Below are 72,089 nucleotides of genomic sequence, written 5' to 3' on the forward strand. Positions count from 1 at the left end.
AATCCCTATACCAGGAGGAAGGTGGGAAATCAATCAATCAATCAATAATAACAATGTGACCTTTCAAATGGTGTAATTCTACAGCTCTCTCTGACCTACACATTGGCCCTGTTGAAGTTACTGTAAATTGAGGTTAAAAAAAAACCCTCTCAAGGGCCACAGCCCAGGACCTCCCATTTTGGGTTACACTATGATTTGGTGGGGTGTCAATGATTATTTCAGGTATGGTTAAATCTTGGAATCCCCAATAGATTTATTTAATAACCCCCTGAAACTGACACTCTTCTGAGCATTTGACTGGGTTTTTCAACCATCTCTGCCTCCTCCTTTATTTTGCTCCCCCGATCTATTTGTTTCTAAAAACCAATGTTCTCTAAATGGCACAAAATGGAATAACTAAAATGTGAGTCAAAAATGTAAACACTAGCACACACAACACAGTCAGTAGCCCCTGCTGGATGATCTGTGTGCATGTATATAAGCTGTACTAAAGTGAATGGAATGGTGTTTACTAACTTCTGAAGCAGAGAAACAGACTATGCTAAATGGGACTCTTTGGGAGGAATTATTCCTTTGGCTTATAATTCAGAGAAACCCTGGCAACATTAGCTAGGGGATTCTGGGAAAAGCAAGAGCTAGCACAGTTTAGAAGTTTGTACTCCACAGAATGGCAAGCTGTGGCAATGCACTAAAAGCTTGCAGTTTCAGCAGCAATATGCTTTAAGATACCAAAAGTATTCTGGACTTGTAGCATATTTTAATAATTATTCTATGGCGGGATACAGACGGGCAAAAAGGGGTGTGTTCATGATGTTATGAAGGTATAGCCTTCAGACGGCCCTTACCTGAATGCTGCCATGAACACGCCGCCCGCAAGCCCCAAGCCCCAAGATTCAGCAAGAGCGCGGGGACCAAAGAAGAGGAGGCATCCATGATGCTGGTGACACTGGCAACGTGCAAGTGGACAAGGATGCCAACACCAGCTGATCACCAGCTGGCAGGAGACCACCATTGTTCTTGGGCAGGGCGGGGGGAAAAGTTTAAAGGGGCCTGGGCGCTTTAAATGTGCACATATGCTTTCTGCCGCCGGTGCTGAGTACCACAGCTGCGCAGCTGCGCATCCGCCAGCTGGCAAAAGAAAAAAAAAGCCCTGTTTTTGGCTGCCCGTGCGGAAGCTGCCTCTCTCTTTGCGGCGTCCTCCGAGGTGGCGGTATGGAAACTGCGGGTCAGAAACGGCCCCAGGTGAGGCGTCTTCACTGCCCCCCATGTGGAAGCCCCGTACACCTGAGCCATGCCCCCGGGGCGGGCGGTCTGGAGGCTCCGTATTCAGCAGAATACACCTCCAAGACGTCTTCCCCTGCCCGTCTGTATCCCACCTATGTATAACAGTCTGGTGGCAACCTTTTTTGTGCTTTTGGCATTAACTACAGCTGGTATCTAATCATTGCCTAAAACAAGGGTGGGAATCACATGGTTTTCCAGCTGTTGCTGAACTGTAAAGTGCAGCTGTCCTAGCCAGCATTGCTAATGATGAGGAATCCTGGAATTTGCAGTCCAGTAACATCTGGAGGACCATGTGATTCTTACCCCTAACCTAGACAGAGTACCATTAGTCATTCAGGCTTGTGGGATGATGGCATCTAGGACAGAAAGAAAGACTAAGAGCTTTGCCTGGATATTAAAATGACTAATTATGGAACTATGGCTTTACATATAGAAAAAACAATATTTGGTTTATGTCTCTGAGTTTTCTAGACCTGCTGTGAGACTAATTAGTACTTTGTTAAACTAATTTATTTCAACATAGGTTCTGACAAAATGTGAAAGCCTCTTTAAAATGTGTGATGTAGGCACTTTCTAGCAGAGATCCTATTACTGTAAGAGATGATTTCAGTGCAGCTACTACTTCTGTTTCTTAAAGAATATATGTCAGAAGTGGCACAATGATTTTGCTTAGGAATAAACTTAAAATGCTGGCTAACTTAAATTAAGATGTTACGCAGTTTCTATAACTCAAGCTGTATTGAGCAATATTGGAAATAGTCCAGCCTCAAATTTTTATCTTTTATTCATCAGTACATTCTAAATATTGCATGATCTTAATTATTGTTGTAACATTTTTTTAAAAACATGTATGGCTTAGATAATGAATTTGTGAGGTGACACTGTATCTGTTAATACAATGCAGCTGAACAATATTGTGTAGCAGAACCTGGATACCTTTTAAGTTTGTGTCAAATTTTGAGTATATTAGGTTGCCATTGGTAAGGGCTTGCAATGAGTTCCAAACACCCCTTTGAACCCATATGTCAAATGATCTTATTTCACGGAGGACAAATTGATAATATTCAGATAGAGGCAAGTATTCTGTTCCATGAACTGTGTACAAGGTGGGACTCACAGCTGAATGCCAAGTGCCAGCTTACTATACCCCCCCCCCACACACACACACAACAGGCTATCTGGAGATTCCTGGAGGAGCACATATATGTTACTACTTCTCAGAGGGCCTTTTCAGTAACGGCCCCCAAGCATTGGAATAGTCTTCCTGAGGAGCTCCGTCTCATTACCTCCCTTGAACTGTTTAAAAAGAGACTTAAAACCTTTCTCTTTAACCAAGCATTCCCCCATGTTCACTGAAGTTATGTTCAATCCCCTTTTCTCCCTCTCACTTACTTACACCTATGAATTGGATTTTAATTGTATATTGTAATTAACGTAATGTGGCTTTAATTTTATGTTGTTTTAATAATTTTACTATGCACACTGCTTTGATCACTGCAGAAAAACGGTATAGAAATAAATATTATTATTATTATTATTATTATTATTATTATTATTATTATATGCACCAACACAAAACAAAACATGCCCAGAGCAAACACACGAAACAGTAATCACACCAGAACCAACCAGATATCTGCCCCCACCCATGCAAGCAATTTTCCATGCACACAAAGAGCTGTAGCCTCCTTGGACTACCTCTCAGGCTATCTCTGGTTGTCTGGGCATGCTTCAAAATGAAGCACTACATTACACTGCCCATCATGTTTTGGCACTGGAGACCAGTGTTTCACTTCCCAGCATGACACCTTTCCATTTTTTTGCTAGTTTAAATAATAAAAATAAATTAGGTGGGTCTGAGAGCCTTGCAGGCTCTATATCATGGATCATATTGGAAAGCTCAGTCTGAAGCTGCTCAGTGGGAATTACTGGTTATGCCTTTTACTTGTTCTAATCTAAAGTTTACAAAGACCAAGGTGAGATTCACCAGTAAATATGACATTTCTTTTTGAAAAGAAAAGAAAGGAAATTAACAGAGAATAAGTTCAAAAAGAGTGGGAAGCTAGACACTCTTGGTGTATTCACACTGCACAGTTATAACAGTTTCATAGCATTCTAACTGCCCTGGCACCAAACTATAAAATTCTGGGATTTGCAATTTGGTGAAGTACATAGAATTCTTTCTGCAAGAGATTTTTGGTCCACTCCCCCACCACTATAGCAACAGAGCTATATAGGAGATAGTTCTAAGTAACTCACCAAACTACAATGCCTAGACTTCTATAGTATGGGACCAATGCAGTTAAAGTAGTATTACACTGCTAAAATGGTGCAATGTGGATACAATCATGTTGTACTCCTGAAATATGAATGTGGTCACTCTTGGACAGAGAAGGTTATCTAGATTAGGCTATCTGAAACATTGACCTAAAAACATGGGGTACATACTAGGTGTATGTAGAGAGATCTTGTAGCACCTTTGAGACTAACTGAAAGAAAGAAGTTGGCAGCAACTCAAAGGTGCTACAAGATTTCTCTACATACTGATTCTGTAGACTAACAAGTTTTATCTTTGAAATCTATACTACATGTAGCTTCATCCCAGATAATTCTCTTGCTTTAGTTTAGTTAGTAGTCCTTTGGCAAGCACTTAACTGTTTGTCATTCCCATCTTTTCTATGCCTCCCACCCCCATATTCCATTCTGGCCACTGTAATGCTGGCAATCCAGCAAAAAATTATGGAAGACTGGAAGTGGGGATGGCCTTCAGCCTCCCCAGTGCAAAATTACTTTAGCATATAGCTGGGTAGCTGCTAGCTTATTTTGAGTCCCAGGTTTCCACTCTTACATTAAATCAGATGACTTCCATGCCATTATGAGGGGGGTAATAAACCAGCCCAAATTAAAAGCTCTCCTCCAGCAAATTCTGCCTTTGGAATTGCAGACATAGCCTTGTATTTAGTTTTAATTGGAAATAAAATGGAATATGTTTTGTGACCCATTGCACTGATTTACACAGGACTATTCAACTCAGCCCTGGAAACATGCAATTTAAAACACCATTAAGAAACATGGGTTTTCTGACCCAACCCTCACCATTCTCCCAGCAAGGGAAAAAGTAGCTCTCAAAATGATGGTATTCTGACAAGTCCATTATGCATTTTGCATGCCCACCAGACTCCTATTAAATCCAAAACCACTTAAGCATTTGTCCTAGGATAGTGGGAGGAGAGGGGAGCCCCCATCCATATAAATAGATTTAGATTTATCAAGAAGGGATTTCTCAGCTTAAGGTGTGTAATTATCCTATGACTCATTCTAGGTGTCATGTGTGGAATATTATTTAGACAAGGGCCAAATTCTCAGAACCCTAAGTGGCAGTAAAGACGTCCAACTACTTTAGAAGTTGCCTTTAAAGTCTCTTGTATGCTACAGAGACTTGTAATAAACACAATAAGCTATCTCTCATTTGTTGGAAAGGTGCAGTCTGTGTGCTAGCAATGTTTAAACAAATGCAAGGGGACAGGAGATATTTCTTACATCAGAAAATCTATTTATCTCTGTCTCAGCCTTTGTAACTTCTGGAGTAAGATGTTCATATCAAAAGTTATATGTGCTGAGTGATGCCATATTCAACTATCTGCCATTGCCATGGTCAAAGACAGAGTTTGGAAAAGTTACTTTTTTATTACAAATCCCCAAATTCCTCTGCATGAGCCTTCTAGTCCAAAGTGGTAATTTTTCAAAGTTCTGATAACAAAGAATAATAATACTCAAAGTGTTTATACATTGGGACAATATACCTTCTTCCTTCCTTCCTTTTTTTAAAAAAATACCCTCATACTTCTGCAATAAGCAAAAAAAGTGCAAAATAATACTTTGGGAACTTCAAAGAGATTACAAATTAATGGCAACATTGTGTGACCACTCTAGTGAAATGGGAATGAACTGAGCATGGTAATGTCACACTCTGTAACTAGTGAGGAAACAGCTAGTCAATTAGATCTAATTGATATTGGTAGGAGTCTAGATGAAACACGATCATCTTTTGTAGGTGCCAGACAAAGGTTTGCGTCATAGGCCAAAAAGCAGTATAAGTCTAGAAGCAGATGTTAAAAGGGACGGATAATTTCCACTGAAAGTTAGCATTTCTAATAACATCTTTCTTTTACTCCTGCTTGGGTAAAGTGGCATAATAAAAGATATACTAAACTGCAAATTTTTGATTAAAAATTATCCCTAGATATCTGACTCTTTTGAGGAGAAAGATAACCCTTTAAAGGACAGCCCTTTCTTTTAAAATCTTAAAACCTACTAATGGACCACATATATTTCCCCTGAATTGCTCTAATGAAATTAATGACTTAGCTACTGCTAGGACAGTATCATATGGTACATATTTATCTAAATGATAGATCTATGCATTCTGACATCTTACATTGTTTTATTGCTTTGTAACTGTCTATGGTCCAAATGCTAATGAGATCTTAGAAGATTATTGGGTGGGCGGGAGGGTATATTTCCCAGAATCCATCAGCCAATATAAGTAGTGGACATGCTAGTTGAGAGATTTTGCAAGTCCAAGTTTTGTTGTTATGCGGCTTCAAGTTCATTCCAACTTCTGGTGACCTTATCATAGGAGTTTCTTGGCAACATTTTTTCAGAAGAGGGCTGCTATTGCCTTTTTCTTAAGCTGAGAGAGTGAGATTTCTTCAAGGTCATCCAGTGCGTTTACATGGCTCAGTGAGGATTCAGTATCTGGTCCCCCTGAATCTTAGGCCCAGAACAGACAGGCCAAATAAAGCAGCTTCTGGCTGTATTGGAGGTGTTCAAACGACACATGCATCCAAAGCAGCCTGAAGCCACCCTGAAGCTGAGCTCTGGTCCTTTGGACTGGAGCAAAAAAAAAGCCAGGATAATCTGGCTCCTGGAGGCATGGTTTGGGTCCTGCGGCTTCACCCCACTTTAAAAGTGAGCCGTGCAGTTGGTACAATCCTGACCCATTTGTGGCTGGAGCGGACTCAGGCCACTCTTTTGTGCCCATCTGTTCCAGCTCCTAGGTCAATACTCAAACCACTACTCACAGTAGTAACTGGATAATATAAATAACAGTTTTGATAAGGGCCATCCCTGTCTTTTACCATTAGTTAAAGTGAAAGATGATATTTTTATGTCTTTGTGATAATATTAACAAATTTAATTGAATCTCCAATTTGGTTGCATGGTTTTCTTTATTTTATGATATTCCTTATATTTTGTATCTCTCATTATTTATTGCTCAGGAAGTGAGAAGCGCACAGACCTGACAGAGGTCCCCTTTCTTGAGGCTGATATCAGAGCAATTTTTGAACATAGGTGTCATGCTAAATTACATCTATTCCCTTCTATGCTAAAACCTTTGTAACATCATCTGTAACTTCTTTTTACAGGGCCTTTTCCCTGAATCTGGGCCACCATTTAAGATGCAGGATAAAATGACTAATTTGTATTTCTTGTAGAGTTGGCAATATTCATTTATTTTGCATTTGAACAGCTATCTTGCCTACCTGATACTGTAAAACATTTCCCTACTTATACTATTCCATTGCCAGCACCTAAATGCTTGTGATATGGAGACAAGTTGTAAATAGGATAGCCATTTCTGTATTACCAACAAGAGGAAAAGCTTTACCAAAAAAGAAGACACATTAGAATATGCTAATTTATATTCACAAATTAAACTTTACAAATGATTACTATTATTTAGATTGGGGTGGGAAGCCTTCCAGATATTACTGAAGGTCCCAGCAGCCCTAGGCAGCAGTCAGTAATGAGGAATGCTGGAACTTGCAGTCCAACAACAACTGGAGGGCCACATAATTCTGACTGCCATTCTAAAGAATATCTTCATATACTGAAGAATGTTGTATTGTAGAAAGTAGAACAAATGGCCTCTTGCCTATGGACAGTCAGTGTTAGTGGACCATAATTCTTCTAATGCTGGGATCATCCATTTATCAGTTATGTCTTGCAGATACATAATCAGATGGATTTTTAGTGTTTCGTATTAGCAGCTGTTCTCTTAATCTCATCTAGTTCCTTACCAAACTGATTTCAGGCCTAGAAAAAGGAAGAAGAAACTTTGGATGAATAATTTATCTTGAAAGGAAAACACTATTGTTGTAGGCCAAATTAGGCATATGAACATTAGCTATTTCTTTCTGAAAAATAACCCTAGAATGGAAGGTGGTCAAAGCAGCCAAGTGAATGTCAGCAAGTGATGGAATGGAATATATAACGGGCCAAAGTAAAGTCTACTGTGGCAGTGGAGACCCAGATGGAGCAAGCCAAAGATGGCAAGGTACCATCTGTGATGGTTCATGTGCAAGAGGGGGAGAAAGCTAGTATACAGACTGTAATAGTGACTGTTCAACAGCAGTGTGCTGAAGGAGGAGAGAATCCAGAAGTGACTGTAGAAATACAACAGCAAGGACAAAATACACCATCTATCACTGTTGAAGTGCAGCAAGAGTGGAACAAAGCTGAAAATCTATCATTCACATTTATTAAGGTGCAACATCAGACTGTAGGAAAGGAGATACCAGGTCCACGTGTTGAGGTACAGTCAAAGAGTCAAGGAGATGTTTCACATAACAATATCCATTGTCAACCCTCCAGCAGGTATGAGGATGATCATCAGGGGAAGCAAGTTCACCCACTGTCCCAGGTCAAGGAAAGCATCACAGACACTCAAATGGAGCAGCAGCAACAAGACTGGGGAAAGTCAAATGGGGCAGAATCAAAGCCTCTTCAAGAAGATGCAAATGATTTAGTGGTGACGGAGAGTTTGCTGCAGCAGGATAGTTGGAGCCCAAACACAGGGCAGCTAGAACCAGTCAATTTTGTAGAAACAGATGAAGAAGAAAATAGACCAGAGGTGGTGGCATTTCAAAAGAAATTGCTTAATGACAACCAAGATGCAGAACCAACCAAAATGTTACATATTCATTTGTTGAATTCAAATGAAGTAGACTTGAAAGAAACTATCACCAGTCTGCAGCATGAAAAGGGAAGTGTTGATGAGAATGCCACTGGTCAGCAACAACCAAGTTCAGACAAAAGAGTGCATATGGTAATGGCAGAAGAGAAGGTTCATGAGGAACAAGCAGGATCTAAGAAATATAGAAAGGATGTGCCTAATTATTTTGTTGCAATCCCAGTAACAAGTGAGCAGGTGAGTGGAATCTAATTTAATAATAGAGCATTGTGATATGAATGTTAAAAACTATAATAAAAGAGCCTCCTCTTTCTGATTAGGGCTTGGTTTGGAGTTAGGAAGATGACTGTCATTCATTATCAGTAATGTGTGGCTAGATCTGGTCACCCCCAAGGAAAAGCTGCAATAGACAATATTTTGTAAAAATTCATGACTCTGTCCACTTTCTCCTGTAATGTGTGAGTTTCTACTGTTTTATCTATTGAATTATTTTGTTACAATCAACTTTTAGGAAGTCTAGATTGCCAACATTTCATGTAATGAAAGGCCTATATTACTAGGCATTTGTTATTGTTCTCCCATTCCAATTTATGCAAGACACTGATTATTAATACTTGGAAAATATCCTCCAAGCATAGTTTTTAAAGTCTTTTCCCTTTACTGTTTAAAGTTGTTAACAGAGACATGTATCAGTTAACTAAAATAACTGATGGTAACATAGACAATATGTTTTGGCTTAAGTTTTTATGGCCTGGACATCATTTCACCATAATGCAGTATATCTTAAGTTGGCATATACTTGTATCCATCACTACTATTACTACATCTATGTTCCCTATGTAAAATACCATTTCATGCAATTGATCAAGGGAACTCCAGTCCATGGAAGCTAGTGCCATAATAAACTTCTTACTTTCTTAAGGTGCCAAAATACTCTTACCCCCTGTTTTGTATTGTTTTTTTGCAGTAAATGAACACAGCTAGTTATGCGGAAACAGGAATATAAAAAACTACTTTTTGTTCAGTTAGATTATTAGTCCATCAAGCTGGTGGATGAGCAAAATGTACCCTGCCTGCCATCCACCTATTGTTTTGTTGTTGTGTGTCTCTAAGTCATTTTTGTCTTAAGGTAACCTTAAGATGAACCTATCATAGGGTTTTCTTGGCAAATTTCTTCAGAAGCGGTTTGCCATTGCAGTCCTCTGAGGCTGAATGTGCCTTGCCCAATATCACCTATATAATTCCCCAAATACTTTTTGTGTGTGTGTGTGGTGTCTTTCCCCAGTGTGTTGTTGTTGTTCTGCCCCAGATCAGGATTTTCATCTCTGGATGGCCTTCTTTAGGATTTAAAGAATTTGGTGGCAGGCACATCAAAACATCAAAACCAGACATGAACATATGGTGACTTCTGGTTTTGATTTTATTTTCTATTTTAAAAATGTTTCTGAGCCTGTTGCAGACTGTGCCAAGTGCTGGGGATGAAAATTTGGCCCTGACCTCCAAAACTGAGTACCCCCGTTCTACTTCATTATAATTTGCTGGCAGTGACTCCTGATAACTGTCAGGAAAGAGATCTTGAAAGGAACCCTGGTGGCACAGTGGTTAAATGCTTGTACTGCAGCCACTCCCTCACAAACCACAAAGTTGTGAATTCAGTACCAGCCAGGGTTAACTCAGCCTGGCATCCTTCTGAGGTTGCTAAAATGAGTACCCAAGCTTGCTGGGGGCAATTAGCTTACACATTATAAACCACTTAGGGAATGCTTAAGTGCACTGATAAGTGGTATGGAAATGTACAGGTTTGCTATTGCAAAGACTTCTCCAGGCTTCCTTAGAGAAGCCATAGAATGAACCTGGACCCTGCTGCATACATACTGGCACTGAGCTATGGCCCTTCCCTAGTATGCAAATAGGTGCAGAGGCTGGGAAGGTTACTTTTCGGACTACAGCTTCCAAAATAGCCATGGTGACTATGGGATTTAAGGAGCTGCAGTCCTGGAATCCCTCCTATTTTAAGCAAATTATAAAGGATTTATGCTTCCTTTTCTTTTTTGAAAATGTGTCAGTTATCCACTGCCTATGACCTTACAATAATGCCTTGATACAATTTTTTTTTTAATTTTTAAATATGGAAACCATGTTGGGGCATCTTACCATATACTTTATAGATCTTTAGGTGATACAAAGAAGATCTGTTTAAAAATCCTATGGCACAGGAATGAACTTTGCATATCATGCATAATCAACTAAGAGTTTTATTTATTTGTTTGTTTGTTTTCATCCTCTGGTTTTTGAACATATAAAAATCTTTATAGTGGAAATGGAGAAATGGAATAAAGTAATCTATGGATGTAATAGGAGTGCCATACAACAAGACTAAGGCGTAAGAGGGAATGTTTATTAATTATATGAATATGTATTTTAGGAACAGTTGTAATTTTTATATGTTTTATTAATAAGTTAAATATACTATAAATGACACTGGAAATACACATCCCTGAAATATAAGCAGGTATAATTTCAGTTGGGATGTTTCCTTCTTATTCTTGAAATTGGAAAGAAGAAGAAGAAAACATTGCAAAACTCGTAATTCATTTAGAATGGCCTCCCTGAAGTCCCATTAACAATGATGCAGAACTGTTCCATTGGAAGTGGTTTGCAGACAGCAAGTTATTTATTGATTTCTTCCAGAGGAATATGGATTCTCTGGGGTACTTTTCTCAATGTGGTGCTCCATTTTGCCTCTTTCAAATGAAGTATGCTGGATGACAAGGAACCATGAATGATGGCAGATTAAAAGGGGATAAAGCAAACTGGAGGAGGTACCTTGCTTTGGAAGTTGCAACATTCCCTGTAGAGAGAGAGAGACAGAAATTCTATGCATGAAAATTCTATTCATGTAAGTTTTATGTTACAGTATTATCAAAGCAGCTAAGGCTGCATACATCATAAGTGCAACCCAAGTGCAATCTCTATCCCTGTGCAATCTTTCAAAATAAAGTCTTAATCAAGTGTGGCATCAATTAATTCATTCAGGCATAATTTCTTTTATTAAAAAAAAGGTACTAACAGAAGTTGCTATGAAATACATTAATAATTAAGATTCTCCATAGATTTAAATAATTTCATTCAATTTCTTATCAGCTTTTATCAAATTAATCCATAGAATTTTATCATTCTACCAATTACCACATTCTCAAAATATATGGCTTTCTGAGATCTTTGACAAAATATAAGAAAACATAATTTACAGTGCAAGGCTAGGCACAACATGTTGTTCTGTGACTTCAATTCGTTTCCAATTTATGGAAACACTAACAGGATTTTCTTAACAAGATTTGTTCAGAGGGGGTTTGACTTTGCCTTTCTCTGAGGCTGAGAGAGTATGACTTGCCCATGGTCATCCAGTGGGCTTCCATGGCCTTGAAGATATTTGAACCCTGGTCTTCAGAATCATAGTCCAGTGCTCAGACCACCACAGAAGTAAACTCCATGGGGTTCAGTGGGTCTAACTCCCAGGTAAGCAGCCAACAAAGTTGCTAGTTACTGGAAAATATATTATTTTTAATTCCATATTAGAGGAATGTATCAGAATAAAAAATTATCTCAGATGTAAACAAGGTCACCTTTAACACACTGCTCCATCAGTTAAAATTTGAACTAATTGATTAATAAAATGGTAGTTGATTAATCCATAATTTAAAGCTTTAAATCTAACATCGGCCTGGTACAAACAGGCCAAAAGCAGCATGCTGGTGCCGATTCTAGGGTTCTGGAGCATGCAGCAACTGCATGCTCTGGAACCCTAGTTCATGCTGGTGGCGCCATAACAGCATGGCCCTGCCCATGTGGGGTGTGCATCCACAACGCAAGCATGGCGCCATGTCCAAAAGTCCATGTACCGTGCTTGCATCATGGACGCACCACAGTGCACCAATGGCACACTGATGATGTCGTCCATGTACTCCACAAAGAATCCGGGTTTTCTGGGTTCTTTTTGGGGTGGAGGAACGCTGCACAGTTTAGCTGTTGTGGCGTCCCTCTGGAGGAAAACTGGGCACCTCCAGTCCGTACTTTCTGGGCAGTCTGGAAAGTCCTATCCTTTGTAAATACAGATTCATAATGGTATTCTTGGTCAATCTGAATAACCCTGAGAGAGATAGGTATTTTTTTTAAAAAAGTATGGAAAGTATTTAAAGCCTGCGTTTGGTTTTTCAGTACACTCGGCTGTAGCTGTATTAGTGACATCTCCCCCCCCCACCACCACCACCACCATTACAATTTATTTCCACTGTATGTTAAAACTCCTGTCCTCTGGGATGTTCTTTCTCCTGTTTAAATTTATTCATCTTAATCCAAAATGCACCATTGAAGATACTTTCAAAAGGAAAAATTTTTCCCTGCAACTTTTCAACTCCAAAAGACTAAAAAATGGGCTGTACAGCTCAATGAAAACAGTGTCTTTAAGAATGGCAAATTTTAGTTATCTGAATGGATTTATTTGCAATTACAGTTTCTCACTTGGGAAAAGGCATCAATTTTTCCCCTGTAATCAGAAAGTAGCACACGATTAATTATGGAAATGTGATTCCATTTTCACAGTCTATTAACAATTGACAACTGCATAAAGATCGCATTAATACTTGCTCACTTCTCGTAGTTTTGCACCCAGAGTGAAACTGAGATTCTGAACCAGCATATCTAGTTGCTAGTTCTTCAAAATATAGATGAGATATTAAAAATGAAGAAAGCATCAGACTGTAATGCTGGGCTCCAAATTGAGTTGCAGATGTTTTCAGCATCCTGTCAGCATTATAAAACACAGTTGTGAAGTTTGAAGTTGCACGTAACTTTATTTTTCTTTATTCAACACTAATATACCCAACTGCCCCCCCCCCCCAGGTAGCTTATCTCCATTAGCACAAAGGCTTTCATCCAACATCATGCTGTTATCGGATCATTGGTGGTAGTGGGGTTGTAGTGGGGAGAAGGTAGTTCCATGAACAGAACTGGCACATTTGATACTGGCAAAAATTTGGTGCTAAACTCTTTTTTAATGCAGAATAATTTAAAATTATTTTCATTGTCAAGCAATGTCATCCTTCTGTTTCTGGAGGTCTGATCGAAAACCTATTGAGCACTGTTGAAAGAGTCTTAAGGGCAGTACATATACCTAGATATATGACCCATTAAAGTCAATTGGATATTCAGGTAGACAACTATTCATTGTACTGCCAAGAAGCTAAAAGGCTTATGGAATTATCAAGAAGCTAAATAAGACACTACGTATTATTAAACCATTAATATGAGTGTATTACCTTTGAAAAATTCAGCTTTATTTCAGATTTTAGATAAAATTGAAGATGTCCAAGAGCTTATATTCACTAAAGAGCCTAAGCTGTTGAAAGCATTGATTCCAGTCCAAACTATGCATCTAACCATTATTGCAGCTCATTTGAGAACAGATGAAGATGTGAAAAGGTAAGAGAATTTAAATAAATTAATGTCTCATTTTATTTCAGAATAGTGGCCATTATATTTTTATTCTAGTCTTAACATGTTTGTTTTGCTGTAAAAATATGTTTTGGTTCTTTTTTTAAAAAAATGTTAAGCATTTTTCATATTTAAACTCCATGAATTGTTTAATTGCTTTTTAAAATTTAGATTTATACTTTTAATGCTTTTGTGTTGTTTTTAATTTTTGTTATTTTAAATATGCTCTTAACTGCTTTGAGTCCCATTTTCAGGAGAAAGATGGGATACAAAATAATAATAATAATAATAATAATAATAATAATAATAATAGAATATTCTTTTGATCTATATATCAGTTGATCATGACAACAAACATGACAGCTAATAGCAACATTTCTGTGAATCCTGAGTGAAAAACAACTCTATAGTTTGCTTTGACTTAAAGACTGCCTGCCATCTGGTAGAGAATGGGAGCAATTTGTCTATAAATAGTGCATCTGACCCCTGTACTTTGCTCAAGGCACAAAAGCTTTAAATTAGAAGCCTCAGTACCACTTATCTATACATTAAAAATCTTTCTGTGTTGTGCAACTATCACAATAATTGTGTATGATTTTCAAATGAGGGGGGGAGAGAGGGAGAGAGAGAGATTCTCTCTCTCTCTCTCTCTCTCTCTCTCTCTCTCTCCTGGTACAGTTGGTGATATTGAGGGGAAAATGAGTTGATTCTATACAAAAAATGTAAAGGGAATACATAAACCTGCCTGGCTGCAAACAAAAGAGTAGAGGGAATAGTTCTGTGAGAATCCAGATTCCAAGCTGGTTAGATCTTTAAAGCCAAGCACTGCAGGAGGGAATTTGCAGGTGGTTGAATGCAGGGAATGTATTTTGGCACTACCTGTCATGGCCAGCCAAGTGGAGGACTCGGAGGAGGCCGTGGCTCCTCAGGTGCAGGAGGAACTTGAGGCCATACCAGGTCCCAATTCTGCCCTGCCAGACCCTAGATCTGATCTTTCAGCCCCAGTGGTTGAGGCTCAGCTAGATCCCAGCTCTGTGGGGTCCCCTCCAGATGCTCAGCAGCCTAGTGTTGCCCCAGTGGAAGAACAAAGCATGGAGGTTCCTTCCTTTAGGCAAAGGAGAGCTGAGCGTTCTTGCTTGTGCAGATCTAAGAGACTTGCAGAGAGGCAATCTGCAGATAAGCAACAGCTGGCACAAGGGAGTGCGTCTCTGATTTAAGCAGCTGGAGAACGCCAATCCTTTGCCAGAGTTTATTGTAGATCCATCATAGTGGTTGCTGTCGGCACTGGCTCCTTGATCTCCATGCTTCTTGAATCTTTGTCTGCCCTGAACCTACGACCTTGGAACGGACTCCAAACCTTCTGGCTTCCCTGACCTTTGGCTTCCGTGACTTCTGGTATCCTAACCCTGGCTTTCGTTTGTGGCTTACTCTTCTCGGACTGGAGGAAGGTCTGTAAACTGTCTGTTGGCTGCCTACTCTGTTTCCTTCACTGTGCAATCCTTATCTGCGTGTGTTCATGTGTGTGCTGGCAGCATTCCTGGACACTACCAGTTAGCCCAATGGTTGAATTTTGAACTACTTGCAGTTTCTGCAAGTCTTCAAAGATTCAAAGAAAACCTTGTGGCCATAGCAATACATAGTCTATTTGCTGGTCAATGACCGAATAAACTTTATTACATTACTTAGTCTAATCTGAATAATCAGGTTATAGATAACAACAGCCAGTATACTGTGGTATGCACTCAGTTCCACAAAGGTCACTCAGGCCGCTGGTGACAAAGCTAGATCTAGGATCATCCCCAAACTGAAACATAACTTATATTTTGTAACTCAACTAGTAAAAGTTTAAACCCTACCACCTAAGGCAAAACAATCACTCATAAGTGCATCTCCTCATTATATATGTTGGTTGTTTATTGGCTTCATTCTGCCAACTATTATTTTAAGATAGCAATTCAGCATTTTGACTGCTTCATCTGATTCAGATGTAGAGCTGTAGAACTGGGATACAAACACACTTTAGTGTAATACCCATTGAACCCAGTGATACTTATTACTGAATAGTCAAACATTATCAGTGCATACACCCCAGGATCCCATAGTGATCTTTCCAGGGCAAACTAATCAGCCCAGAGATTTCTATTGGAAATAAAATTTCGCAGAGTGGAAGATGTCAGAGAGAGGATGCAGCCTGCAAAGGACCCGGAAAATATAGCCACTGGACTTTAGAAGATGCTGAAGGTCCAATACAAATGTTAAGAGAAGAATCTTCTGTTCCACAGGCTACAATGAGTCCTGGAATAGAAGGGTTTCCATCTGAGAGTGCTAATTTAGAAGGGTACCATTCTCAGTGGTACTGAAGCCCATGGGATTTAATACCTTTACACAGGTCTTTTCTTCTTCCATCATAGGTCATCTGTTAGGGTAATCAAACCAGTAGGTTTATTGCCTATGAGCTTTTTTTGGAGGGGGGGAATAATGGAGTGTAAATAACTTCTACTGAACAGTGCCATTAAATTAAAATGCAAAAAGAAAAGGTGTGATTTTGCTTTATCAACTGTCCAGTTCATATCAAGAGGATAAGTGACCTTGTCTTCCCCTGACTGGTTTTACAGTTGTTACGTGTGGCTTGTACAGAATTGCAAAATTTACCAAAGCTGTGTGCCACTGACATTTATGCAGAAAAAGTGGACTCAAACTAGAAAATAGTAAAGAAGCATACTTTGAGGTTAAATTGTGGAAGTTCATGTTTGTAGCTAGCATCTCAACTATGAAATTAGATTTTAAAAGTAGAAAAAACCCACAAACGCAGGATGTTTTTCAGATGCATTTGCACCAAACAGCAATAATGTGAAAATAAAGCAAATGGAAAGTCAACAAAAATGACACCTTTTTACTTCCGGGAAGTTCGCAAAAGTAAAAAGGTGTCATTTTGTTGACTTTCTGTTTGCTTTATTTTTGCGTTATTGTTGTTTAGAAGAAATGTCATCTGAAAAACATTCCACATTTGCAGGTTTTTTTACTTTTAAATCCCGTTTCCAAGTGGGATTTGTCTATAGATAAAGTCCATAGATAAAGTTTAAAGATACTTCTTGCTTTATCCACAATAGCTCACTACAGAAAAAAGGCTTAACCAACACTGAGCCATCAATTTATATTCCTGTCCAGAAAAAAGAGTTACCACCATCTAACTGAGAAAGAATATAGTTCACAGAAGGCTAAATAGTCTATGCTCTAAGGTTATAATCCATATGAAATAAGTAGAACATTGACAAGAGAATTCTTGGCTCAGTACAACCAAGCAGTAAAAATATGTTGTAAATCTAATGTATATATGGTAAGGAAAATAGTTGTTCTTGCTAAGTGTGTACTGTATATAAGTAGCAGTTTATGACACTAACTTGAGCTCCGTAAGGCACCATAAAATTTCAAACATTTCTTATTTTATATTCTTTGTAATATTATATATGGCTTATTTAAAACATATATGGCTTATTCAAATATATCTTCCTTTTTATACCTTATGATTTCCTGGTAAAGGTTTGATTGAAAGTATCAGGTTGAGTTTCAAGCCTTATATATTTTCCTCCCCACCCCCCTTTTCCTTACTTGCTTAGCAGAAAGGTAACATCAAAAAAATAAAACACCTTTGTAGGGCTTGCAGTGTAACAGATATGATCAGTCACATTTAATTGGGTAATCAATTTGTTCTGGTGTAATGGTGAATAAAACAATGTGATACAAAGCCATTGAACAAGTACAATCTAATATGTTTTTTCATACACTGCAAGAAAACAGATTAATTTTTCTGTGTGCTAATAAGTGAATTCTAACTTCAACAGAAGCATTTTTGTTTATATAGGAAATATATTTACAGTAGTAAATATGTAATATTAAATAATTTCAGTGCTTTCTGCTTTGGAAGCCAGAATGCTAAGCATGACTTAATTGAAAGGAAGTGAAATTCATCAGTGAAATTTAGGAGATTATTACATGGGGAAAGGGGGGGGGGGGGGAGAGAAAAAGGCATTCTCCTGAGATGATCATGTGGAAGAATTTCACACAATGTCGTGCTCAATTAGGATTTATTCCAGGAGGAACCAGCAATGCTCCAGCAACAAACCATTCACAGGGAAATCCCGAGAATGGCTTCTCAATAGTGCAAGTGAGTCCAGGGTGTGAAGGCTAATCGCCCTATTGGGGAAGCAACCCACCAGGCTCTTTCAAAGTTAAAGGGGCTACAGCAAAGCTTCCTGAGTTTAAAGGGGCTCTGGGAAGCAACACTGACTCTTTAAATTTTAAAGAGACTGAGGCAAAGCAACCCGGGAGAAGTGTGTGTGTGACTTTTAAAGGGGTGTGGGGGGAGGCGTGCACACATGTGTGTAACTTGGGCATTGCAGCTAAGGGGGCTCCACTAGGGGACTGGTGGCATTGGGTTTCTCAAAATATTTAGCTGAAGGTGAACCTCAGCCGGTTGGGGAAGGAGGGACAGGCAAAGGCAGCTTTTCCTCCCTGCCAGCCTCCTCTCCTTTAGTCTCAGTGTGAAATGATCAATACCATTGTATTGATTATTCTTTCATGGGTAAGTATGAAAACCAATTGCACTATGATGCCATTATTGTGTGAACACATGACAGTGTGAAAATACTGAGTGCTATAGTGCTACTGTTGCTTTTTATTTTCATTACCATGATTATTGCTGAATTGGCCCTGGTGTGATAATCTCTTTAGTCCAAAGTAAAACATGCGTAGGGTTAGGCATGAAGAGAATATAATGTATGTATAAACTTCCAAGATGTATTCTCTTATGTTCACTTCAAGATCTTGAGCTTTGTCACTGAACAATAAACTTTTATGGTTTTCCAAGCAGACATTCCCAAAATCCATCATGATCCTAGTATTAGAGTCATAGCTCCTTGACTCATGACTTTGTGTTTATTATTGTGTTTCATTCATTTCAAGGGCTGTTTCTGCTCTAGAGCACAGCAAGGCCAAAGTGCAAACTCTGTTGCAGGGGAAACTCTTTAGCATGACATTTCAGGGGATTGGCCAGTTTAACAACCAAGTGGTCTATGTTAAAATGTCAGAGGATGAACAGCAAATGCTAAGCAAAATTGCAGGTTAGTATTTAAATTTGCATCTGATCAGTCTTCAAGTACATATTGAAATTGTATCTCTATGTTTTGAACACTATTTTTAATTTTTGTTTAAATGTATATTTCTCTTGCTCAGGCACATTTATTTTTATTTATATCATCTCCTATTTTTTAAGACATTCAGGATTCAAACTGTTCTTCCTTGTCCCTTATGCACAGACTCCTCTTTTAAAAGACTTAAACTGTTCTTTTTCTTTGAATCCTACTTCTAATCTCTTTAGTAATTTATTTTTTAAATTTATATCCCACCTTTCCCTCCCAAATGAGACTCTGAGTAACTTACATTATAATTTAAAACACAAAAAGCTAAAGCAGTGATACAAATGTTTAAACAACATTAAAACATCAGTGCCATTAATATATTACTCTTCTAAAGACTCTGTGTTTCTATTTCCATGTAGTCTTGAGCTTAATATTCACTTCCTCATCTCTGCTGAAGCAATGCCTACATGCATTTGTTGAGATTTATACTACTCTAATGTTAGTATAAAGTGTTGAGTGTAAATGTAAAGTTTAAAATGTGCCCCACCAGTGGGAGCAATACATTAAGTGAAGACACAGGAGAGGACCTTCTCTGCTAGGGCACCCTCAATGTGAAATTCGTGTGGAAGTCAAATGGCACTGATGTTAGTTTCATTTTAGTGCCATGTTAAAACTTGGCTCTATTAAAGATTCACCGCCTAGGAATCATGGTATGACTAGGTTGAGAAGTTCTGTTTTAATATAAATGCTTTTACCTTGTTTTAAACCACTTTACACTTTTAAGCATCTTAAATTGTTACATGGATTTAATTTTTTTTTAAAAAAATGTTGCCTGCCATAAAATCTTTCCATATGGAGGAGGATATAAATATTTTAATAAATAATTAAGAATAAACAAACAAATTACCTAACCACGTGAACCTTGGAGAATGTCTTGTCTTTGATGGGGTACGTTTTTTGCATTTCAGTATAACGAACTGTACATTTAGGACTAATTTGTTTTTACTATGTGCTATTAAGTTGGCTTTGACTTATAGTGACTATGTAAGAGAGGTTTCCAAGATATCTTGCTATAAATAATCCCATGACTCGCAGCTTCTCTGCTGCCCCAGCTCAGCAGCTCTCTGCACTGGGTGATACCAAGTCTACCAAGTCTATTGATGTCTCTGTGTAGTCCCATGATACGTCCAAAATATGCTAACCTTAGTTTAGTCATTTTGATTTCTAGAGAAAGTTCAGGCTTGGTTTACTCTCATATGCACTTACTTATCTTTTTAACTGTCCATGGTAGCCATCAAATTCTCCTTGGCACCAGTTTTTAAATGAGTTTTAATAACTTCATTACCACCTTTATAGTTACATAAATCTTCTGTGGTCGTTACTTTTGTTTTCTTAATATTAAACTGTAAATATGCTTTTGGACTTTCTCCCTTAACATTCATAAGTAGTTTTTTCAAGTCTTTGCTACAATGGTGACTTTTATATCTTTTAAATTATTGATATTTATTCTCATCTCCTTGCTAATGTTGGTTTCCATATGATACGTTCAGAATTTAAATGAAAGAGATAAGGTGGTAAAACACAGCCTTGTCTGAACTTCTTGACAACTGGAGACAATTCTCTTTTGCCATATTGTGTGCCAACAGTGGTTTTTTCACCAGGTTGCACCTCAGAACAACCAAAAGTTGTCATACTGTCTTATAAAGAAAGATTGATATATACATTTTCAGGATCCACACAAAGACATTGCTGTAGTCTATAAAGCATAGGCTGATTTTCTTCTGTAATTATGGTGTATCATTATCCATTATATGTTTGCAAATTTATATCTATTGCCTCTTCCTTTTCTGAGCTTATCATGGACATCTGGCATTGCACACTCCGTATATATTAAAAGTCTTCATTACAAAATTTCAAGTTACTTTGCTTGTATAGGTGATTATTGCAAGTGTCCCCTTGCTTGGAGACTAGTCTATATATTGACCATTTCCAATCTATGACCCATTGTTTTGTTTTCCATATTTGTTGGAAGATTTTTTTTAAGGATGGACTCTTTTGCCTCTGGAGTTTGAAACAGCTCTATTAGTATATCATCTGTTCCTGCTGATTTATTTCTTCCAAGTGCTTTTTTCATTGAGAAAATAAGGGGATAAATAATCAACTCTCCTACTCTATGATTCAGATGTGACCAATCCCCTTTTCCTGGTGGCTGTTTTTTAAAACAGTGTAAGGAGTCTTATCACACATTAAGAAAGCGGCCAAATCCCATGCAAAAATGGGGTTTAAATCTATGAAAATCCTGCAAAAGCAGGATTGTTTTCAGACAACATCGTGCACATTGAGCATTAACACGACATTAACCTGTGCAGAAAGTGGGCAAAATCGGCTGCTTTTTACTTTCGGTAAAATCCCAGATTTTCCTGGTGGGGGGGGGGGAGGGAACAGATAATGTCTTAAGTTATGTTGTGTTTTCATATCTGTCTTTTGCAGTTACAGATGCCATTTTGCCTTTAATTGTTCTTTAAAAGCCCCATTTAGTGTATGCTGCAAAATATGGCTGATCATATGCTACTGTCCACATATTCCATATCACAGCTCTTTGACTTCCACATTTAAAGGTCATTTTAAAATAAAGGTTACTGTGTCTCTTAAGTGAGAGTGCCACTATACACAGAGATAAAGAATGTAGATCCCGTCAAGATCTAATGTATGGTGTTTGGTTGAATTTTCTGTCTTACTTGGGACTGTTACAAATTGCCTCTGTCTGAATGTCCTGTAAACAGTTTGTATCACTTGTCCCTGTTTGTATCAACTGTCTACTAGAAGCCGTGGAGAGCTCTTTTATGGAAATGAATGTAGACATCACAGCCAGCAACGACTTCAGACCACACCTGACATTTCTGAAACTGTCTAAAGCACCTGCATTGAGGAGGAAGGTAATCAATTAGATGAAGATCTTGTCCTTTACACTTTGTTTGCTTGCTTCTTGGAAGAAGCATTGTCATGTCACGTGAAAATTGATAATTTAGCAAATTAGGGGATTTAAAAAGATGTTACCTAATTTAGTGCATCTGAATGCATTAAGCCAGAATGATCTCTCCCTAAACAAATCTCTACTCACAGCACTGCAAACTAATGGAAAGAAGGAACAATTTAAGGGCTCAATTTAGATAAGAGAAACAACCAGGTTGGGCAAAAAAATTAAATCCACACAGTGTGTCACGTACCCTGCACTCCTTCTCTCCCCTCCACCAACCTCCAATGCTTTGTTGTATCTCTTTCCAAAAATGCTGATCTAGATCGTCTCCTGACTTTTTGCTATTGCATCTTTCACTTTACCTTCATTATTTCTTTATATCTTTAAAACTTTCATTTTACCAGTGATTGCTTTTCTTTTGAGTTCAGGACTGCAACTGGCTACATTTTGGGTGTTGTGCTTTTTTGTGTGTTTATATTCAATGAAGGGTCTTTCCACACTACAAAGTTATAGTGCTATTATTCCACTTCATAGTCATAGCTGCATACTATGGATCCCTATGGAATCCTGGGCTTTATAGTTTCACGAGGCATGAGAGCTTCCAGTCTGAGAATTCTAAATACCCTCCCCTAAACTACAACTCCCATGGTGATTAAAATGGCATCATAGTGCTATAACTGTGCAGTGTGAAAGGGCCTTTATGTCATCCATCCTAGTGGCCATGACATAAACATATGGGACAGGAAGGGACAATGAGGTAACAGAGTATGCTACTTTAATCTATGTTAAGGATTTCCCCCCATAAAGCAAATTCTCTTTATTTACAGAGAGCTTAAACCAGGGGTAGGCAACCTGCGGCCCGCCGGCCGGATGCGGCCCGGTGAGGCCTTGGGACTGGCCCCAGCCTGGTCCTGCCACCGAGGCCTTTGGGGAGCAATTGTCTATAGAAGCCTCAGAAACACGCATTTATTTTAACATTTTTTAAAAATCAGCAAATTTTTTCACATGTCCTCCATTTTTTTAAAAAAAGTGTCTTCCATTTGAAAATTTTGTCCTACATTTGTCCTGGTTTATTTATATATTTAATATTTTTAAAAAATTATTTAATTATTTATTTTTTGGCTTCGGCCCCCCAGTTGTCTGAGGGACAGCAACCCGGCCCCCGGCTCAAAAAGATTGCCTACCCCTGGCTTAAACAATCTAATTCCTGGATTTTAAATGTGCCTTACATGGAGTGAAGGGCTCTGCATTGGACCATGCCACAGCCTACCCTGTTCAGTGGGATCCCCTGGCACTCTGTGTACCATGAGAAGTGCTAAAGAGGTTGAAATGGGGAAGACGTTTGGAGGAAATAGCTCTAGCCAGCCCAGTTTCATGTACCTAAATCTGGATCTAAACTAATATGTGTACTTTTTTGAAAAAGGTATACACAAAATAATTCAGTTCATATAAAAACAGTCCATTCTGTTGGATTCAGTGATGCCATTCTGCCTGAGGAATGGAGAGAAGAGGGGTGGACTATTGCCCTTCCTAAACTCAGGGCATCAATTTCCAGAAAGCTCTGGCTCAAAATAGTAGTTTTGTGTTTTATTCCTCATTAATAATGTTTGCCCTCTTGTCTAGCCACACACCTTTTGGGCTGTGCTTTGATGCGGCTCATCTACATGTCCCCCAGTTTTCATCTATGAAAGCTTGCTGCAGTAGTTTGAGCATTTGACTAGAGACCAGGGTTTACAGTAAATCCCCACTCAAACAAAAACAAAACAAAACAAAACAAAAACACTGGGTGACCTTGGACAAGTTGCACCCTTTCAGCCTCAGAGGATGGCAATCATAACCCCCTCTGAAGAAACTTGACAAGAAAATCTTATGATAGGTTTGCCTTAGGGCCACCTAAGTTTAAAAAAAATGCCTTGAAGGCACAGATCAAGAACAAGTGCATTTTTTAAACCACCAGGGAACAAATCTCCCTTTTCCTATGGCTAAGCAAGGTCAGTCTTGGTTAGTACTTGGTTGGGAGTATGCCAAGGAATATCATATACTGGAGATTAATTTTTAGAGGAAGGCAAATGCATACCATTTCTGAGTATCCCTTGCCTATAAAAACTCTATGAAATTCATGGAGTTGACAGAAATTAGTTGACAGAAATCTTTTTTGAAAAAATAAGGTATTTGCAAACATCTCAGTTCAACTTAGTTGGAATTTAGTGGTTCCTTTCTGCCTGAGGATGAACTCAATGGATGAAAGAGGGCAGAGGGAGTTTTTGCCAATTCCCCTTTCCCTTGCAGCTTCCTGTAATGCTTTTCTTGCTGTTCTGGAGGGTTCCAGGACTCTTGAAAGTTTTGGGTGACTGCAAATGAAAGTCAGAATGGACCAAAATAAAATTAAAAAAAACCTTCCCTGTCTCCTGTTAGAAGAGGTATACACTGAATCAAAGGACAATCTCTAAGTGGAAGAGCAAAATTGCATTCCGCCCTTAAAAAATAAACATGCTGATAAAATGGGACTGAGTAGAAATATGGCAGTGAAGATATGCTAAATTGAAGAGGCGTGATAAGACTCATCTGCCTGAAATGTCACTGCACATGTCAAAGCCATTCCTCTTCAGAAAGATGGGAGAGTGGCACTAAGGTAATCTATCCCTGCCAGCATTGCACGGTCATTCCATTTTTTCCCTCTAAAAAAATGAGATTTTGTGAATTCCCAGAAGAAACAGAAAGAAATTATAGGAGAATGATGATTTGGCAATGACTTACTGTAGACAGTCTATAAACATGAGTTAACAAAGAGTGGTCAATTCAGAGTAAATGCCTAATGTGGAAGCTCCCTGGTATAGACGGACACATTCCTATATATATGCAAAATGGATTTATTTATTTATTTATTTAATCAATACCTATTAACAATACTAAATTAAAACCCATTAAACCATAGTAAAAAAGCATAAAAGCATAACATACTGCATTATAAGATCCTCTTGCTGTAGCAATTTAAGAGCCAAAGTCTTGCCTAAATAAAAAGGCATTTTCTTGCCAGTAGGAAGAGAGCAGAAAGGAGGCCCAGCAAACCTCCCATGGGAAGGAATTCCATAACCTAGGGATAGCCATTGAGAAGCCTCTCTTCCATATCCTCCTCAAATATACCTGTGATGGCGGTGGGAGGGAGAAAGCCACCCCTTGAAATCTTAAAACTCAAGCAGGTTCGTACCAGCAGATATAGGCCAGGTACAGACTGGCACGTTGTGCTGGCTTGACTGCAGACAAGGGTTGCGTGAGGGCTGAATGTTTATATGCTCAGCAACCCTACTGTGCATCCCGGGCACCATCTTGGCATGCACCAATACAGATGGGGCATACCATGATAATGTTGCTCTTGTGCAGTGCTTACATGGCGCTGCGCATGACAGGGTATCATAAGGCCATGCTGCAGCCCTTTTGACACCCGTTCTAGGGCACAAATAGGAGCTGGGTTTTACAGCTCCTCTGTACATTGGGTTGGGGATGTGGCATGCAGCTGCCGCATCCCCAACCCATCCTGTTCAGGGGCGGCACAGAGCCGCACCTGAAACGGGCTGCCTGTACAGCCCCATAGTCTTTGAGATAATCTGGACCAAGCCAATAAGGCTCTAAAGGTCATAACCTGCACTTTGAATTTGCCTGGAAATGGATTTGTAGCCAGTGAAATCATTAGAATTCCCTGTAACCAGTCCTGGTCAACAATTTGAACCCACTGCAGTTTCTGAACAGTTTCCAAAGGTGACCCCATCTTTCCAATCAAAGGATTAATACTGAAAAAACATGAATATTATTTCCAGCTAAGATGAGCAGGATTTGGTTGCAGGGAAGCTGTTTCTTGTTGGCATAAGCTTCATTTCTCACACCAGTTACTATGAAGAAAGTCAATCAGGTTCAAAACCATCATACGTATTTTTACTGCCATGATTTCACTGAAATGGTAATGCAGTAGAGAGTTGTTTCTACCATATGCACTGCATAGCTTTTCAAGCAATATTTTCAAGCTGACTGGAAGATTTATTTTATGTTGCAGTCAAAGCTACTAGGACTTTGCAATATAAATATATGATATGCTGATCTAACCTTTACCAAGAGAAGGATATAGGATTTGGTGGGGTTTTATCACTTTGCAATTAAAATAAAACCTTGCTCTGATTAGATTATGCTTTGCCTGGTAGCATGCTGTCCTGGTTGTTTCCTGGAATAGCTGTATTATTTTTATGAGATCAGTAGAATAAGCAAGAGAAAACAATAACGGTACACTCTTGGGACATTAAGAGAGTGCTTTCATAGTAGAAGAAAGTGTTCTTTGACCTTGTGCTTGAATTTGACAGGTATTTCTTCACATATTTGGTGTCTCCTCTTTGGCATATGGAATATAGCCAAGGCTAGAAAATATCAGATGCTTTGTACAGAGAAGCATATTTCTTCCAAGGTTGGCTACATTTCCACTGTCTAGCAAGTGATATATGACTGAACAAATGTTGGCTGATTTTAAAATAAAATAAAATATTAAAGTAGATAATGCATTGATATTACTTTAGTTGAGGCCCCACTCAGAAACATGTTATTTAGCAAGGTTATCGGTAGGACACCAAATGTGCACAGGAGGAGGTGTTCCTTCATTGCAGAGAATGAGTCTGCAAAACAACCCCAAAACCAGAAAAAGGCTTGTCATAAAATGTTGTTCTGTCAAAATGAGACATAATTTTCTAGAGCCTCTAAAATCACTTAGGCTCCTCTATTCCTATTCTCCATTATTAATTAATATAATACCAGCAGAAAGTAACTGGACCCAATGTGACTCAACTGTCCTGGCTGCCTGTCAAAACCCATTTAAATTTTTCCTTCTGTACATTTTCATACCCTCTAACTGTCCCGATTTGGCAAGGACAGCCTCAGTTAATCCTCTGCTGTCCCACTTTCTCAGTGACATTTTAAATGCCCCAGTTTCTCCTGCCTCACATTTTCCTTCTTTATCTTCAGCTTACTTCAGTTGCTGCAAGCTGAGTTCAAAGAGCAGAAGTACAGTAGTTTGCACTCAGTTAAATCAGAAGAGGGAAGGAGTGGAGTTTTGCCCTTCTTAAACTCAGTACATACATTCTAGGGTTTTTCTGAAATAGCTTTATGTTTTCTTTATGTTTTCTTTCTGCATGAGTTTCTTTGTTTTCTTGTTACTTGGCCTTACTCTTTTGAGTGCACGCTTATGTAGCTTAGCTATATGTATCCTGGTTTTCATCTTTGAAATACCAATGTTTATACAAATTTTTATACCAATAAATAACAAGGCACCTTCTCTTCCCCTTATTTTACTAGGGGCCATGGGTGAGCTTTGCTTCCTCTCTAACCTTCTGAAAACTCATTTTGTGGGATCTTTAGTGGTATTTCTTTGATGTTCCATAGGTAGGCTGGGGGTTTCCTCTAGCTATTAGCTCACCTTTTTGCATCACTTCATGACCCTAAAAGATTTCTTGCATTGGTGTTTAGGATCCATATGGTTATCTGTGCTTGTTTTTAGTCCCTCTGGGATAGAACAAAAGTGAAGTGGTTTTGTGACATAGGACTCTGTTGGAATGCCCCAGTTTCAAATCTGTGGCCATAACTAAATGAGGGGATGTTGGGTATGAACTAAGCAAAAAACTACCACATGAACATCTATCATGGAACAGTGGGTTAGGACACAAAGCAATGGATTCAAACTGCAGGAAAAGAGATTCCACCTAAACATTAGGAAGAACGTCCTGATGGTAAGAGTTGTTCAACAGTGGAATGTGCTGCCTTTTTTAGCAGAGGCCAGATGGCCTTCTGTTAGGAGTGCTTTGATTGTGTGTTCCTGCATGGCAAGGGGTCGGACTTGTGTTCTCTTCCAACTCTATGATTCTATGAATACATGATGTTATTTGCATTAATATTTTCTCCCATGTGATTTTAACAAATAGCTACTCACATATAGGAGAATTTAATTATGTGAACTACATCTTAGCAGCTCACCTTAATATCAATAACTTTCAAATAAATTTACCATTATTAACCCAGTAGAATAATGGGTAAAACAGCCCCTATAGTAAACATTAGGCAGTGTTTGTACATCAGCTTCCCACAGAGATGAACAGTTGCTCAAGATTGCTTGGAACTTCATACAGAAAATTAAGGTTTAGTCAGGGGTTGGAGAAATTCCATGAGTAGAACTACAGCTCCTAGAATCCTCCAGGCATCAGGCAGATATTGGAATTTTAGTTCAAATAAGGACCTTTCCCAGGCTTAGTGCAATGTATTCTGATTTGTTTTCAGCCATGTGGATACCTTACTAGTCGAGGTACACTAGTCTAGGTGAATGATTTGTTGCTGGTTATTTCCTGGTTATTCCCGGGATAAGTCCTCTTTAATCACGATGTGTGTGAAAATCTTCACCGCAATTGTGTGGTTTTCCCAGGATAATGACTCTTTAAACCCCGGTTTTCCCCTGTGTGATAAAGTCCAGAGACATTTATTTAGAGGGCCCTCAAAAACTATAATCTATTTACCTTATGCATAAACTGAGCACTAACTACATAACTCCATATACCCAGAGCCAATAGGCAGACCTAGATGTGCCATATGAGATTAATTATCAGTTTCTCCTTTGATTTAAAAGTTCAAAGAAGCCCCATGAGGCTGCTAATTTGATTGATGAAGTGACTGTTGGGGTAATGTAGAAGCTTACCTCCTTCCTCCTGTGCCATTTTTCTCAGTCTAAACCTTTTGGTGTTGCCATTTCCCCAGGAGAAAACGCACTGTCACAAATAGAAGCTTCAGAAATAGATGTATTTAAATTGAGAGAACAGCATGGGAGGAAATGGTAAAATTCTCTTTTCCCCAGGCCACCTCCTCAGTCAAATTAGCAGCCCAGTATATTTGTGCTTTGAAGTTTTGGTGTTTTTTAAATTAAACACTGAGAGATCCTGGCCACTGATCTTCTATGTGACAGAGAGCCAAAGCCTATGAAGTTGGATCTGTGTAGATTCTCAAGGTCTAGACAGTTGTTTCAGAATACTGCTCTGACATAATGGAAATCTGCCTTCTGGAGCAGCTTTAAATCACAAATATCTATGGGTATCTGCCCTTGATTCATTTATCCTGGCTTCATCCATGTAGAGTCCTGTTCCATTTAATGGATTTAATAAGAGAGTGTCATCCCATATGTGCAAAAGTCATCTTAGATGTTGCAGTTTTCTTGTACAGTAAGCCTGTACACTTCGATGGCCATAAAAGGATTGAAGGCACATGTAGACACATATGCTGGGGTTTTCATTTGCTCATAGATTTTCTTGTAGTTGCCCTCAAGATGACTTCAACGTGTGCTGACCCTCTCGTAAAGTCTTCTTGGTGAAATTGCTTCAGAAGAGGTTTGCCATTGCCTTTCTTTGAAGCTGAGAATGTGTAACTTGCTCAAAGTCACCCAGTGCATTTCTATGGCTGAGCAAGGAATCAAATCCAGGTCCCCCAGAGTCCTAGTTGAACATTCAAACCACTACATCACACTGGCTTTAGGACATTCCTATTCAAGAGGAATTTTTTTTTAAAAAAGGCATCTCCATCTCCATTTGCTCCTCCCCCACTCATTTTCTTTTGAAAAAATTGTCATTTCTAAACCTAAATTTTTCTAGATCTAAATGTTCTAAATGTTGCATATTTTGAAACTGCATTGCCAGGGGAACTTAGTCCTGTCAGTTGAAGGCATACTTCTTAACAAACATTCAGATGCTCATTATTGTTGAACAGAACTTGAGGGGGGGAAATTTGGATACAAAAACTCCCAGAAAAGTAATTTTCCCAAGCACTGCTTCTGTGACAATCCTCTTTCCCTAGCCTGTTATTGCAATTCTTAGGAGATTAGCACATGTGGCATTTAAAATGCAGTTAGAGTAATAAAATAGCGTTGTTGGCAATACTTACCACATCATGTCTTCTCTGCCATGTAGTTGCTGTGTCTGCCAAGTGTGGTTAGGACATCCCTTTTCATTAATGGGGGAAACTCGTCAATAGCTCCCAACTGCAATCCCAATAGTCCTCATGTGTAAAATGTCACTGCCATGGCAGTTAGAATATTGCCAGCCACGTGGCGTCAGAGTCTTCTTTTCTCCCCCTGTATCTCCCTCCTTGATATTCCCAAGCATTCTGATCCATCCTTTTTGGTATTTCTTTTATTTTTAAAATTGTCAGAATTATGTTAACAAGTAAAAAATAAAATAAAAACCCCAAAAGGCATGCTGGATAGGGCATAGGGCATAGGGCAGGGAGTTGGGGTTAAGGAGGAGTCCGGAAGACAGTGAAATGGCAGCAGTGGCCCCAGTTGCATGATTGTGAAGACATGGGATAATGGCTGCTCTCAAACCTATATGTTTGCATTTTCGTTAATTAGAGTAATTGCAACAAGATTGGGACTTGTATGATGATGTCCTTAATGTTGATTAGTAAGCCATTTCTTTTTGTGAGACACCCAAATTGTTTCTGGTTGAGTCATTTTTGCTATAGATGTTGTGATGCTTATTCAGTAAACTTCTCTTCCAGTGTATGAAAATGCACAGTACAAGGAAAATAAAATATTTAGGCTACTTTGCAAGAAATGTGACAATTCAAAAGAGACATGCAAAGGAACCAACAGACATCTCACTTCTACTAGCTATTCTGATGCCATCTACTGGCTACACATATAATTTTCCTATTCTGTACATGATGTTTTCACAGGCTATTTAGGAGCGTCTCTTCAAGTATTTACTCGTTAAAATTCATTTAAAGTCATTTAAAGCCTTCAAAGTCTGCAATTTTGTTTTCCCTTTTAAAACCCACGTGTCTACAAAATATTTAACAGTGACAGAAACGAGGAAGCATAACAGTTCTAGGACTTAATTGTCATTTTAAAAAGATTAAGGACTCAGTTGCCATTTAAAACAAAAAAGATTAATTTTTTATCCTTTTTAAATTAAACACTTTTGCATGCACCGACCCTGAGCTCTGTAAAAATGTGATCATATAATTAAAGACCATGGAAGCAAACTACGTGTGTTAGCTGTATGTTATTTAGGACCACTGAGCAATTGTGCATTGGATGTTGAGTGGCTTTGGCTGAATGCTTTTAGTGTGTGTCAATTACGCTTAATTACTTGTCTTTTTTTCCTCACCACCTTCGTCTTATTAGCAGTGCACAGTAAACAGAATAAGCTGCACCAAACAGGCATGTTTTGTATAACAGTCACAGAGATACACTTGCTGTTTATGCAGTTACAGACTCCTAAGGCAATATAATATAATATACTTATATAAGGCTTTGAGGTGTCTCGTCCACAGGGTCACTATGAGTTGAGATCGACTTGGGGGTGGTTAACAACAACAATGGCTATTTTAAAATACCATTATAATTGATCTGATAAATAGGCCCATCTAGTTCATTTTCTTGCCTGACAATTAGTTTCTTATGCAAAAATATTGAACCACTGTGGCAATTCTAATATCTGTATTCAGGGAGAGAATCCTGCAAGGGACAACTGAAACTGTCATTTCTGTATCATAAAAAATGAATGGTGGCCACATAAAACATATAATATGAGAATCTGTCCTGTCAGTATGTGCAACTACATAAACAGCACTGTATTAACAGGCAGTCTATTTCTAGATGCTTTGTCCATAGTATTCATCCAGGAAATGTAGGCTGAAGTTTGAATGTGATGTTGGTGCTAATGGAATGCACTATGTATATATTAAAGACATCCTGGGGATATAGGAATTGTTCTGTTTGGTTATTCCTCTGGATTTTAGTTGTACTGGACCTGAATCTGAATTCAGATCCTACCTTGTTCATGACATTTGGCTGATGCATAACGTAATTGCAACCTCAATAGTTTAGTTAAAAGGAAATTATTGAATTGCATTTTTATTGTAAGGCTCTGAGATTGCTTTTATTATAAGACATTTAGATTACAGACTAATTGTAAAAGAGACAGAATTATGCTAGAAACAGATTTCACTAGATTCTCAGTCCATGTTGGAAGTGTTGCATTGAGAGCTTGATAAGTCTGGGCACAAGCAAACCAAACTAGTATATTTTTATATCTATAGTTGTTATATTTACATTTATAATCGTTTCCTGCCCAGTCTGTGAATGAAGGCAGCTTATTATTATAACACACTCTACAGGGGTTCTCAGACTTCCCTCCCCTTAGAGAAAGGTGAAAATGATGGGGGCCCATTATCAACTGGTGATTACTGATATAATTTTATATTGATATCCAGTGCCTTTTTGAAAATTGTGAATGAGCTTCCTTTATGCTAGAGTGTTACATAATTCCAGGATCCCCCCCCTCAAGTGAATTGTAATTTTTTTAACCTATAAAAATAAAATATAAAATGGGGGTCATGAGATGTTGTGAGGGTTTGTGTACCAATTTCCTCACTCCATTATACAGCCTACTCTCCCCACCATCCCATTTATGATTCACACACAGACAGACACACACCATTACTTTGCTAGGAACACAATATAATAATCCCCATCTATTAATTTAATTGAGATGTTGGGGATTTGGGGATTTCCACAGATGTTGCTTTTCAGCTCAACCAGCTATAAATACAATGTCTAAAAAAGTTTGCGGTTCACCAGGGCAGCTGGTAAAATAGGAAATGAACCTTCAGTCTCCAGTGTACCTATGAGCTGAGCTCCCTGCCTCCAAAATGGTTTGTGCAGTAGATTAGATGGCTTTCCAAGGGCATTATTCCTTCATGGAATATAAGGCTATTCATGGCCAATACCAAGAAAGTGTATATATTTCATACCAGGATGAGAGGCAGCACATTTCTGAATACCATTTGCTGGGGAACAAGAATAGGAAAAGGCTATTGTCTTCATCTTTTCCATTATTAACTGGTTGGCCAGTGTGAGACTCAGGATGCTAAACTAGAAGTACTGAACAGTTAGGGTTCTCCTTGAAAAACCTTTAAAACTTGCTACAGATTCCCCCTTTCTTTCTTCCAAATTATGCATTTTCATACAATTGGGAGTATTTTCATAAAATGTTAGTTAAATAGAATTCAATTTACTTTACAGTAAAGTAATCTGCTATCCATAATCCATCTCCCACTGGAGTTGCTGGCATTTAGTATGCATCTTCCCATCCTAATTAAGAGTGAGGACTGAAACATTATGAATTCAATGTACCGTGCCTACATCTGTATATTGTGCGAGGTCTCTAGACCTTGAGATATTTAACTTCATTGTTTAGGGACCTGCAATGCAGTTGTGTGATGCAGGAGTGTGAGGCACTAAAAGTGATTATGCTTTTCAATTCCAAAATGACAAAGATCACTGAACATACAGTCTAGACTATGATGACTCAATGACAGCATTTCTTGCATTAATATGTGTTGGAATTTATTTATTAAAGGCTGTTCTACTTTGACATTTCACTTTGCATGTTGTAGCAGCTGTAAGACTCATCTGCCAAATTTACTGTTGGTGTTAAACAGCCGACCAAAGGGCATAATTTCTGGTATCTGTCTCTCCTTTTGTTTTCAGTCCCTGAAGTGAGCTTTCTTTCATGGCACACCACTGAGTTTGACTCACTTAATACAGCCTTTATCCCTTCCTAAAGAGGACCATTGTAAAGTGTAAAAGGAGCTGCATTATTAATGTGAATAGAAAGAAAAATGAAATGGAAGAAGGCAGAAATGAAATGAATGAAGTAGAGCAAAGCTAGGAGTAGGTGGGAAGAAGGGGGCTGAAAGAAAGGTCTTGCAGAAAGTTATGACAGTACATTGTTGAAAAGTTTCTCAGCACAATTAGTCCAAATTACCTGTGAAGAGAGATGGAGTGGGCTGGTGGTGGTGGAAGAATTGACTATTTTTTTTCCCCTTGGCATCCTGTAAGCATGAAAAAGAAGACATGAGTGTAATTTACAGTGGATATAAATTCTTTGTTGTGTGCCTTCACATCACCTCTTAATTATGATGACCTTATCATGCTTTTTTTAAAACAAGAAATTAGATTTGGGGAAGTTGGGTTTCTGTTGTAATATTTAAATACATGACAGGAGATTCTCCGCAGTTGTAGTCAGTAGGATGAAGGACAAATACCTAGTTTCAGAATAACCAATAAATTCTTTATTTAGCAATCTAACTCCAAAGATACACACACACAAAACCCCTCTGCTCACATGTTGAGGATTTCCCTTCTGCTCTTCACCACTGTAGTCACTGTCTTGACCTAGTTCTTGCTGCAAACTGCGCCATTTCTGACTACCTGGCACTTGACTTTCCACTATCTGACCATCATTTAATCTCCTTTGCTCTCACTTATACTCCTCCTCCTCGCCATACTATTCAACGTCTTTTTCGTGATCTTCAATCTGTTGACTCTAACCATCTTGGTCTGACCCTGGATTCATCTCTCTCTTCCCTAAATCTCGGGGATTCTGCTGATTCAGCAATGTCTTTATTTAACTCCACTCTTTCCTCAACTCTCGACCATTTTGCCCCTGTCTCTGTCCGCACTTCTTCCTCTAAGACTAGACCTCAGCCATGGCTTACCCCCAACATTAAGTTTCTCCGGTCCTGCTCTAGAGCGGCCGAACGTCTTTGGAGAAAGTCCAAAGAGTGGGCTGATTTTATCCATTTCAAATTTGTTCTTTCTTCCTTCTCACGCGCCCTCTCTATGGCAAAACAGAATTATTACAAATCATTGATCTCTGCCAATGAGAGGCGCCCACAGCGTTTGTTCTCCACCTTCAACACTTTACTTAAACCTCCCTCTCCTCCTGTCTCTTCATCATTCTCTCCCAATGACTTTGCTAACTATTTCATCTCTAAGATTACCACTATTCGCTCTGAGATAGTCCCTCCTGATTCTTCTTCTGCTCTTAATCTTCTATCGCCTTCGCCTAATAAATTGTCTGTCTTTCCTCCTGCCTCTTTGGATGAACTCTCTACACTTCTGAACTCTTGCAAACCTGCTACCTGTCCTCTTGATCCTATTCCTACTCGTCTTCTAATCTCTATAGCTCCCTCCTTTCTGCCCTCGCTTCTCCATATCTTCAATCTCTCTCTCTCTACAGGCTCCTTCCCGTCGGACTTCAAACATGCTCTCATTTCCCCAATTCTGAAAAAACCTTCTCTTGACCTCTCCTCTCTGTCTAGCTATCGTCCGATTTCTCTTCTCCCCTTTCTTTCTAAGGTTTTGGAACGGGTTGTCTATTCGCGCTGTCTTGAGTTTCTTGAAGCCAACTCCATTCTCGATCCCTTTCAATGTGGTTTCTGCCCAAGGCATTCTACAGAGACAGCTCTCACTAAAATCTCGAATGACCTTTTACAGGCCAAGGCTAATGGCCTTTACTCTGTTCTCATTCTTCTCGATTTGTCTGCAGCCTTTGACACTGTTGATCACTGTCTCCTAATTGACATACTCTCTGACCTTGGGTTCTCAGACTCTGCTCTCGACTGGTTTAGGTCTTACTTGTCTGGCAGATCTTTTGCAGTGGTTGCAGGGGGTCTGACTTCTTCTCCTGTTCCCTTATCTGTTGGAGTTCCCCAGGGCTCTGTTCTGGGTCCCCTTCTGTTTTCTCTCTACACACTGTCCTTAGGAAAACTCATCAGCTCTTTTGGTTTTTCCTACCATCTGTATGCCGATGACACCCAGCTGTATCTTTCTGCCCCTGACCTTTCTCCAAGGCTTGAACAGCAAGTCTCATCTTGCCTTACAGCTGTCTCACAGTGGATGCGCCATCGGCGTTTGAAGCTCAACATGTCCAAGACGGAGCTTCTTGTCTTTCCTCCTAAGCCCAACCTTCAACACTCCTTTTCTGTCTCTGTGGACAACATTTCCATTCAACCAGTCCAGCAAGCCCGCAGTCTTGGCTTTATCTTTGACTCTTCTCTGTCGTGTATCCCTCAGATCCAGACCACAGTCAAGGCTTGTAGATTCTTTTTGTACAATATTGCCAAAATCCGACCATATCTCTCCGCCTCTACTGCCAAGATCCTGGTCCATGCCCTAGTGATCTCACGACTTGATTACTGTAATGTCCTCCTGGCTGGGCTTCCTTTTTCTCACCTCCGTCCTTTAATCTCTGTCCAGCATTCAGCTGCACGCATTATCACTTCCACCCACCGTTCTGACCACATCTCTCCTGTGTTGGCATCCCTTCACTGGCTCCCTCTCCCTTTCCGCATTCAGTATAAGCTCCTGCTGTCGACATTCAAAGCCCTCCATGGACTGGCCCCTCCTTACTTATCAGACCTTCTTTCTCCTCACCTTCCCACCAGGGCCCTCCGTTCTGGTAGTCAAGGGTTCCTGTCTCATCCCAGGATTTCCTCTGCCCCAACTAGGATTCGCCCCTTTTCACTTGCTGCCCCTCACTCCTGGAACCTTCTTCCTCCACAAGCAAGAGCCATCACTTCATTAACCAGCTTCAAAACGGAGTTGAAAACCATCCTATTCAGAGAAGCCTTCCCAGGCATCGCATAATTGTCGCTTACTATCTGATGTTCTGTTGTTGGCTGTTTATCGATCCATTTCCTGTATTGCTATGTACTGTATTTGCATTATCCTACTTGTGAGTATGTATTTTCCCTGGATAATGATTAACCTTCCATTTTGAAGCCATGCCCTCCCTTCAGTCCATCTGCCTTGGTCCAGGCCTCGGAGGTTGAGAGGAACTGCTGGACCTCTTACCCTTTCCCGTCACCACTCCCTCTCCTTCTGTGTTATGTCTTTTTAGATTGTAAGCCTGAGGGCAGGGAACCGTCTAACTAAAAGGATTGCATGTACAGCGCTGTGTAAATTTACAGCGCTTCATAAATAAAGGTTAATAATAATAATAATAATGTAGTCCCCAGCATATGCTCCAAATATCCTCCAAAGGATATGCAAACTTCTGGAGGACCATTAACAGGGACAGCAATTGGAAGCAGAATTTGATTCACTAGCAGTTTGTGGAAGGACCATGTTAGAGAAAACCTTTAATCAAAATTATGAGAAAAAGACAATATAGTCAACCCTCTGTATCCATGGAATCTTTATCCATGGATTCAAGCATCCATGGTGCATATATACATATATATTCCCTAAAGCAAACACTGATTTTTTTTTATAAGGGACACCATTTTACTACCCCACTGTATTTAATGGTGCTTGAGCATCCATTGATTTTACTATCCACAGGGGGTCCTGGAACCAAACCCCAGCAGGTACCAAGAGCCACAGTCTCTTGTGTGCGTATCAAACAATCTCTCTGGTGCCAACTATGTCAGATACACATTGACACAGAAAGTTGGTAAATCCTAAATGACCCATCTGGATCATAAAATTTCAAAGAATACTGAATGCCTGGCGCTTAACTCTATCAGCTGCTTCTCATTGCCAGAATAACACAAAATTATTAACATAACCCCGGAAATGTCTGAAATTTCTTTGGGAAGATGCAAACGGTGCTACTGAAATCAGTTAATATTTTAAAACCTGAAGATTAAAATATATTTTTTTAAAAAAATAGGGATCAGCACCATAGCTCTTTTGCAATGTCTCTCTCCATGAATCCCAGACTCTGGTGGCTCTAAATTTTAATGAGCCTTCTCCCATCCATAATTTTTCAAAGTAAACATTCTAGGGAGTGCCCATGATGTACCTGGTCAGGGTTTCAGAAGCTTAGTGCGTTAACATGGGCAAGTTTGTCCTTAGTCAAAGTTAAGTTGCTCCTTTCACATACATAAGACAGGTCCAGTGGAAAGATCTGAATTATAACAAGAATGGACAGAAGGTGTGGATTGGGATTTATTGAAAGATTTCTGGATAATTTGCAGTAGTTTGGCTCTCCAATGTTCAGCTATTGAACAACATAATTAACCCTTCACTTAAATACATTATATGAAGGAAACAGAAAACTTGGGGAAACCTGGGGTGGATCTTTGTGTGATAGGACTATGAATTTCATTTTGTTTCAGTACTCAGTACAAATCTCTCAGTTCAGAATTCTTTAATTATCATTGCATGTCTTTTGTTCATGGCTCTAGATGGTGGATTTGGTTTTCTAAGGAGAACACACACACATATGCATATGTAAAGTAGATCCTATAAATTTTTAGATCTGTTCAGTTCTGAATTGTAGGATTGTTTCTCTCTCTCCATAAAGTGATCCCTTGATAATTTTATTGGGAGTTAAGAATGGGAAAGTTGGAATATCTAAATTCACAGGATTCACATTCAATATCTGATTCATATGCCTTCTTTAGTTCAAACCAACAATTGAATTTAGGCCTTTAAAGTAGTTGTAAGGGCTGAAAGGACCAAAGTGCTGGTGGTTGGGAAAAGATAAAGTTGACACATGAGTTCTTCAATAGTGGTTGATACTATTGCTTTCCTCATCACAAGCAACTGATGTATTCTGTAATGAATCTCAAACTATCATCAGCAGTAGCTCTAGGACTTGGGAAAGTGGATATTCTACTTAACCATCTCTCCCTTAAGCTTGAGTACAGAGAGATGTCCATTGCTCTCTTCTTTTCTGTAGAAAAGCTATAAGTTAAAAAAATTAATGTATTAAAGAAGTTGTTTTATTGTTCTCATCATGAATATTCTTCCTATACTCCTCTTTTTCTTTCTGTATTTTGATTGTAACTCTTTAAAGATGTTTGTGCATCAAAGATATTGTGTACAATAATTGATTACTTTTTTCAATGTTTAGGGCTTCAGAAAAATTCATGAAGACCTTTATACAGAGTATGAAGAAAGCCCTTTTGGCACAGAGATCTTAAACAGAATTGATCTCTGTGCCATGCATAAAAAGAAGCAGGATTCTGGTTACTACCACTGTGAACATTCAATTTGTGTAGGACCTTCAAGTTCAGAAGATAATGAGGATAAGGAAGAGCCAGGTGATGATCCCAGAGAGGAAGTTCATTGTGTGTCTCTTTCAGACCACACTAAAGCAAATTGTGGACGCAAAGATTCTGCATCTCAAAATCATTAAGAGATAGATGGAAATGTTGAGGAGGTTTCTTCAGCCACAAGGGTAAGCAAATAATAATATTAATAATAAAATTGACATGCGCATGAGAGATACAAAAACTAGAGCCAAAGATGAAACTTTCACCGGAGACGGAATGGAACTGTTGCCAGCAAATCCAGAAGCATGAAAGACAAAGGGGAAAACAGCAATGACAGATGGTCACTCGGGAGAAGTTGGAGCAAGTAAAAGCTCTTCAGAAGCTAGCTATTAATGCACAAGGGTACAAAATGTTCCTCAACTAGAAGCAGATGCAAACTGCCACCAATGCTGTCAATCAGTGCAAAAACATTGTGAAGTACGTATTTGACAATACAGTATTGCAACAGAAGAAGAAGAAAAACCCAGATACTGGTGTGCCCACCATTAATACAGATTTTGGTTTGTAAGCATGTAGAAAAATGGTTGTCATATTCAAAACATATGAGTGATAGGCACATGTTTAAAAGCCCAATCACTGGTACCATGTATTAAAGCATCTTGTTAAAGCATCATGGTTGACTGAGTTTATTTTGATATATTAGTGGCTTAATTTTAAGGAGATGTATACTTTGTAAAGGAAAAGCTTTGTTGTTAGGATCATCTGATCTTTAAATTAAGGAAAGAAATGCTTGATTTAGAAATGTCAGTATTGCATGGAAATGGTGTGTTAACCGCAGAGGATAAAATAGTAATTGAAAATACTGGATTCTTAAAATAATTTGTTCAAGCAGCACTTATAATATCATCATGTTCCTCTCATGGTGTATATTAAAAGAATGAAGTAATATACGTCGAACTCTGTGTTTATTTCCTTTCTGCTGATAGAACTATGCTTGGATATACAGTTGTCCCTCCATATTCACTAGGGTTAGGAGAACAAGACCCCCGTGAATATGGAAAAACCGCAAATAACAAAAACACCATGTTTTTACCAGAGGACACCTCTCTAGGAATCTCTAGGTCCTCCAGTGCAACTCTGTGGTCAATGTTCAACATACACTGACCATAGAATGGCACTGGAGTAGCTAGAAATGGTCTTTCAGTGCAACTTTAGTTAAAGTTGACCACAGAGTTGCACTGGAGGACCTAGACAGTCCTAGAAAGAACATATTAATGAAATCCGTGAATAATCAAATCCGCAAATATCAAAGCCGCAAATATGGAGGGATGACTGTATATGTATGTTGACCTATTTTGGAAAATATACATGAGTAAAGTCATGTTATTCTTATACAAACAATTCATTGCCAAAATGAATTATGAAATTAACTGTCTCACCTATATATTCTGACTTGTATTATCTACATCAGTGCTTCTCAAGCTACGTGATATGAGGAATGGTAATTATTATTATTTTCCTAATGTGCCAGATACCAGCACCATATGTGTATCTATTGACAACTGTTTTTCTTCTTTCCTGGAAAGTTGCCACCAGGGACTGGCAGGGACCACCACTTTGAGTAGCACTGATGTAATTATAATCTGATTTTTAAAATTCAGAATGTAGTAGCATATTTTGACCAGTAGATGTCACAAATGGGAAAATGTAATAAATCAGAGTGGAAGAAAATGATACAGATCCAACAATTTATTTGGAGCTGGAGTGAGTTTGGTGTAGCCTGGCAGAAATATACTGCTCCCAAAAAGAATATCTTACAAATCTCTAAAATGGAATAAATTTTCATCATTATCATTCACACCAACTTTGCTAATAGTTTCCAGACTTTTGGATTCAGGGAGTACTTTTTACACTAACTAATCTATCATGTAACAATGGGTTATTTATTAGGCTGTGAAAGGTTATCAGTGCGCACTATCCACCAAGTAGGTAGATGGCAAACAAATTGGGACAATGATGATTACCTGTCCACTGAAATCTTGAGGTCCCATTACAACTGACCATTGCTGATAATATTATTGGTTTTCAGTGCTCCTGTTACTATTTTATTATGAGATCAGCATATGAAATGATGGGTACTACATACAGAGACACAGATATGGAAACTAAATGTTCATGTCTTTGATACCCCTAGTTGTCAAACTAGATGTATGAAACATCTTTGGTTCACACACCACCTTTGCTGGACGAACAAATATCAGGGGTGCGATTTTAGTGTAAGTTTCTGTTTTTGGCTGCCTGCTTGATAAATCTTTAGCTGGATCGAGGGTGGCGTAGTGTTTTGAGTGTTAGACTGAAACTCTAGAGATCAGGGTTTGATTCCCCGCTCAGCCATGGAAACCCACTAGATGGTCTTCGGCAAATCACATTCTCTCAGCCTCAGAGGAAAGCAAAGGAACCCCCTCTTCTGAACAAATGTTGCCCAGAAAGACTTTAAATTACACAACAAATGACCCATTTCAGGACCAATACAATTCAGGCGGAAAGCTGTGATCACCCAGGGAGGAAAGCATATTTCCTTTAATTTGTAGCTATTTGTTTCAAACCACATTAAAATGAAGCACAAAGTAACTTTCTCAAAATGCTCCTTTTTAGTGTTTTGCTGTAAATCAGATGAACCAGTAAGAGGCAACATCTCTAATGACTCTTCAAACATTTAATTACACCTCCTATTATGAATGTAACTGGATTACATGACCCATTAACAAGCATTTTCCCAAGCAGCTATTATTTTATTAAAGCTCATTAATTAACTTTTTATAGATAGATGGCAATGGACCATAGAAAGTATGTACTAAAAGTGTAGCCCTTTCACTATATTTGAGAAGAATTTCTTTTATGAAATTATCAGTTATACCTAACTTGTTTTACATGTCAGATTTTATGCCTATCCATGACATAAAACACTAAACTGAAAACTTTTTAGTTTTACAAAAGCCAAGTTTTATTAAAACCAACAAAGCATTCCAAAGTCCAGGAGATAACATTTTTTATTGCTAATGGAATCTTAATTTTAACTCCTGGACTGTTATGTTCCCAGTGCCACATGGCCAGAAGGAAAAGGGGCCTACTTGCATAGAAATACATACAAAGAACACTAACAATGCCTTGAGAAAATGCAAGCCTGTGACTAGCATCATCATTTTATATATTTTTTTCTCCCATATGATTCTTAACATGCTTGCCTGAGGTAACAAGTGGAGCTTCTGAAACTTGCATTAAGTATTTTTGCATTTTAGTTAGCTGATTAAAGGTATCACAGTTTTGTGGGGTTTGGATGTTATTGTACTAAACCTAAAACTGTTCACCCTGTAGTTTTCAAGGTAATTGCTTAACTGTGTGTATTGTCTCGATATTCTAACTGGAAATGACAGTTGGTTGAAGCAGACTTGCCTAATAATGTACAAATTTTCCTTGCAGTCTAAAAGCTGTGGTGGAACTGTTGTTTCACAATCCATAGTTCATTGCTATTCTCTGGTTGCAACAAAGGTTTTTGCTTTTATGCTGTATTTTTCATTCAGATTAACAAAAGGACTTTGAACAAGCAAATTGGCAGACCATTTGCAAAATGAGAGTAATGATGTGTTGCTGAAGTTAATGAACCTTTGTGTGGAGGGAGTAACTTCTGGAATACTCAGTATAATCTTTCCTTCATTTCCCTATTGGCTTCACCAAAAATATAACAAGGCCTATGATGACAATTTTTTGAAGCATGTAGAACAGCAACGTGTTGTTTACCTTCCTCCACCCTGGGAAGAATTTTTTTTCTTCACCTCATCCCTTATGAATAGATCTGTGACGAAATTTTGCCATTGCTGGAATTCCAGTGACTCAACTCCAGAATTGTAGTGGTGAAGAGAACCTACAGGGTCATGGTTTGGTAATATTTATTATTATTATTATTATTATTATTATTATTATTATTATTATTATTATTATTAATGTTATTTATACCCCGCCCTTCAGCCCTAATGGCTTTCAGAGTGGCTTACAATTATTATTTTTAATAAGACAGTTCCCTGCCCTCAGGCTTACAATCTAAAAGACACGACACAAAAGGAGAAGGGAATGGTGGAGGGAAAGGGGATGAGGTCCAGTGGTTCTTCTCTCTCTCTGATACCTGGACCAAGGCAGATGGACTAGAGGGAGGGCTCTTCATCTTCAGGCTAACCCTGGTGGAGCTGGGCCAGCCTATTCACTCCCTCCCAGGCCGAAGGATGATAGTTATGGAGGGGGGAGCTTCTATCTTCAGGCTAGCGTTGGTGGAGTTGGGCCAGTCTATTCACTCCCTCCCAGGCCGAAGGATGACAGTTATGGAGGGAGGAGCCTCCAGTCTAGCCCTGATGGAGCTGGGCCAGCCTATTCACTCCCTCCTAGGCCGAAGGATGACAGTTATGGAGGGAGGAGCCTCCAGTCTAGCCCTGATGGAGCTGGGCCAGTCTATTCACTCCCTCCCAGGCCGAAGGATGACAGTTATGGAGGGGGGAGCTTCTATCTTCAGACTAGCATTGGTGGAGTTGGGCCAGTCTATTCACTCCCTCCCAGGCCGAAGGATGACAGTTATGGAGGGAGGAGCCTCCAGTCTAGCCCTGATGGAGCTGGGCCAGCCTATTCACTCCCTCCTAGGCCGAAGGATGACAGTTATTATATGGAGGTCTTCTTTCAGGCAAACTGCTTTTTGGCCATTTAGAGCTTTGTAGATCGAAACCTACAAAAGTTTTGTGAGCCAGCATTGTATAGCAGTTAGAGCATTGGACTATGACTCTGGAGACCAGGTTAAAATCCCTGTTCTGCCATGTAAACCCACTGGGTGACCTTGGGCAAGTCACACACTCTCAGCCTTAGAGGATGGCAATGGCAAACCTCCCTTTGAAGAAACCTGCCAAGAAAACCCAATTATAGGTTTGCCTTAGGGTCACCATAATTGGAAACAACTTGAAGGCTCATAACAACAACAAGGTCAAAACCAGCACTTACCATTGGGCACAGATATTAATAACAGCCCATGCATTTGGTACAATAAAGGAGTCACATGCCATTCCCTGTAATGATACCAGATTATCCCTATATATCCACATAATTGCTGGAAACCTGACTATTGCCATATAAAGTTGTGGGGTTTTGTTTTGTTTTGAAAATGCACTATGTGAACCTGGTAACCATTTTGCAATGGAGAGAAGATACTTGGGAGCAAACAGGCCAAACATTTATTTCAGAGCATACTGGGCACAAGCCTGCATGCTGCTGAACTTAGCACATGTCCCTCTCTAAAAGGTCTTCCCAAGACTGCTGCAATGGGATGCAGTTCTTTGCTAATTTTCTTCTTGAAGGCAGCAATAAGTAATTTTAGCAATTTTCTTCCATCTGTGAGAAAGTTTCTAAAAACTGTACAGTTTCCAATAACTGTTTGCAGTTTGGGACTTATTCTGCACAAAATTCATATTTTGTATTTAGTACAGAAAACAGTATTTTTGCACAGGTAACCACATTTCTTGTTTTCTGGGCAGAAAATGTTGGTTTTTGGTCTAAACAACCAGGTACCAATTTTGCACAGAATATATTTCCACTTGTATAATTTTCTGCAGCGGAAATGAACTATTCTGTGCAGAAAATGCTGTTTTCTGTGCCAAACAACCATGGATAAATTTGAATTGTGATAAATATGTGGAGGTATAATTAGTATTTTAACAGACATTGTTGGGCTCAACAACTTGTTTATAAAGTTACCCATATGGGAATTCATAGAACCTATTCATGGATTAGCAGATTCAAGCAGGTATATTAGAAGGGAAATTTCATGCTGCTGTTATATGAATGAGAGACCTTCTTTGTTGAGCACCTTCAAGTGATTTCTGACTGATGGCAATTCTAAGGCAAACCTATGATAGTGTTTTCTTGGCATTATTTGTGTGGGTTTGTTACTGCCTTCCTATGAGGGTGAGAGAAGGTGAGTTGCCTAAGCAGGAATTTGAAGCCTAGTCTCCCAGAGTTTTAGGGGCTGAGAAAACTGGCCAGGATAGCACTGGTCAAGCCCATGCTATCCTAACCTGGGTACATTCCTGAGCTGGTGTGGGGACAAATGGGCATTTCAATGCCCACCAGCCATTGTGTCATGGACACGTTACTGCCATGCACCCCTTACCTTCCTGTGCTATCACCTCTATTGAGAAGACATTTGTCACATGGCTAGGTGCCTCCTTTCTACATCTGAGGATGCAACAGTGGTCTTTGCAGTAGAGGTGATGGTGAAAGAAGGTGGATGTTGGCATGGAGTTTCCTGGAAAATCTGCAGCAAACAGTACAGCGTTTGACCCACGTTAAGGCCCCTTTGAGCTGGGATTGGACTGGGGCAACTGGATTGTTGTCCAGTCTGCCTGATCCCAGCCCAGGGGTATTGGCCTGCATCATCTAAACAGGACAATGGAGGTCAGTGGGGAGTGGAGGGGGTCACAGGCCTTTTGGCCTCTCTGAACAGCTCCACAGTCAAAAGCTTAGACCACTGTATTATACTGACTTGGCAGATATCTCCAGACTTCTCTGTTATTAAAAGCCCTGTTCATTTCTTGCAAATTCAGGTCTGTGGCTTACTTGATTGAGTCAATTAATACAGCCTTTTTCTGTGTTTTCAATTTTACCACGCATTATCCTTTTTTTTCCAAGCGAGTCATGTCATCTCATATCACTGTTGTAGTTTTTAAAAATTCCTCACCCTAAACTAATGATTCAGGATGGCAACTTACTCATTTTTTAAAAAAAAAACAACTATCCTACACAGTTGCTTTTGACAGTACTTATTAAAGATGACAGTTTTTCTTGACTGAAAATTACATAGATCTAATTTCTTAGTTTGAATGTATTTCATAATTAATTGAAACAAACCAAGCTAAACATGTTCATTGTCCCAAAATGCATAACCCTGACTGAAACAAACCTTCAAGAGTCATTAAAGAAACCTTTTATAGCGACAGCGGTGCATGAAAACTGTGTAAACCTAAACAGCAACACGAAAGTACATGGAGTGTTTGTCCACTGCATTCACTTTTTCACTTCTTAAGTTGCTAAGAATCCTCTAAGGAAAATTGAACAGACAAAGAATATTTGCATTCTTATAAAGTGAAAATGAAAGTAATAATACCAGGACAGGTATTATGTATGATCAGAGAAACTGGAGCTTCTTTTTGTAGAGCTAAAGTCTCTTCATGTATTGTTTTAGCTGAACTCGATATGTTTAAGCTGAGGTGGTGACAGGCAATGTAGGGCACCATTACCTGAGAAGCTATAGAACACAGGGCACATCTACTGTAGAAATAATGCAGTTTGACACCCCTTTAACTGCCATGGCTCCATCTAACCAAATCCTGGGATTTATAGGCACCAGCACTCTCTACCAGAGAAAGCAGAATCCCAGGATTCCATAGGCTGTATCTGTAGCACTTAAAGTGGTGTCAAACAGCATTATTTTTACAGTGTAGATGTATCCATAGACATCATGTATGGAAAGTCACTGTATTTTCACATGTGTTTTCACTCATGCAAAAGACTGTGGCTTCCCAAAGGATGTGCCAGGAGAAGATAATTTGCTTTGCATGGTGTTTCTTACATGGAAGTGTATTTCTATGTAGAGAATTGTCATGTTTTAAGCAAGTCCTACTTTGGCATTCATTACTCATACAGTATAATTCCAATTGGGAATGAGGAGGAATGGGGCCATAATTTACTACCATCTTCTCGCTTGTCTCTTTCATGTACTATTTTAAAATGGGGTGTTTCCTGTACATGTGTGCAGTGGGATTTGTTGCTGTGTATGTTCAAGTCATTTCCAACTTACGGCAACCCTAAGGTGACCTGTCATAGGGTTTTCTTGGCAAATTTCTTCAGAGGGGGTTTGCTATTGTTGTCCTCTGAAGCTGAGAGGGTGTGACTTGCCCAGGGTCACCCAGTGGGTTTCATGGCCAAGCAGAGATTTGAACCCTGTTCTCCAGAGTCATTGTTCAATGCTCAAACCACTACACCACACTGGCTTTCTGTGATACCAGGTTCTAAATTGCACAAGATGCCTATCCATACAGATCATATTTTGCCTTTCAGACTTTTGCCCAAATGCACGCACGTGGTAGAAATGACATAATGGCTAGACCAAGACCTCTCAGCTTAGTCCTGCTTTGCCTTCTTGTATGACTGGAATCAGGTGAGTAATGAACACTTGAATATGTTAGCTGGTATGTTCAAAAGCCATGGCCTTTAGTTCATTTTGACTAAACCTTTTTTTTAAAAAAAAAATATTCTAGATTTGTGTTTGTACTGCAGTGCCATCCCAAGGCCTAGTGTCACCCATTGTGTGTGTGGGCTGCTGGAAGGTGGTAGTGGCTTCAAACCCAAGTGAGTCAGTGGTAGGGGATGGAGAGCACACAATCAGCCTTCTCCTTTGCTGTGGTGGCAGCTTCCTCTTGAACAGGAAACCACTCCCTTGGCAAAGCTGGGAGGGTGAGCTTGCTCCTTCTCACCCTGCAGAGGGAGGACGAGGGGTGTCGCCCCTCTTCTGAGGTATCACCCAGTGCAGTCCACACTCCTTTCATTCCCTAGTGACACCACTGTTGCATTGTGTAATAAACACAGGAAGATGAAGATAGAGATTTTCATGATTAAATGAATTGTAAAGATGGGCTTTGCTTCTACGAGCTTAAATTTTTCTCCACTCCTCTGCTTGTATTATTTGTGGGCTTGAGGGATTTCTAATAGTTTTGAAATCACAGTCTTTCTTTTATGAAATATCATCTTTCAATGTGCCAGTGCATTCTGGCAGGTGATTAAAAAGAAGTCAGCAGTATGGTATATACATCTATCACATTGTTAGTGAAATGCTCGAAAAGGATTCTTCTTTTGCTTTAAATAGTTCTCAAGTCTCATAACACATCTTTCTTAGCCAGTGTTAATGTGGCACTAATAAATCAGGAAATGTTCTGAAGCAGATAAGTTGAATTTAATTACACAGTTTTTCCATTCCTGTTGTTAAACAAATTTGCAAGGAGACCTGGTGCAGGGCTGCATTTTAAGTTCAAGGGGAAGGGGCCTGCAACATGTGCCAATTTAGCAACATGGAATTATAGTTAGGGCACTGAATTAGCCTTTTGAATGCACTTAATGCAGATTAATTCACATGACAATTTGTGTGGAGCAAAGAGTCACTATCAGGTTCATTCCATTTCTCTGCTTGATTTCAGTAAAGGTCTGCTTAATCCATGTTTCTGTTCCTCATGTGTAAGCAGATATTTCTAAGAAATTTGCAAAAATGGAAGCAACAGCATTCCTCTGATTTTGTCAGAGTTAAGTATCTTTATTTGAGAGAGTTAAGCAGTTACATATACCTTTTTCTAATAAAAGAGCTTACATTTTTGGGGCTTATGCTATCAGTGGAGATAGGAAAAAATTCATTTTAAAAAGTCTTTACAGAATAATTACATTTGAGGCACAGTGGCCTAAATCCAACAGCTAGTCCCAACTAGAAGTGGCCCACTGAATCAAGTTCATGTTCCCATTGATTGTGTGGATCTACTCTAGCTGGGAAAGCCAGCATGGTATAGTGTCGGACTACAACTCTGGAGATCAGGGTTTGATTCCCAGGTCAGCCATGGAAACCTACTGGGTATCCTTGGGCAAGTCACATACTCTCAGCCTCAGAAATCCCTGAGATATATTTGCCTTAGCGTCACCATAAGTCTAAAATAATAATAATAACAATAACAACAACAACAACAACAACTTGACTTGCAGGCACACAATAACAACAACTCTAGTTGAACTGATGCCCTAAATGGCAGATAAATGGAATAAAAACAGAGGGGAGGAGAGCTTGGTTTGGTTTCAGAGGACATGGTGGGTGAAAGACTGAAAATGGTGAATGGAAACAGGAGACTATCTTGGAGTTGATTCCCAGCACAGCATTTCTGGGCACTGTTGCCAGTGCTGTAATTTTCCTGCCAAAATTCAGTGCCAGGGTACAGCTGCAAAAGAAAATCTGTTTAAAACAGGGATTTTTTATTTTATTTTTTTGCTCATATTCTCTGGGGAGACTGTGGAGGCCACAAATAAAGGCTTAGTCCTTTGTATGATTCCCACCCTGAATTAGGCTCTAAAGGGCAATACTGTACATGACTATTTAACAGTATAATGGGGTTTATTCCCTATTAATATAATGCAAGTGTGTATAGGATTGTCTTAGTGAAGCTTTTGAGCCCAGAACAGAATCTCTGAGTCACTCTCTGCAGGGGAAAAAATTTTCAGACCGATGGATGCAGCATTTTGTTATTCTCGCTAGCAAACCCCTGATTAATTTGGAAAGAGTAATCTGAAAAGATGTGCTATTTGTAGATTTATGATTTATCTAAAGAATATTAGATGCATGTCAATATATTTGGTTGAAAGAGGCAACGGGACAGCATTGTTTTTAGGTGGAATCTGACTCCCAGAAGGATACCATAAAAATGAAGTTGATGTAATTGTTTTAATACAAATGATTAAAAACAGTGTTTACAAAAAGCATAAAACGTTTTGGCTTCTGGCTTCCCCAATTATATTTATTGGAATGGAAGGGATAAATAGGATCTAGTGGCATTTATAGAATTTATAGAATCTATAATTATAGCAGTTATATGCAAAGGGGTCTTGTGAATGGAGTGAAATAAATGCATCTGATGAAGTAGATTTAAGTCTACGAAAGCTTTCACCACATTACTTGACTACACTTTTATAGATTCCACTTTTACTGCTCTGGCTGCCTCCTGTTGCATTCTGAGGTTTGTAGTTCAGTGAGGACTAAAAGCTCTGGCTGAGAATTCGAAATGCCTGTCTCTAAACTTCAAATCCCAGAATGTAACAGGAGGCAGCGAGAGCAGTTAAAGTGGAATAGCAGCACTATAAGAGTATAGTGTGGTAATCTATTCATTCTCGGGCACAGTTGGATCTTGATATTTCTCTAATGGAATTATAGTCATGTTGGAAAGGCTGATGTTTGCTGATTTAGGATTCATGAATCTGGTGAAAAGATCAGTGGTGGTTTTCCCCACATACTGCATGTTGCATTTGTGTTGCTGGCATTCAATCACAGCTAGGATGTTGGTAGAATTTCTTGTCATGTTTTGTTTAATGCCACCTGTGGTTGTTTCATGCAGGTGCACACATGTGCACACATTATATAATGCTTGGATATGATCTAGGATTTTCAGTTTATATATTTATATCAGCTCTCTTCAGCAGCTTTTTTTGAGTAGATGGATGACAAAAGCAATTGTAGAAAGCTTATTAATAGGTTTTGAAAGACATGGTGAATTATCTCTCAAGGGATAGCTTGCTTAGACTGCCAAGTGGTAAAAGGTAAAAGGTGGTGGTTTGATGATGGTGTTGATAATTTATAAGGAGGTAATGGATGGAAATTGACCACAAAAGTTGCATTAGTGTCTCAATTTCTACCACCTCTTTTTGTGTGAGTTTAGAGAATACTTTCTTCAGTAAATCTAGGAGTTCCATGATGTTACTTTCAATGACTGGAAGATAGCCTCTTCAAAGCAGGTGGTGTTTAAGTCCCTGAATTCTTTGTTGGTATATTGTATCACTGTTGCCTATATATTTAACCCAGAGTACCAAACTATATATGTTAATGTTTTTATGTGTTTAAGATGACAGAAATTCTAGTTCAAAAACATATGAGCATCAGTTAGTTACAGATCTCTAACAAACTAATGTATGTAAGTATTGGGTGCACGTAAAAGTGATTTATTTTTCCATCTTGTGTCTAGAGATTCTCAAGAGACTGAGCCAGACATTATTCTTTTCTATGTGCTATTACCAAAATAAACCAAAGCTTGAAGATAGGATGATTCCAACTATCATTTGTCTCTCAGTGTGAGGTCAATTTCTGTAGCCATTTCACACTGAGATGCTCTGTTGATGTCCCCTGAGATATTACACTATGAGTAATATATAAAAGATCTCTTATCTTGTCCCTTACAGATATGGATGTTTGCACAGGAGTAAATATTCATATCTTTGAAGAGCCCAAAGTCCCCCTCCTTACTGTGATGCCCATGAAACTGCCCCACATGACCATTCTGTGTTTCACAGCAAGCAGGCAGTATCAGAGAAACGTCTGGCTACATTCCCACAGCCAGATATAAAATAATGACTTCAGTGTGGAGATCTGCCAGGGTCCCTCAAGAGACTCAGCACTGTTATAATCATTGTGTCTCTGGCCATTGAGTTCTAGCAATGCTGAAGGAATGTAGGACTTTTCCACATAGCCATCTTGTCTCCTGTGTCTAAAGTATGACAGGCTCAGTTTTAGCCATTTTGGCATCTAGTGAGATTTCAGACTTGATTTGCTCTCAAACTCTTTAATTTGTATTTCTGATGGTCTATGATTTCCACAGAACCTTTCTCTAGAACCACATTTCAAATGAGCTGTTCTTCTCATTAGATTTTTTCTTCATTGTCCAGCTTTCATAGCCAAACACCCAAATTAGATTCAAACATGGAACTCAACAGGTGTCAAGGAAATTGTCTGTCAGGAGGCACCTCGTGGAGAACCCCTGGGTGAATGAGTGGATGAATTCACTGGTGCTTATTAAATGGCACATCACTGAAAGGAATATATGTATTTCTAAGCTTAATACTGAGCTAAAACTTTTCATTGTATCTCTACCTAAAGGACCATATGGCATTTTCTTATACAGATAGTAACAGACAAACAAACAAACATTTTGGGCACTAAGTTTTGTGACTGCTTTAACATGAGTGCTATGTCCCTGTGCCATTATTTGTGACTTTGTATTGGTGTTCAGCATGCTCTGTTCTGAGAGTTGAAGGGTTGACTCTGCAGCTTTCAGTTTTGGGACATCAAGCTCTGTTTCTTGAGCAATTTACTTCATAGCCTCATAAAAAGAACAGGAAGGGGCCAGATGGCCATTATGCAACATTACTCTCTGCTTCAGGACTGGACCATCTGCCCACTAACTCTCTTCAGGATGACCAGTGCAACTGCTAGATGCCACCATTCTGCATGAAAGCAAAGTCCCTCCAGAGTGAATAGCCCAAGAAAGCGTGGAAGTGAAACTGTCCTAAGCATATTGGTTATTGTGTTAATGAATGCAAACTGTGATATTGCATGTTATAATTAAAATATAGTTCCTCAGGCTGGCAGAATTTACCTTGAAGAAATCAATCAGTCTTTTGCACTTTCCTCTAGATACATGATCTATAATGTGACAAGGAGCCATTCTGTCCTGTTTTAGTGTGCAGCTTTTAATGTGTTCTGCCTTGTAAAAAGATAAATAAAAGACACTTTGAATATTTATCCCAGAGCTTGCAATACTATCTTTTTCCAAACTATGCCACATCATTAAGCTGCAGAATTTCTAAGGACCTTATCTCACCAGCCTGCTGTCCTGCCACAATCACACTGGTTTAAGAGAAGTATATTTGGTATGGCATAATTTCTTATCACACTTTCCCTCTGATAGCATTTTGGCAATCCATGGCTGCATGATCTGTTTTCTGCATTGCCCAATGCTGTCTTTCAGGAGCAGCCAACTTTGGGAAGGGGGAAGTGGAGAGGGACAGAACCACTCATGCCACATGACTGCCTGAGAAACAAAACTACAGCAGAAGGGATCTATCACACAGAAGCAGTAATGGAAAAGGAGTGAGATGGAGAGATTATTGATGGGTTTTGCCCATCAAGGAAAAGGTGCATTATAGTGATGAATGCAATTCAAGGCAGCAGCAGACAGGCAGAACTGTGTGTGATAATTACTGGCTAACGTAATTTTATCCTGTTAAAAGTCTGCTCTTCTAGACTCACATGATAAAGCCCCCAGACAGACAAGGAAAGATATTTTGAGGTCCCCCTCCCAACTTTCCAGGAGTCTTGGATAAATGGAAGTGTCAAGTGTGGGTGGAATTCTTCCTGCTTTAAAGAACTTATTTAAGATGAGGCCTGCTCAAACTCTGAGGAAAGCTTGCCAAGAAAACCCTGTGATAGGTTCAGCTTAGGGTCACTATAGGCTGGAAATGAGACACACTATCACAACAACTTCGCCATTGATTCAGTTTTTAAATCTCATTTCTTGGCTGTATCACACACACACATACACATGACTTTGGGCTATAGACAAGGGGAAATGGTGAATTCTCTTTGCATGTTTAACCTTTCTTCTGTTAGAGTTCTTATGGATTTATAATATAGTTAGGCTGCAGTCCTGTACACATTTTCCTTAAAATAAGTCCCTTTGAATTACAGATACTTCTGGGCAGTCATATGTAGGATTGCACTGCAATGCTCTACTAATTTGCATAAGTATTGAGGTTATTACAGCCACACTTCTGATTATAGAATCATGGAAATATAGAACTGTAGATTTGGAAATGATCACCAAAGGTCATCTAGTCCAACCTGCCAGTGCAGAAATCCACAGCTAAATCATGCCTGACAGACAATGGAGAGTTCATCACCTTATGTAGTCCATTTCACTATCAAAAGAGCTCTTACTAATTTTTAGTCTTTCTTGTACTCTGAATCCATTGGTTTGGATGCTATCCTTAGGACTTTTGAAGTTCAATGTATGACTTGTAATGGCAAACCTAGGGGTTGGTCTGCTAACAATCCAGGGATTGTTAGCAGAGCCCCCAGATCTGATCCATATTGCTTTTTCAAGTGCTATCACAGTTCCTGCCACTATAGTTACCTTTTTCCCACTTATGAGGAAATGGGGGGAGGAGGAGAGGATGCCTTGATTCCAGTTCTCAAAGAAACCACCATTGCCTTCTCACTACCACCCATGTCAGCAGATCTTGAAGGAGCCCAGAGAGATTAAGATTTCCAGAGCACTTTTACTTAAGACTCAGGACTTTTTCACACAGGAAGCAAGCATCATTAATATGTGATTAAATCATGGTAATAGCGTGATATGGGGGAAGATTATCACACCCCTGAGCACTTCTCCCATTTGTGTCCTGTGCATAAACTGTAATGGACTTGTCACTGGGTAATGATGTGCCCATTACAGTTTACACACAGGACATGAATGGGAGAAGTGCATGGGGATGTGATAATTTTCCCACCAATCACACTTTTACCATGATTTAATCATGTCTTAATGACGCATGCCTCCTCCATGTGACAGAGTCCTCAGGCAGCTTGGTGAACAATGTTTCTCTGTGTCCCTCGCTTCTGGGATGCTGAAATGTTCAAGAGAACAGGGCAGGACAGAGGAATCAAGGGCTTCAAGAGAGACATGTTGTCATCACTAGACAAAGTTCGCAGGAACAAAAGCAGGGAGTGGAGAAAAAAGGCCTTCAACCTGGGGATGTTCCCAATGATGTCATGATGTTGGATAGGACTTGAATGTGACATTGAGCCTCAGAAATATGAGTTCTCTCTGTCATGCCCTCCCCCCCCTCCCCAATTATTATCCCAATATACTTCTAGTACTTCAGTCACAGCACTGCAAATAAGCAACCCAATAAGTTAGGAGGCAAAATCCATGAAACATATCTTTGAATTCCCAGGAAGATCCTGCACCACTTTCACTGTTTTTAAAATGTAGACTAAACATCACTAGCACTACTGTTTACTGAGAATTGGATTAACAAATTCATGGGTGGGGGGGGCAAATGACCGCAGAAGAACACTCATTATATTCTGAGCTCAATGTCACAATCAGTCCCTATCCACGACATCATTGGGAACACCAAGGGTTGAAGGCCTTTTTTCTCTACTCCCTGCTTTTGTTCCTGTGAATTTTGTCTAGTGATGACAACATGTCTCTCTTGAAGCCCTTGATTCCTCTGTCCTGCCCTGTTCTCTTGAACATTTCAGCATCCCAGAAGTGAGGGACACAGAGAAACATTGTTCACCAAGCTGCCTGAGGGCTCTGTCACATGGAGGAGGCATGCGTCATTAAGACATGATTAAATCATGGTAAAAGCGTGATTGGTGGGGAGCAGACTATTCACAGGTCACCTCAATACAAACTTTAAATATATGATGGTAAAGAAGGAATCCATCTGCAAATCTGAAGGAAGTAATCATATCAGAGGTTAAACCTTTACTCTTTAGCTACATGCTTCTTCCATGTCTGTGTTTAGAATTTTACATTTGATCCATAATTTATTCCAATGGTCATTCTTCTCAAAAGAGCCAAGTTACAGTAGCAACTCATAAAGCCTTCCCTTCTCCTCTTACAAAACAGATGTTTCTATAGGACATGGATGCTGTATTAAGTAGATCACAACATACTGCAACACTGCAGAGCCTCAGAATTAAGACCAGAATCACAGCTTAGCTGGATACAAATTTCCTAAGCTTCTCAGTTTTAGTTCCAACTGAATGGGCTGTTAGTATGGAGTAAAGTGTTCGCTGCTATTGATGTCTCTTCAAATGCAATGTTGCATATAAGCCATAGACAGGGAAGTGTGAAAAATCTACCCCAGTAGACTTTTCCTATGGACTGGATAGATTTTGCAATCTGGAATGCCTATATTACTGGATTACTATGGAAGCAGCAGATAAAAGTGTACATATATGTGCAAATTTCAACTTTATTCAAACCCACCTCCCATGCTTTAATTGTTTTAATTCAATTAATATGTTTTCATTCAAAAATGGGAATTATGCAGCCTTTCAGATGTTTTTGGACTGCAACTCATAGCATGCTTCACCATTGGCTATTCTGGCTAGGGGTACTGAAAGTTAGTTAATAGGAAGAATTCATGCTAGCAATGAACATGATATGAAATACAGAAACAAAATACTCAGGTTTTTTTTTAAAAAAAAATATGCCAACAAAGGGAATGGATTCTGTCTCATAAAAGGAAAAATGGAGAGCCACAGACTGGATGTCAAGATTGGCAAATTATAAAATCTGCAGATGTGGTCTTGAGAGATGGGGACACCCCTAGCCATAGTTCCAGTCAACTGTCTTGTCTTTCTCATTACATGTCATATCATAGCTCGACTGCCTCATGACAGTGGCTGTTTGTAGCACTATATCATGTTGTGTTGACAGTGGCTGATTTACAGTGTTATTGCACAGAATTGGACTATGATGCTATAATCTGAACTCAATGACATGGTTTCACTAAAAGTAATTGTCCATATGCTCAAGTGGATATTTTAGGACTAATTGGTCAATCTTCCATCAAAGAAGGGGATTCCCCTTGAAACAAAACCTCAGAAACAACAACTTAGCATACTATTACTGAGATAATTTATTTTTGATCAACCTCTGCCCATGGAGGTTGCTCAACTGAGAGTCATTCCTTAGGTTACAGTAACGGATTGGAAGCTGTTAGAAATGCTTCTGTATACTGACAGCTCCATAGGGCCACCACAGCATGCAAAAGCAATGGACATATCATGCCAGTTACCAGCATATCTTTGGTGATGGCGGAAACAAACACAAAAATTCTCTTCATAATCAATCCAAGGTCTTTCTCACATTAATACTGCCACATGGCACTAACCCATACAGAAGACAGTGGGTTCCAGTTGTTTCAAAACTTTCCTCAATTCTCAGAAGCTTCATTAGTCAAAATGCAGGTTATTATAAAGGAGAAGATTTCAAATTAATGTGTAAATGTTCAGTTATGGAATTTCAATATATATATATCAATTTACACATTATTGCTTGTAGCTTTGTAAGTTTTATATGGCAAGGAGAAAAGTCCATTCTTTTTTAAATTCTAGCTAGGATGCCAGAAGACATAGTCTATGATCTGCATTTCATAATTACATTAACATTAATCACCTAAATTTAATCCAATCTTGTATAGTCTGGCATGGGCTGGCAATATATACTAATGGTCTAAACACACTAATTTCCTTCATTTGGCAATGCCTATTTTCAAGTGCATCTTCTTACCTGCCAAGCTTAAATCTCAATGAGGTGAATGGTTCGTCCTCCAGATGTTTGGGACTACCACTCCCACAATCCCTTAACATTGACCATGCTGAGTGGACTGACAGGAATTTTAGTCCAAAATATCTGGAGGACAAAGATTCTGCACTCCTGTTCTAAATACCATGCAAATATTACTATAGTCAAACTGTGTATCTTCTGCTTTGTTCAGCACTGTGACACTGACATCAGCTAATGCTGAATTCATGCATACACATCCATTATTTTATCACTGTAACATCAAAAAATGTCTGGCATCTGCAAAATAGCCCCTAACAACAGAATACCAAAGATATTGCTTCCAGATTGCCTCACATAACCTCAGATTTATAGCTTTCCAATGGCAGCATTTCACAGCCATCACATGATATCACTGAGTGATGTAGCAGAGTATGGACAAGGCTGTGGAAATCAGGGCTGAGGACCATAGTCACGTCTGATGTAGCAAAGCCATTACACAACAATATTGCCTCATAACTAATTTTTTTGAGGACTCAGTGCAATATCATTTGACTTATGGGGTAAAATGATATTGACAACATCTGGGAGCTTGTTACAAATTGATCTTCTCAAGCTTTCCCTTTCATTTTGTAAATATATGAGAGGCTGAACATGATTAAAGTGAGAGTTTTTTTTTTTTTTAAAAAAAAAACCCTCTTCATTAATGCTACAATATATCAGGAACTAACTAGGCAAGAATGTGCCTGGTACCAATAAATCATTTGGATAAAAAATCCATTTCCTTCAGCAGGTGATTTCCAAATACAGTGGATCCTTGATATCTGCTGGGGTTTGGTTCCACAATACCCCATGGAATACCAAAATCCATGGACACTCAAGTCCAGTTTAATACAGTCGTATAGTAAAATTGTATCCCTTATATAAAATGGAAAAATCAAGGTTTACCTTTTTCATTGTGTGAGTGTAATATTTTCAAGCTATGGATGGTTGAATCCAGGGATAAAGAATCTATGGGTACAGAAGGCCAACTGTAGTCTTGTTTAGAAACAGGATACAATGGTCTAATTACAAAACTATCTGATTCAAGCATCTTGAAATGTTGTAATTTTATGGATGCTTTCCTGGGAGTAAGCCCCATTTAACACAGTGTAACTTGGGACAAACTTCTTTGTTTTAATGCACTACTGTGCACTTTGAAATGTAAGCTGGGTCCCTGAGTAGCATCAGGACTACAAGAAATGGGAAGAGGGACAGTTTCCACCTATTTTATGCAAACAGCAGCTACCAGTGGCAATTTCTGCTGGGTCCATAGCATAGAGGGGAACATTATCTTTCCACTCCTGTGTTCCAGATGCTGTTGCAACTGCCATTTACCTTTAAAAAAAAATTACATTAATGAAATTAACATAATGTCTTGATTGGCCTTTATATCATAAGTAAACATACATAGGATTGTGCCATTAAGTTTCATTCCTTTTAACAGGAGAATAATACACAAAGTTAACTTTGGGCCGGTACAGACCAGCCCTTTCCGACGCCCTCATCACGTACTAGGGTTGCCTTGGGGCGGCGCTTCCAGACGCCCCTCAACCCTAGCACATGATGAGGGCATCAAAATGGCAGCACCCTGTACACACGGGCATCACCATTGTTATGCAAGCACTGCAGAGAGAAAACAGGTGCTGGCAGGGTACCGTTTTTCGGTGCTCTGTATCGCACCTATGTCTCCTGTTGAATCAATGACTCTTATGAGTCTTTCCTTCCTTTCCTGAATCATATTCCATCTACATATGATTTCTCAGTTTTAATTAAGGCTGCAGTCATATGCTCACTTACCTGGGAATAAAGTCCACTGATTTCAGCAGGACTTACTTACGAACAGATAAAGTAGGATTAGTTTTAGTCATCCACACTCTGTCCTTCTTTTAAGAAAACTTTTTACTGTTGATGACCTGATTTCAACACATGCAATTAATTTTTCTGCCTTTGGAGACATTCACTGAAAACAAGACCTATTTCATTTGTAAGAATTTAGCAGGAAATGAAACATTACCTAAATAAACTTGGTCATTGTAAACATATTTTATTTAATTAAAAACTGTTATTAATGCTCTTAGTTTATACATGTGCAATAATACTTGATAAAGTATTCATTTGAATTTAGGAATGGAGGGATTTCAGCTAGTTGGCCACAGTGCTATCCATCTCCCATCCCTCTTCTGCTGACACTATTCAGAAACTAAATCTTTAGATTCCTTCCCCCTTTGTCATAATACTTCATCTGTTAATCTCTGCAAAATGATATTCTGATCTAACCAAACATTACAAGAGAGATCAATCTTCCTGACTTGAAATCCATCTCTGCCTGAAGCTGGGGAAAGAGTGTGCAGTTAACGCCATGGCAAAAGCCAAGACAGAATGAGAGAGAGAAAGAAAGGAGCAATCAGACTTTTAAAAAAAATCAGTAAAGTGCACAATTATTGTCAACATATTCTCTTTCCTTTGATCCAAAGAATTTACTGCACTGTCAGTGTGAAATACAGTTGGCTTGCATGGAATACAGACTGACAGTTGAACAGAACAAACTCCTGCTTGGTGTTTTTGTTTTTCCTGAAGACATCTACAGGAATTTATTGATGCAATTCAAAAGGATAATATATTTCAGCGCTTTGGCTATTGACCGGTTTCCTAGATCCACAAGGGGGCAGAAGGATTACAAGTTGTTCTGATGCTTATCTCCATTTTATTTTATTTGGCTGAAACACCGGTGTTTTCCAGGTCTGCTTCCTCCAGCTCCACTGTGGTGTCTGACCTGGAGATCATGAAAAGTTTCTCTTTATTTGTATACTGTCTCTGAATTCTCAAAGGCTGTTGTTCTGTTTGTTCTCTGCTGGTGTCCTTTGAAGAAGGCATGTCCCCACTGGAGCTCCCTTTGCAGTCCTGGGTTTTATGGGCTGGTGTGTTGGCAACAGATTCCAAAGAGGTGCCTGTCTCCTCCAGTGGGGTATAGCCCTTATTGCTTCGGTACTGATCACACTGAGATCCCTGGGAATCTCTCCTAGCCACAGCTGGTGTTGGAGGGTCTCCCAAATCAAGGGATTTAGAGTAGGTGGAAGATGAGGCTTTAACTAAAAGACTGGAGTCTAGGTCTGTGCTACTATCCAATGTCTGAGAGGATTCAGGGGTGAGGGATCTCCTGGCATCAGGGAGGCAGCTTGTGCTTTGGCGTCGAAGAACCAGCTTGCGCTTACCCGTCCTGGCCACAGTTGCATGTCCTTGCTCTGAGTCTATGTAGCTGCTCCTGAGGTCTTTCAGGCTGTGCTCAAACTCTCCCCGAGGTATTTCCTTGGCCCCTCGTTCTCCCAGGGGCCTTTGCCAGCCACTTCGGTCTCCCTGTGCCACTTCTCCTTGAGCCAACGGCAGCAAAGTGAAAGTGCTGAGTGAGGAACCCACAATGGAACTGGCAGTACTGCGCTGGTCCCAGCCATCTGGGGGGCTGCAAGGTGGGCTATGAGCAGTCCTAGCCAAGGCTGCCCTCTCCCGATATATACTATATACAGCCTCAGCCAAGCTGGGGGTTTGTCTTTGCTGCAATTGCCGAGGAGAGGAAGAGGAGCAGCAGCGTGGGGATGAAGCCAAATCTGGAGGGGAGAGAGGAGCACTTACCATTGGGTGCCAGGCAGTCTTGGCTAAAGTTTCCCCAGAGCTGCCACCAGGTTTCAACTCTACTCCTCGTGGCTGTACATAGTTAACAAAGCCATTGATAGGAACTGGGGCAACAGAAGCAGAGGGGGGTCCATCCTTTGTCCGAAGGCTATGTGCATCTATGACAGTGGAGTACAAATCCCTTAGATTGATAATCTTTGTCTTTTTGTCACGGTTCTCATGGAGCACTGCATTGGCACAAATGAAGAGGAAGATGCCAATGCCCATGATGAGGGGTCCAAGCACCTTAAGTTTGTCTGAATGCAAATACTGTGAGAAAAGCTGAAGAAGGAAGCTTTTAGAGGTGGGCGAGGGGGCAGGAGAGGAAGGGAGGAGGTTCCTTTTGCTGTTCATGAAAGAGGAGTTGGTCCCTGAGCCTTCCCGGGGATATTCTCCTGGCCCTTCTGTTTGGTTCCTGGAACGGCTGAAGGTGGCACTCCCATGTGAGGATGGAAGATGCCTGTTACCAAGGCTCCCTGCCCGGTAATGTGGTTTGGGCCAATAGCCCATGACCGCCAAGGCAATTCCCACAAGCAACACCAGGATACCACAGAGAGCAATGAGGCCTGAGATAGAGCAGAGCTTCAGCTTTCCCTTCACCACCACCACATCGTTTTTGCGTTTCTTTTTGGCTTTGCGCTTGCGTTTGGGGCCTTGGCTCTGAGGCCTCAGGGGATCCTGTTTTCTGGCTGAGATCCGCAAAAGGCCTCCAGTGGCTATCATGGCTGGCTACCCTGGGCACTGGTCTCTACAGCGGCTCCAGCTCCTGTGGCAAAAGGGAGAAAAAGAACATGAGAGTCCAGGGAGAGTTTAGTCTGCAAAGACCCCGTTTGCAAATTGCAGTCTGCCTCTGTTTTTCTTAAATCTGCTCAGTCACTACTGACAAATCACTTCCACACAAGGAAGCATGTGCAAGACACAGAATTCAGAATAGCTAAGCAATGGGGGAAGGTCAGGAGAAATCTCTTATAAGAGATTTCTGTATCACCACCTGCAAACAACATGCTTTGAATTTAACTAATAAATATCTAAGTTCATTTCTGAAACTAGAGAGAGAAAGAAAGAGAGAAGGAAAGACAGAGGAAAGGAAAGGAAGGAAAAAAAGAGTTGTGTTATTGAAAAGGAATATAAATATCCCCTCCCCAGCTGATAATATAGCAATCGTATTTAAATTCTAAAAAAGCTTGTAAGTCTCTCCTCTGAAGTCTGCTCTGATTTAACAATCTGAAACTGAATCCAGACAAGATGGAGCTGTTGTTGGTTGGGGATTCTGTTATTTATGAGCTGTACTCCCAGGAAAGGGGAAATCCCAATCAGTGGAGATCCTAGACTTGGCACTTTCTCTGGATCTGTAGTTGACAATAGTAGTTTAGTAGAATATTTTGTCAGCCTATAGATATAGCTGGACATACCACAGGTATACCCAGACTTGAGTACAGTATTTCAACTTTCTCTGGCTTTGTGGGACTGCCTTTAAAGATAATTTAGAAACTGCAGCTGATACAAAAGGCAGCTGTCTGGATATTGATTAGTAAGCCTTAATGGAAACAGTCCAACTGTACTGATTCCTAATCAATTTCTGAATTCAATTTAAACTGCTGGTATTGATCTTTTAAAGTCACTGACAAACCAGGACAACACTAGCTTTTGCCCAGATAGACCTGCCCAAACTTTGAGACATTTCCATTGGATGTTTCCTCAGCCTTGCCTCCTTTGGCCATATGATTAATAGCAACCAGGTACAGGTCCTTTTTAGTGGCAGCTCCACAACTACGACTCTTTCTCTGGGAACATCTGAGAAGCTGCTTCTTTCCCCATGGTCAAGTGGATGGTCAAGATGGTTTCATTTTGCAAACAAGTCACCTTGGGAACCCCTGGGGTCTGGAAGGCGATACAGAAATACTCTAAATAAATTAAAATGTATTCTTTGTTTTCAACAAAAGCACCATCTTGGAGAAGTAAAGCTGAAACACTTCTTGGTCTTGACTTGTTCTGAATGCACTCAGACTAGCCAAAATCCAAAGAGGCAAACTGGCGTTGAGCTTGCACATTCTGAGTCAATCTTTTAACAAATATTTTCAGGAGTGGTCATGCTAAGCAAGTGTGGAGACAAAGAGGGGAAAATCTATTAATGCCTATGTTTCACTCACTGAGAACTTGAGAAGGATTTTACACACACACGGGCTAGCAAGGATTCCCCCCCTCTTTCCTTTAACAACTACTGATTGTATTTTTTTTAAAATCTCATCTCCTAGATCATTCAAGAGCCAAGGAGTTTCTGTAAATGCTTTCAATATGTAAAAAATTACTTGTTATACAACAGGGAAGGGAATCATGTGGCCCTCCAAATATTGTTACTCACTGCTGGTGATCATGGATAAGGCTAATGGGAACTGCAGTTCTGCAACTTTGGGAGGGGTGCATAAGTCCCACCCCTTTGTTTACAGGCATGGAACAAGCAGGTTTCTGCATGAAACCTGAGGCCCAGGACAATTTCTGTTTCAGGGCCTAAACATCATTGTCTATGGTGCTTCCCAGAATAAGTAAACCTGGAGCCATTTTCACATAGTCCATGAATACATGGACTATGCAAGTGTGTATGTATACAGGTGTGTGAGTGTATGCATGCACAGTCATAAAACCTGGGTGCTTGGGAAGCTCTGTTCACATGTTTGTTTGGGAATTTGGAACAGGAACTGAAATCCTTTTTACATCCACCTATCCACTAGCCTAATACTGCCAGATACAGATATGTCAAAAGTGCATTCCAATGCAGTAACTGAAGGAAAGCATTTGCTCTGAAAAGAACCGAGTCTTGAAAAGGAAGAAAGAGAAAGCCTTCTAAATGACATTTAACACGAAGTCACCTTTATAGCAAGTTACTCCAGGTAACTCAGGCTAAGCTAAATAGCCAAGTTCAGGGAAATGGATATACATAAAAAGAGAAAATGAAGTTCCATGTAAACAGTCTGCAATGCAAATGTAATTCACTATGTAAAATGATACACACTGTGTCAACAAATCCTAACTGCACATTTACAGTGATGGGTACTGAGCAGGCAGTGACTGACAAAGAAAGAAATTTTGGGGTTATGGTGCACCACTGGATGAAAATGTCAGATCAGTGGGCAGCTACTTTGAAAACTGTAAACGTCACATCAGCCACCATCAAAAAGGAAATTAAAAATAAAATTATCAGCATCATACTACAAATTCATGATGATTCAACCACACTTGAAAGACTTTGAACAACAACACCTCAAAAATAAGGCACCAATTGAACATGCAACATTTGTAGCTCATTAGCTTTAGAAAAGGCAAACAAAGTGAATGCAATAGAGTATAAAACTATGTATGATTTGTGTGGTGGGAAGTTAAGGACAGTTAAAAGGAAGAGTTAAACTGTGGAATTCACTGCCACAAGATGGATTTGCAATTTTTTTCTCTTTTTCAATAGGAAGCAGTATATATTTTCTGAAAAATGCAAAATTTTGATGTAAAAATGTTGCATTTTAATGCAAAGAATCCAATGCATTTTGTGAAAAAAGAATTTTCATTAAAAAGTCCTGAAATGTGTAAAATTATAATTAAAAAGTTGAAAAAATGCATAATGCCCACCACAGGGCCAATATTTGAAATAAGTGAAGACTTACATCTCTAATGAATGAATGTTCATGATGACGGATATATGTGTGTGGGGATATATATATATATATATATATATATATATATATATATCCCAGTAATAGAAGCACTGTGCTTCTACTCTACTCTCCAGTTGCAGGGGAACATGAGCAGGAGAAGCATCTTCATAACGGTTTTGCTCATGTCCTCGTTATGGCCTTGCCATTTGTATGTGGCTGGCCACTGTAGAAACAGAATAGTGGTCTATATAGGCCTCTGATCCTGAAGGGTTCTTCATATAATGTTAATGCAGAGAGATACAGGAGCAGGGTTGGAGAATGTAATTCTCATTTACATTTTCCCTCCTCTGTATTCACTGACAATGTTTAAAAGGCTTAGAGTGCAATCTGAACAGGTACTCCTAGGGTCTGATAGAAAAACATGTTCCTTCTTGAATGTAGTTTTAGTTCCTGTACTTTTATGACTTAGTACTAACATGGACAAAGGGTGAGAGATTTTTTAGAAGTAGAGGCATCACCTGACCCCAAAAGGATCAAAATTACCTTGTAAAATTGCTTCAGACCATCTAAAGAATCAATAGTTTAGAGAAACGATGTATCTTTTCTTTAAAAATTCCTTAATCTACAATGTTCATCTCCTTCTGTTGTATGATAACCTAGATTTGACATTATTGCTCCATTTTTAATAGGGGGAATATGTTTGATGCAGCCTTAATCGTAGTCTGAGATGCTGCCTTGGTTTAATAATCCTTACAGTTTTATTATGATTGCATAGACTCTTGTTTTTATTATAGAAACTGCTAAACTGTTTTCTAGCCTCAGGCCGTTTTCACTGAATGAGGCCAAAAGGTTCTATTACCTGAGGGGCTTATGGAAGGTGATCTATTATGGAAAATATGAAAAGGTGTTTCTTTAAGAAAATGATGGGAAATAAAAGGCAAAATAAATGGTTTTGCTGAGACTTGTAGGTATATATTTGTATGCATTGTCCTGACCAGGCTAGGGGATTTAAATCTAGAGTTTATCCTTTACTGCAATCCCTACATCAAGAAATAAACAAATCCTGGTATCATCAGAAAACTTTCTTTGAAACAATTCCTTTTTCAACTGTTTTTGAATATGCAGACAAACCTTCCTGCCTGCTTTGAATGTGAGCTTATCCTCTGGACATATGCCTGATCTGGAGTCATGTATGATGTTCAAGGTAACTGGTTATGTAACGCCAGTCCATCAATGTGAGAATGTGATGGGAACAGAAAGCTACTGTGCTAAACCTGATTTTTAAAAAAAGGAAGGAAGGAAGGAAGGAAGGAAGGAAGGAAGGAGGGTAACACCACTTTGAATCACTGGGGGAACAAATCCTGCTCTTGTGTTGACAAAGGGAGCCTGAAATAAGCTGCAAGGTTTTATTTACATCACAAGGTTCATAATCCATGTATTCAACTAATGAAGCAACAACTGAATATTCAACAATTCCTTCTCAGCTGTTTAGGACAGTCTGGGGGAAAAAGAATGAGGAAGAGTCATTCATTACTTTCCCAGAGTGTTTGAAATAGATTATAAGAAAGAAAGAGAAAAGCAATCAGTACAGCATGCTGCATAAAGTTAAATCCTTTGCCCTGGGATCTGGTTAAGTCAGCATCCTAGGTAATCTTATTCCTCTCATCAGCTAAATTGTGCCATTTCCCAAATATCCTCAGGTTCAGCAATTTTCAGATTCATTTAAAATCCATGCATTTTCTTGTAGAAATGTCCCTGGTTCTTACGCTGCACCTAAAAGAAATTCATCAGCCACTGGACTTGTATCTCCTTTTTCAAGCATGAGAGCTGTTTGGACATTAATTCAATAGACGTTGATTGTTTTTAATCAAGCTTTTGATGGAATTAGATTTCACCCCAGGACACCAATAGGCAAGAAGCCGCATTAACTAAGATGGGAAAACATATGCCAATAGCTCGACCTGGACAAGGCTGGTACATAGGCTAGTCGCAAGAGCAGCCAGTTTCCTAATAGCTGCTTCTCTCTGTAGTATGCTACAAGCAAATGCTCCCTGATTTTGAAAGGACCAGAACTCGAAAAACATATATATCCATGTAGTTCTTTACCTTCTAATGGGGACTCTGTGCTACAGGAAAATCCAGATAATCTTTTACACTGTTTTCCCTTCGAAAAAACTAGGCAGACGCTTAACAGAACAAAGTGATTCCAGGACACTCGCTTCCAAGTTTTCTCCACTGTTCTCTCTGACTGTATGTGCAGTAAAGAAGAAGAAAACATGTGGGGGGCAGAGAGACATCTACCATTCAATTTGGGAAAAGTCCCTAGTTTGGCCATGTAAACCTGATCTTGAGAAAGTCACACTCTCTCAGCCTCAGGGGAAGACCATGGCAAACCTCCTCTGAACTGATCTCAGCCAGAAAACCTTATGGTATGTTTGCTGTGGGGTTGCCATAAGTCAGAAACAACTTGAAGGCACACAACACACACAACCAGACCTACTAAAGTAGTTGTTTGTCCCTGCCTGCTGCTTGTACTCGCCTTCCTCGGAGGTGCTTTGAGGACCAGAGGTGAAGGAGACATTGGGGCTGACCTACCTGGTCCTGGTGTGTCCTGGATCATGTCCTTTGCCAAGTTGCCTACTAGGGACAGCTGAGGGAGGCTGGCCTGCGCCATGGGCAGCCTCTGCCTGGCAGAGGATCAAAGGGCTGAAACTGGCAAGAAAGGAGAGTCCTGCCAGCCAGGGATGGCTCTGGAGGCAGCCAACACCAGAAAGGCAGCAGCAGGGGAGTGGGTGGCAGCCAAAGCCTTCAACTTTTCCCAATCAAAACTCATTCTCTGAAAAATCCAATCATCCATCCATTCAAGGGACTTTCAACCAGCCAGGTGCCTCTGCTGTGCCCAGGAAGACCAGATGTCTCAGCTGCAAAGGAGGACAAGGCACTGCAAAATCAGGACACTGAAGCAAAACTGCTCAAAACACTGGAAATGTCAATCCATGCTTCTTAGGGATGCTCAAAAGGACACAAGGATAACAGTTTGTAGGGCAGATCCTGGAAAAGGTGGACACCTGGCCACTATTTGTCAGAGCAGCCTGACACAAGCAGGCACCTCCATCTTTCCATCATTTCATAACAGGGTGTTTTTCTTCTCCTCTCCAGCTCCACCGGTTCCCCTCCTTATTCCCTCCCCCAACCCCCCTTCTTTCCTAAAAGATGAAGCCCCCCAAAACTGCAGAAACACCAGGAAAGGCACCAAAAAGGGGGAAGAAATGCAGATGATCCCAGTCCCACAGACAGCTCTTGGGAGCCAGGGTTTGTGAGGAGGGTTTGCACAAAGTGGCCAGAGCTCCTCACCGCCAAGGAGGACCAGGCACCGCCAAATGGAGGACACTCCAGAAAACTGGAGGCCCTGAGCAAACCAAAGCTTGAAAGAAACACTCCTGGAAATGTCCATGTAGGCTCCAAGGGGAGGACGTTTTGGAATCCCTCCTGGGCAGAAGGCTGAAATGGAGGACCTTCTAGAAAATCTAGAGGGCAAAACCCCTGAAAAGCTAAAACAACAATAACAACAACAACACTCCCATAAATGTAAATGAAGGCTTCTTAGTCCTTCTCAAAAGGGAGGACGTTTTGACATCCCTCCTGGAAAGAAGGTTGAAGTGGAGGGCAGGTCCTGAAAAAGGAGGACCAAATCTGGTCACCCTGAGCTCCAAACACTCCTCGGACATGTCAACCCAAGCTCCTTAGCCCTGCTCAGAATGGAGGACATTTGGGTATCCCTCCTGGACAGAAGGTTAAAAAGGGAGGACCAAGTCAACCCAGGCTCCTCAGTCCTGCTCAAAATGGAGGACCTTTCTGACTCTCCTCCTGGGCAGAAGGCGGAAATGGAGGACAGGTCCTGGGGAAAGGAGGACCAAGTCTGCACCTTCCTGGCTTTGCAGGAGCCCAGGGTTCCAAAATGGCAGTATTTTAGGAAGCCCAGAAAAGACCACCACCACTCTTTCTCTCTCTCTTTCATTCTTTCCTTTCTCTCTCTCTCTCTCTCTCTCTCTCTTTCATTCATTCGTTCATTCTCTCTTTCTCTTCTTACCAGGGGGACTCGGGGGCTGTCAGAGCCGCAGGCAAGTTCCTCAAACCCCGGGAAGAAACCATGGAGAAACTTTGGGAGCCAGCCGGGCCAAGGGACCTCTCTGGTGGGTGAAGACGGAGACCAGCCACGACACACAACAGCAAAGAAAAACCAGGAGGAGGAGGAGGAAGAGAAGAAGCAGTGAGGGCACCCTCCTTTCCTCCATCCTTCCCTCCTCCCTCCACTCCTCTGCTTCCTTAACACACTCGCCAGTGGCTCCTCGAAATCACAGGCAAAGCAGCAGCAGCATCCCTGGGATCCATGGGGCCGAGGAGGAGGAGGAGGGAAGGAGGAGGAAGAGGAGGAGGATGGCTCTCAAAGTGGGGCTCCTCTGGATGGCATCCTCCTCCTCCTCCTCCTCCTCCTGCTCTTGCTGCTCATGGAGGTCTTCAATGGCTCTTTCTGTTTCTTCCCACTGGGAGGCTCTTGTTATTGTTTGGAGCTGCTGCTGCTGCTGCTGCTGCTTCTGTGCCCAGCCAAGGGGCCACTGATTAGCTGCTGCTGCTGCCGCTGCTGCTCTTGCTAATGAGGATGAGGATGCTGATGATGCTGATGGCGGGGCCTGCTGCCGTTGCTAGGAGACAGGAACCATGACACCAGGAAATGGCGGCCTGAGTGGCCAAGAGGGCGGCCTCAGTTGCCAGCTCTTTTATTATGAGGGGGAGGCCCACCACAAGCCCTCTCCCTCCCTCCCTCCCTCCCCCCCTCCTCTCCTACCCAGTGGCATCCCTAGGAGCACTGGGGGGTGGCACCACTTCTCCTCAAACACCTGTGTTTGGGCAGAAACATTGTGGCACTGGCCTGCATCTCTAAGGGATGGGGTTTTTTAAATTAAAATTAAAATTTCTTTAAAAAAAATAAAATTAAAATTTCATTTTTAAAATTTCATTTAAAAATTAAATTAATATTTTATTTTTTATTTTATTTTATAAAAAAAAAAAAAATCCTTTTAATTTTTTCTTTAAAAAACATTACATTTTAACCATGTATATATAAATCACATTTAGCTTACGCTTATGCTATTGCTATTTGAAGGCATGGGAATTTTTTTTTTAAAATGCTAGCTGTTTACAGTCACAACTATTAGCATTACATTCGGTGGTATACAGGAATTATGATTTACGAGTAACTAGTGCAAACATAAATAAACAAATTACTGTATATAATACATGAGTATATATACAGTAATTTGTTTATTTATGTTTATTTATGTCTAGAAATTTTGTCAAAAAACTGTCCCAAAATAGCTGGGTTGACATCCACAGGTCAACGTAAGTACTGTACTTTAATTCTTATATATATATAAAATAAAGAGGAAGCATACCCTGGTGAAAGATGAGAACTTAATCTCTTTTCGGAGCATCTAAACCAAGCATTAACCCCCTCTACTATCTCATCCATCCAGTCTTTAGGTGAACACAAATAGTTGTGTCTGTCAAAACTTTTAAAGACCTTTAGCGTTGTTTTCCTTTACTTCAGCCTTTACATCCTTTGTTACATGCTGCTAAGTTTTACCCTCAACTTATCCACAGGTCATATCAAAATCCATAATTTTGGCCCCAAAACCTGCCCTTGATGTATACATGAGGTCGACATATAGTCGAGTATATATGGTACTAAGGATTCTGTATGGTGTGAAATGGGAGGAGGAGGTCAAGGAGGTGACACCACAAGTGACCACACCAGGTGACACCAATCCTATGGACTACATTGCCTAGGGTTGGTGTCACACACACACACACACACACACACCACTGACTTCCATTTCACACTATGCAGAATCCTTAGCAATGCTTTTTTTTTGCACTAGACTAGTGCAACTTGTAAATTTGAATTCCCATCTACCACTGAGCGTAATACAGTCAACCCTCCTTATCCACAGATTGTTTTATCCACAAATTCAAACATCCACAGTTTGAAAATATTAAAAAAGAAAAAAGTATTAATTCCAGAGAGCAAACCTTGATTTTGCCATTTTATATAAGGGACATCATTTTGCAATGCCATAGTATTTAAGACCTGAGCATCCATGGATTTTGTTATCCATGGGGGGGGGGGGGGGGAGTCCTGGAGCCAAATCCCAGCAGATAACAAGGGCCCACTGTACTCATAGTTGCGACATAAAAAAACTAGCATAATTAAAATTGTACCTTCAAATTACAACATCATATGCACAACCTAAATGTATTTACATATGCATAGTGGAGATATGGTTAAAATAATAAATAAATTTATTGAATGAATAAAGATTTTTTTAAAAAATATCAATTTTTAAAATTAAAAATTAAAATTTTGTAATTTGAAATTTGAACTTTAAAAAAAATTCTAGGGCCTCTCCTTTCTCCTTCCACTAATCTTCACCCCACTCCCACCATCTTTTAATGCATTTTAAAGTCCCCATTTCTGCCAAAAAATAGGTGTTTGAGGAGCAGTTGTGTCACACAGTCCTTAGGGTGTCACCTGGTGTGGTCCGCACCCCCCCACTCCCCCTAGTGACGCCACTGCTCCTATCCATGTGAAGGTTTTCTCTGTTACTTTTGTTGTTGTTGTTAACTGCCCTCAAGTCAATCTCAAGCCAGTGCAGTTAAAGTGGAATAACAGCACTATAGGTGTGTAGTGTGATAATCTACCTAGTGGCCACTTCCGCTTTCGTTGGGCGTTTTGGTCACCCTTCCTGTCAGTAGCATCCCTAGGGTTGGTGGCTTCACCTGGTGTGATAACTCATGATGTCACCCCCCTCCCTTCATTGACCTCCTCCTCCCATTTCGCACCATACATAGTAATGCTTTTTTGCACTAATGTTATTCATAAATTGTAATTCCCATAAGCCACTGAATCTTATGCTCATAGCTGTGACATAAATCACTAGAGGAATTAAAATTACAATGTCATGCGCACAACCTAAATGTATTTATATAGACATAGTGAAGCTTTGGTTAAAATGTGGTGTTTTTTAAATAAAAAAAAGAATATATATATATATATATATATATATATATATATATATATATATATATATCAAAATTTTAAAATATAAAATTTAAAAATTTGAAATTTTAATTTTTAATTTTTTAAAAATCCTGGAGCCTCTCTTTTCTCCTCCCAGTGAGTTTCCCTCCCTCTATTCCCCCCATCTCTTAAAGCATTTTAAAGGGAAGCAGGTTAATGCGACAGCCGGTTTCGGCCTAAAAGGTATCACCTGGTGTGGTCTGCCCCCCACCCCAGTAATGGCACTGCATTCCTGCAAGGAAAGCTGATAGGGTGAATTCTTAACCCGTTTTGACTTCGCTTTAACTGCTGTGGCTCCCTGCTGTGGAATTCTGGGACCTGTATTTTGTTGTGGCCCCAGAGCTCTCTCTGATAGAGAAGGCTAAATGCCAATGACAGCTCCCAGGATTCAATCAATCAATCAATCAATCAATCACTTTTATTGAGGTCACTGGCCATATTAAATGACTGTATTCCCAAATTCATATGAATACATGCATACTATGAACATTCGTAAGATACATACACCTATGGACATCAGTAAGATATAAATATAAATGTAATATATAAAGAATGTAAAATATATAAATATAAATATAAGTAAGAAAGAATATAAAATATAGATATAAAATGTAACTGCCTACACAAATAGTAAAAGCTTAATCATTTACTAAAACCTTATTTTCATGGTTCTTAACTCCAGCAGTACAGAATTCAATAGCATTGAGCCAGAGCAGTTAGGAGTCCCATCCATACTGCAGAAATAATCCAGTTTGAGAGCAATTTAAGTGCCCTTGCTGAATGGTAGGGAATTCTGTTAATTGTAGTTTGTTATGGCACCAGAGCTCTCTTGACAGAGAAAGCAAAATGTCTCACAAGACTACAGTTCTCAGGATTCTCTAGCACTGAGACAGGGCAGTTAA

General features: G+C 39.7%; 2 protein-coding genes across 2 annotated transcripts; one reads left to right on the top strand and one right to left on the bottom strand.

Moving 5' to 3' along the window:
* The first annotated feature begins 8,208 nt into the window (after window positions 1-8,208).
* On the top strand, window positions 8,209-39,143 carry LOC121917271 (A-kinase anchor protein 7-like). The gene is made up of 5 exons (XM_042443053.1): window positions 8,209-8,497; window positions 13,605-13,741; window positions 18,716-18,873; window positions 21,715-21,827; window positions 38,590-39,143. Exons 1-5 carry the CDS (start codon window positions 8,258-8,260, stop codon window positions 38,872-38,874), a joined length of 933 nt encoding a protein of 310 aa, XP_042298987.1. The 5' UTR covers window positions 8,209-8,257; the 3' UTR covers window positions 38,875-39,143.
* Window positions 39,144-58,576: 19,433 nt separating this feature from the next.
* LOC121917272 (transmembrane protein 200C-like) lies at window positions 58,577-68,673 on the bottom strand. The gene is made up of 2 exons (XM_042443054.1): window positions 68,140-68,673; window positions 58,577-61,171 (listed from the first exon to the last, which is right to left on the bottom strand). Exon 2 carries the CDS (start codon window positions 61,126-61,128, stop codon window positions 59,449-59,451), a length of 1,680 nt encoding a protein of 559 aa, XP_042298988.1. The 5' UTR covers window positions 61,129-61,171; window positions 68,140-68,673; the 3' UTR covers window positions 58,577-59,448.
* Between the last annotated feature and the right edge of the window lie 3,416 nt (window positions 68,674-72,089).

This window comes from Sceloporus undulatus, unplaced genomic scaffold, assembly GCF_019175285.1.
Source record: "Sceloporus undulatus isolate JIND9_A2432 ecotype Alabama unplaced genomic scaffold, SceUnd_v1.1 scaffold_14, whole genome shotgun sequence".
Lineage (NCBI taxonomy): Eukaryota > Metazoa > Chordata > Lepidosauria > Squamata > Phrynosomatidae > Sceloporus > Sceloporus undulatus.

Coding starts and splice junctions, on each gene's coding strand:
- LOC121917271 (XM_042443053.1), top strand. CDS start 8,258: ATGTTACATATTCATTTGTTGAATTCAAATGAAGTAGACTTGAAAGAA. Junction 13,742..18,715: donor ACAGATGAAGATGTGAAAAG/GTAAGAGAATTT, acceptor ATTCATTTCAAG/GGCTGTTTCTGCTCTAGAGC. Junction 18,874..21,714: donor AATGCTAAGCAAAATTGCAG/GTTAGTATTTAA, acceptor ACTGTCTACTAG/AAGCCGTGGAGAGCTCTTTT.
- LOC121917272 (XM_042443054.1), bottom strand. CDS start 61,128: ATGATAGCCACTGGAGGCCTTTTGCGGATCTCAGCCAGAAAACAGGAT.